General features: G+C 34.5%; 1 protein-coding gene across 1 annotated transcript; it reads left to right on the forward strand.

Moving 5' to 3' along the window:
* The first annotated feature begins 38,803 nt into the window (after window positions 1-38,803).
* Window positions 38,804-48,111, forward strand: LOC143258120 (uncharacterized). Its single transcript, XM_076517136.1, has 5 exons — window positions 38,804-38,910; window positions 44,229-44,306; window positions 45,751-45,950; window positions 47,099-47,325; window positions 47,612-48,111. Exons 1-5 carry the CDS (start codon window positions 38,859-38,861, stop codon window positions 47,760-47,762), a joined length of 708 nt encoding a protein of 235 aa, XP_076373251.1. The 5' UTR covers window positions 38,804-38,858; the 3' UTR covers window positions 47,763-48,111.
* Window positions 48,112-72,089: the final 23,978 nt, after the last annotated feature.

Below are 72,089 nucleotides of genomic sequence, written 5' to 3' on the forward strand. Positions count from 1 at the left end.
CTTGAATCCTCGAAATCACAGTCCAGGCATGCTAACCACTATGCCACATCTCATCCAACATCTTATACACAGAATGTGTTAATCATGCAGGTCATAAAAGTTCTATGATACGGATATACTTAAATGTTAGTGCTGACCAGACGTGAGGAAATATAGTCAGCAGCTGCAGACCCAACCTGCAGACTCATGAAGCTACTCTTAAGTGAAGAGCAGGTGTAACTGCCTCACTTATATCTTATCAAGATCTACAAGTAGCAAGCACGTTTATCAGTATCACGAATGTTTCGCCGTGATCCTCGAATGCTCAGTCCGATACGTTAACTGATAGATCATGTTCAAGCCTTCAAAGTCAAGATAACGTTAAAGTTAAAATTGTAACTTAACTGTTTAGGTACGAAATATATTGTTCACAAAATAGTAGTTAATTTCTTTTCTATGATTTAGTTTTATTTCAATTTATATGAATATAAAATGCTATATTTTTATTTTATTTTATTTTTTTGTATATTGTCAACTAATTCGTTTGCTGCAGAACGTGCACTTAAACCATCTTTTATTACACTATTTAACAAAATGTTTACTTTTTCTTGTTCCTAGGCGGAAAGTGTTATTTCTCAATTGCTTATGCCTAAAGTAAATGGAAATAGCCTATTTTTCACTTTTTGCTTTTGTGGCCTGGGAACATATAATGAAAACATGATGGGAGACTATATTTAGGAGCTGATACGTGAAAGCGATTTACATTACGGTCGCAAGTCTCGAAAAACTACTCACTTCTGAACACTTTTGTATAACTTTAGTACAAATACACGTAAATCTTAATTCATATGTTGTTTTATTCAGACTTTATGTAAATGAAACTGTGCAAATTTGTCCGACTTTACATAGAAAATAGGTTAATTTCTAACTTTCATTATCCAGGTCGCAAAAGTAAAGTTTGAAGAGAATAATGGCTATTTTCTGTACTTTTACAACATAAGCAATTAAGAAATAACACATACTATCCAGGAACAATATTTGTGTTACATAATGTTATCAACAAGTGGTCGGTAGTTTCGTCAATTTTTAAATCAAAGTGATTAAATTTGGTTTAACAATGAACTATTGACACTGATAGAAAACCATCGGCATATATAAAATAATTAATATACTGGTACAAGAAAATAATTTTTTCACATAACTTTTTCATTTGATATTTGGTATTTTCAACTCGAATGTTTTTATTGTTTGAAATTAAACACAAGGTACATGACGGGCTATCAGTGCTCTTATCGCCAATGGTATCGAAACAAAGGTTCTAGCGTTGTAAGTCTACTGTCATACCGCTGTGCCACTAGGAGAGCCCAACCAAATGTATTGTAATAGTATAAAGATATCAGAGACCTTAATACTTAAAGATGGCTATCCCTAATTTAAAATAGTTTACCATTTAGAGGAAGAACAGTAAGCACTCACTGCTCTCTGTCTACACGACTACTATTAACACAATGAGTAGATTGAGCCTCACAGTTATTGATCTGTCAGAGATGAAAATGTAGGTAGTGTTTATCTTGCAAGAAATCGCAGCTGTGTATGCTTGCTAATAGGTTATACCATGCCAAAATTAAATTAATATTATATATACACAAATACAAACTTTAATACGATTTGTTTGTTGTCTTATAGGAACGCTACATCGGGCTATCTGCTGAGTCCACCGAGGGGAATCGAACCTCTGATTGTAGCGTTGTAAATCCATAGACTTACCGCTGTACCACGGGGGTGTTTATTAATGTTGTTTTCTGTTACGCTTAGGAGAAAATTGAGTTAATGCTTATAAAATGTAAAATTATACAAAATATACGTTATTTTGACGGGAAGGCTTCGTGTGTATATTTACCAATAGCTTGCTCCAACAGAAAAAATTCTCGCTTCATTTCAAAGAAAAAAAAAGATGTTTTTTTTTACCACAAAATTTTAAGATCAATTACCAACTACACGTGTTCCTATGCGCGCTAAATCTGAGTCAACATTTCTGCTGAGATAACAGACAACATCTTTGCAAGGCTGGAAATACAATAAGTCTATGGATTTACAACGCTAAAATTACAGGTTATATTCCGCTCAGCAGACAGTCTGATGTGGTTTTACTGTAAGAAAACACACACAAACTGGAGATACGAGCATTGTAATTAAAGATAAGATAGATCGGTGCTTAAGATTGGAGTCCAGCTTCACTTTTTATCTGCGTTAGTTTCTTGATGTGTGTGTGTATAGTCACTTATATTCTCTTTGATGAAACAAAGCTACGACAAGTTTAAGGAGTCATTATTAATCATTACTAGCAAACAGCGTGGGGAATATTGATAAAAAACTTGGGAATTAATAAAAAATAAAATTTGGGATTGGATAGAAATTGCAAAACGTGCAATACTTATTTCTCCAGTTATTCACCAAAATATTCATACTCTCAGATCATAAACACGAGTCCAGCTCATATAGGTTTGGAATATCCAATACCATGATCTGTATTTTGCTTAAAAGATAAATGAAACAAAATAATGTGGATCAGCTTTGGAGGTAAAAGTGTTTCGGAAAGAGACCTGCAAGAAGTCCCTTCTGATGTAATCAACAAATTGTGTGGTTTTGTAACTATTGAAGATTTAATAATATAAAGATGAGTGGACAAAGCTACCTAAGTTTCTCAGACAACATTACGCAACAAAATAAAAAAGGATTTCATCTGGAAAAATAAGATAAGTCACGTATACACAAACTACTTCCACGACATAGCCCTTTAATTGTCGCATGCCTCGCGCATTTGAAGAACAAGATAGATATTTTAGTTATTCCGTACGAAGACCTACATCTCAAGTCGCCGAACACGAAGTCTATAGATTTCTATGACACCGAGTTATTAAAAACGAACGATGGGACTCTGCCATCCTTGTACAATGGATGGTTTATGGAAAGCAAGCAAAGAGAACGACCATGTTTTAAATATGAAAGTCTTATGATCAAGAATTTTGTAATATGAACTACGTTGCAGGGTTGTTGCAAAAATGTACTGTCGTCAGAGCACGAACGAACTTGGCGACATGGACTATAACGACATGGTGAGGTTCCAAAATCGTACTCAGTCTCTGTAATAGTAAAGTTTTATATTATAAAAATTAGCTATATTGCCAAACATCGAACCATAATACCCTTTAGTATTTTTCGGTGTTTAGTAGTATAACATTTAAACACTAATAAAAGGTCTATCACAGGAACTAACTTATAATAATTTGGATTAAAATACTGACGATATTGTGTTATAAGAAAATATTGTTTTCAAAACTACTTTTTTGGCGAATCTAGAAGAGACAAAGAGTTCTCAAGGGTACCCGAGAGAGAAATAATAACGCCTTTATTATATATTATAAAATTCAATAAGATACAATTTTATTAATTTTTCACCATAAAATCTTCTGTTTTGGACGTCATATTTATTCGTCTTTCAATAGCCCTCGAATGCCGTTCACAGTTACATAATTTTTGCATCTGGTACACACAACGCATACTTTAAAGACCCTCTTTATTTAACACTCATTTGGGATAAATCATGGGGCATTTTAAACATTCGGTGATTTGATTTATCTGCGATGAGATAAAGAGAGACCTCTTTTGTCGTGAAAACATAATTACTTCTACTTTTGTTGTTGTTGTTGTCAAGTTTGTCGTGACTAAGAAACGATATACATCTGCAGAAATACAGCAGCATACGTTGAAGAAATCTCAGGATTTATCCCAAAACTTATGTGAAAGTTTATTGCGTTGCTGCATATGTGCGATAGTCACATAGATTTTGCCACGTAATTTATACAATATATAAACACTAGATAACTTGGGAATATCCGTTGGTTGTATTATATGCGTAGCCAAGGCAACTGTGTCTCCGTGAGGATATAGGGAAATAACGTAGATTTCAGAGCCAACCCATACATATAGATAAAGTGCCGTAGGCTCAAAGACACAATGCAGCGAGATGAGATAATATAATCTTCAGCCCGGTCTAACCAAATCGCGTATTATTTAAATACACTTTCTGTGGTTCGTGAACTGACCATTATAATTAATTTAAAAGTGACATAAAATATTGTCCAGACTTGTGAACCAACCAAAGAAATGATAACTGAGTCTATTCAATTGTTTTTCCTATCATGGATACTGTAAGTATTTTATGGGTAATGTTCTATTATTTATCCGTTAATTGTAAAATTGTTGCTAACCTATGCGAAGAATAAAAAAAAAAACGTTCAGGTATATGCAATTATATATTGAACTAGCCCAGCATGGCCAGGTTAATTAAGGCGTTCGACTCGTGATCTAAGGGTCGCGGGTTCGAATCCCCGTCACATCGAACATGCTCTCTCTTTCAGCCGGGGGGGGGCGTTATAATGTGATGGTCAATCCTGCTATTCGTTGGTAAAAGAATAGCCCAAGAGTTGGCGGTGGGTGTGATAGTAACTAGCTACTTTCCATCTAGTCTCACACTGTTAAATTAGGAACGGCTAGCGAAGATAGCCCTCGTGTAGTTTTGCGTGAAATTAGAAAAAAATTGAACTTATCATTGATATATAATTATATATACAGAAGAAAAATTAGTATTCTAAAATGTTTTTTTGTAAAACGTGTTCTTTATTACCAGTACACGTGTTTTTTAAAGATTTTCATTTATTTATTTTTCAAAAACGGGTTATTCGTATAAAAATGTGCTTAAACTTTAATGTGAAGTCATTTATAATAATGTTGATTGGTATTTAGATATATTTTGGGTTTAGGCTGTTCAGAAAAGTAAGAATCCTTACAAATCTTTTTGGGATTTAGGTATGATTAAAGTACAAATCATGATTTGATTTCTTTTTGCGGAAACTCTGAAGTGTTTGTCGTTTGGGACTCTTTTCACTTTAAACGTGAATTTGATTCATTTGATTTGAATTTCGTGCAAAGCTACATGAAAGCTATCTGCGCTGGCCGTTTCCAACTAAGTACTGAAAGACTAGAGAGGAGGCAGTTAGTCATCATCACTCACCACCAACTCTTGGGCTACTCTTTAATACTAACGAATAATGGGATTAGCTGTATCATTATAACATCCTTAAGTCTGAAAGGGTCAGCATGTATAGTGAAATGGGGATTCGAACCCGCAACGTACAGGTTGCGAGTCGAGTGCCCTATCCACCTAGCCATTATATATGATAACAGACAACAAAGGTAGGTAAATCAATACATAATTAAACATGTTTCCCTCTTCCTCAGAAACAATAAATCAGAGTCCCACTTATCCTGTATCGCTTTTCAATGTGTAGCTTCAACAAGTGGACTGTAATGAAATATTGACTTCTACTCATGTAAACTCTTATTAAAAATGAAATCACTGGAGCTCTCGTCACCAGGCTTGACACACCACCGAAATACAATCGACTTTCGAAAATGATTTTTTTAAATGACAGTTTAATAATAGTGAAAATATTCACTCACATTTTCTTACCGTTATTTTAAACGTACTTTAATTAATTAAATGGGTGTAAACAAAGTCATAATATCGTGTTGATCTTTATTCTATTCGCCAACTCTTAAATGTTGTAATAAAGGTTTACTGAAATTAACATATAGATTACACCTAAAATGATTCGAACACGAGACATTATTGTGATTCAAATTCAAATGGCCAAGAACTGAAGCTAACAATAAATCTGACAAAATAGTGTAATTAAACTTGTCATACAGATGTCATTTCTACAGATAACCATACATTTGAGAAAGACAATTCAGGTTTGCGCGAGTCCTTTGGGAACACAAATACTTATTTAACTTTTACAAATATTATGATCAACATATTTAAATATTATATTAGATTAAATACAGATATCTCATTATATATCAAAATATCTATTCCGATGATTTAAATACATTCATTTGTAGCGACAGATGTGCAGTAATTCTATAGTTTCAGTTTTAGCAAAACTCAAAGTATTTCAGATATTTTGTTTTCCGCAATAGCTCAAACAACGTCATCTGTTGGCAGTATTGTAAACTTGTCTCTAGTCGATTTTAAACCGAAAGTTAACTCGAATTTCTCCTAAGAATCTCTAAAATTGATCGCTCACATATGATTCATGAAATCCCAGATGAAGATGTATAATATTAGGAACAGTGTTATTTTTAACTTAATTTAGGCTTTCACTTTACATCCAGCCATGTTTTTGTGGCAAAAATGGCACTTAGTAATATTCAAAGTTAATAACTCTAACATTACCACAAATGTTTGCTCAGTGCACTACTGTTGCTATAAACTGTGTAATAGTTAATATTCACTTGTTCCATGCCTTAACAATACAAGTAGAAGTAAACCTGAAAGATAGATATAAAATAGATGTATAATACCATTGATGGGAACTGTAGGAGTGGGAAGATAATGAAGTGTTAATAAAGGCTATGCTTATCACACACTTTCAAACACAATGTCCACTATTTAAAAAACACGTGGTTAACCTCTGGTTATCATAAGTGAGTCCTTTCTGTTACTGTTGTTGTTGCATCTTGCACCATACCAAGCACACAAATTAGATTGTTTGTTTTGTTTGTTTTTGAATTTCGCACAAAGCTACTCGAGGGCTATCTGTGCTAGCCGTCCCTAACTTAGCAGTGTAAGACCAGAGGAAGGCAGTTAATTATCACCGCCCACCACCAACTCTTGGGCTACCCTTTTACTAACGAATAATGAGATTGATTATTACATTACAAAGCCCTCAAGAATGAAAGGGCGAGCATGTTTGGTGTGATGGAGACTCGAACTCGCAACCCTCGGATAACGAGTCGAGTGCCCTAATCACCTTGCCATGCCGGGCCGAAAAATTCATCGTCACATTATAAGGACCTCACGGCTGAAAGGGCGAGCATGTTTGGCGCGACGGGGATGCGAACCCGCGACCCTCAGCACGCTTGGCCATGCCACAAATTAGATAGTGAGGTTAGTTCAGTGGGTTAGCACACTTCAACTTAAAACACCTTGAGCCTTACAGAAGTCCCAACCGCTGAAATCTGCAAGATAGCCTTGGAACTCTATATCCGAGACCCTAACCCATCAATAGACATTCCCAGCAACCAACTAGCAACCCTCATGGAATTCATTACGGTGAAGACAAATTTCACGTTCAACAACCTCAACTATATACAAACAAATGGTCTAAGCATGGGCAAACCAGTATCACCAGTTCTACCCAATATATTTATGACGCAAGTTGAAACACAAGCAATTAACACAGCATTACATCCACCATTATACTGGTACAGATATATAGACGACACGATTGCAGGATTCGCATCTACAGAACACACACTTAATTTTTTCAATCACATTAACGCTATACATCCCAACATCAACTTCACATGTGAACAGGAAGAAAGCAATCAAATATCATTTCTTAACCTCAAAATTACAAGAACCGATACACAATTTGAAACAGAAATCCACCGAAAAATCACTCATACTGGACTATACATTCCTTGGGACTCAGCACATAAAACAAAACACAAACTCAACATACTAAGAAACCAAATAAACACAGCCATAAAACTATGCTCACCAGATAAAATTAACGATGAATTAGACAAAATAAAACAATACTTCATCAACATCAATAAGTTTCCTCCACAAACCGTAGAAAACATTATACGCACACACCTAGACAGAAAGCAAAATTAACTAACAAAAGTAAGTATATCCCACGAATTAAAAAAATCACGAAACCATATACTGCTGCATACCATATATTCCTGACATCAGCAGAAAAATAACCAACATTTGGCAAAAACTAGTAACAAAATATGACATTCCAGTTAATACCAAATTTATTCAAAAACTAGGCACAAAACTGAGGTCTATACTATGTAAAAACTACACTGACAAACACCACACCAACATTATTTATAAAATACAATGTGATAACTGCCACGACTTCTATATTGGAGAAACAAGTAGAAAAATGGAAACCAGAGTCAAAGAACATAAAAAGTCACCTTCACACGTTTTTGAACACTGCAAATCAAATAAACATAACATAACCATAAAAAAACACCCAAATAATAAAGAAAGAAACAAACATAAAGAAACGCATAATTAAAGAAGCCTTACGTATACAACTCAAGCCCAAAATAAACCAATATAAAAGAACACCTTTATACCTATGTTAATAAATATAATCAAACACGCCCTCTACATTCCTACACTCAGTTAAACAACCCCCCTTCAAACATGTGGTCAGCTATCGGTCAGTTACCTCTTTCTTTCTTTGTGAACCTGACGATGATCGCTCCTCTACATAAACAATTTTCTCAACCCAAACCAGCCGTTTTTACATACATGTACATATATACCTTGAGCTTTTCTTGTTTAAAAACCTGAGATTCGTTACACGGTTCATTTTCGATCAGAAATTATGACAAGTAACTAAAGACACGTGTGTTTTGTTTTGTAATAAACCACTGATATCAGTTGTAGTAGTTTCTATTTGAAAATTAGCCATATAACTGAAGAAGGAGTGACACTTCTATTATGGTTCCTTTGAAAAAGGAACAGAAACTGTTACAACTAATAGAAATGATTTACGACAAAAACAAGACATGAACTTCTTGAGAATAGTTAGAAAATCTTGGAAGAATATTGAGAAAAGGTTAAGTGACATGAAGGAGAAATGTGTTTGTTCCTTCATTTTGTTATAGGAAAACATACTGATGTGGCTTTCTTTATTAGCTATGTTTAGGACAACTTGGTCTCTTCTGTACTTAGCTGATGTTTTAAACAAAATGCATGATTTTATAAACATTTATTTACTGTTTTTTTCCTCAAGGTTAAATAAATAATAACTACTGTAAATCAAGTGTCTCGCTTCATTAATGGTTTTGTGATTAACTTACAAATGTATACGTAGGAAATGACGTTGAATATTAATACGTTGAATATTTAGGGAAATTATATATTTTGTGTGGAAATTATATCTCTTTTAGATATAATTCTAAAACGTTTAATGAAAGCTTTAAAGTAGGAATAAATATAAGTATACTAAAATATTAAAACAAGCAACTTATAATGCTAAAAGTACTAATATCATTAGTTCACATTCGCTTAAAAACCAAATATTTTTCCAATAAAAATTGTAAATTATTAAAAAGATATTAACAGATAATATTAGTTTACTTAGGTGCCACTTCGTAGAACATTAATTATGACGACTATGGGTTACGTGAGTGGTAAAATTATTCTTCAACTAAAAGTTGTTGTAACTTTTACTTAGAATATAACACCCCATTTTGTGGTTTACTTTTCTATAAGACTTTCTATGGTGTAGTTAAAGAGTGTTTTGAATGAATAAAGTTGTATTCTGTGGCCTGTGTTTCCAGTATAACAAAATGTATTTGAACAGTATCGCCTTTCTATATATGTTTTTCTTTGCTTTTCATGTTCACTGATAGCCATCTACAAATTATCGACTGCAACGTATCACTAGCCTCAAAGTGTCCTGAAATTACGGTTTAATTATGCATGTGATAAAGATGATAAAAACGTTAGAGAGAAGGGATTGTTGAGAAGTGCTCGCGTATTGATGGATGGCCCCAGTAAAAGATAACATAAAATCAGTATTCTTAAAAAGGTATAAAATAGGGCAACAACAGGGCAACAAGCTCAAACTGTTATAGCTGCTGTTATTCCTTCAACAACGGAAGTGTTCAAAAAATTATTTCAGATATAATACAAATTTCTGTTGATACGATATGAACTTCTTAGTTTTCAAATGAAATATACAGAAAATAAAACTCTGTTGATACGATATGAACTTCTTAGTTTTAAAATGAAATGTACAGAAAATAAAACTCTCTTGATACGATATGAACTTTTTAGTTTTAAAATGAAATATACAGAAAACTTTTCACATTACTTTATCGAAATGTCAGTTGTATTATACCTTTAATCGTCTTTCTATACAGTTATGGTGACATTTAAGTCTATCTTTTTCAAAGAAATAATTACACTGTGTTACAAAATTTTTACTTTTTATTGTTTCTGGGCAGAAAATGTTAGTTTCCAATTATTTATGCCTAAAGTAAATAAAAAAAAAAACTATTTTTTTCTTCAAATATTTGCTTTTGTGACCTGGGTAATGAAATTTTCAAATTTACCCATTTTCCAGAACATTCCAGGTAGATTCAGTGCTCAGTAGCTAATAGAGAACTTTCTCGAACTTACAAGAATTTTTAAGAACTTTTTAAGATGTTATAAAACTTGCAAGAAATTTCTAGAACTATGTAGAACTTACGAGAATTTTTGAGAACCTTTCAGAATTTTCTAGAACTTTCCATTGTAATATATATAGAGAGGCTCACCACTCACAACTTCAGTTCATTTCTAGCTGCCTAAGTGACAGCATAGACCTATCCAAGGAGGCTTTACCGAGTCTCCCTTTTATCTTTGCCTTTGGGACAGCAGGAACACCGCAGCGCACTACAACAGGAAGCACTGGCCACAACGAACCGAGTTCTCTGTGGGGAGGCACAATGTCAGGTGTGAACTACTGGTGGACCTCCAGAAGGTGTTGTTCCCACCATTGCACCTAAAATTGGGTATTATGAAACAATTTGTCACACCTCTTGATAAGGAATCTGCAGCCTTCAAGTACCTTCGAGACTTCTTCCCTAATCTGTCTGGTGTCTTCGTTGGACCACAAATAAAGAAGATTCTAGAGTGCACAGAATTCCTCAAGAAGCTCAGTCGGAAAGGAAAAAAGCTTGGGGCAGCTTTGTCACAGTGATTCGGGGCTTCTTGGGCAATTACAAGGCACAAAATTATGTGGAACTGGTTGAGGCTCTGGTAAAGAACTACGGCAAAATGGGCTGCAGGATGTCCTTGAAAGTCCATATCCTTGACGCTCATCTTGATAAATTCAAGGACAACATGGGAGCATACTCAGAGGAGCCAGTCGAGCTCTTCCACCAAGATATACTGGACTTTGAACGCCGCTACCATGGAGTGGATAACAAAAACATGATGGGCGACTATATTTGGGGACTGATACGTGAAAGTGATTTACATTACAGTCGCAAATCTCGAAAAACTACTCACTTCTAAACAATTTTGTATCACTTTAGTATAAATACATGTAAATCTTGATTCATATGTTGTTTTATTCAGACCTCATGTAAATGAAAATGTGTAAATTTGCCCGTTTTTACATAGAAAGTAGGTTAATTTCTAAATTTCATTATCCAGGTCACAAAAGCAGAGTTTGAAGGGAATAATGGTCATTTTCTGTACTTTTACAACATGAGCAATTAAGAAATAACACATACTATCCAGGAACAAAATTGGTGTTACACAGTGTTATGTTTCAGTCTAAACTAGTACGATGTACTTTTGATGTGATAAAATAAATATTTTGAAAAAATGCATCACGTGAGAAAATCATAAACATAAACATAAACATAAGTATGGTGTTCCACAGTATGTTCCATGATGTTGATTACTAATAATTTTGTGAATATGACAAGAATGTTTGGCCTGGAAACCTTTACTTCCTCCATGAAGAAAACATATTCTTATGCAGTGTTTATAATGTTGTCTTTTCTTATACGTTCAGTTCCTTGGGCTTCTGTGTTGTGCCACACTGATGTTTTTCCGTATAAGCATGCACACAATGTGATGCTATGAATGTATAAGTTTTCTGATGGGTGCCTTTGTTTTCATACTGATAGAGAAGACACTCGTGTTAGTTGACAATGCATTGAACTAAACCTGTCATAGTTTTCATATTGGTACTGAGAACAGTCGTGTCACATGACAATGCATTTAACTAAACCTGTCTTAGTTTTTATATTGGTACTGAAAACACTCGTGTTAGATGACAATGCATTTAACTGTGTGTGGTTTCTTATAGCAAAGCCCACTATCTGCTGAGCCCACCGAGAGGAATCAAACCCCTGATTTTAGCGTTGTAAGTCCGGAGACATACCGCTGTACAAGCGGAGGGCTATGCATTTGACTAAACCTGTCTTTGTTGTAATAGTGGCACAAATAACACTCGTGTTAGTTGACAATACATTTGACTAAACGTTTCTTAGTTTTCATATTGGTACTGAGAACACTCCTGTTAGTTGACAATGTTTTGAATTAGAAGATATTATATTCAATTTTAGGGCTCTTTTCTTGAACTTCCCCCATATTGTTCATTCTATGAACATTGCACATCCGTATGGGATCTGTTCTGTTTAAAATTATTTTATTCGGTAACACTTCGTGAGTCTGATATGACTGCAAGAACCATTTATATAGAGATTCGACTGAGCAAAAGAATAAATGGATCATGAAAAACATGTATACCTTTTCCATTAATGCAAATCAAAACATCTCTCTAACTCTCGTGTAGTTTCACATTCAGATGGTAATAGAGCATACACAGCACGGACTCTATGTTTTTTAACAGATAATTTTCTGATCTAGCTAACCACAGGAATTCGTTTCTCAATGATATGTGGATATATATAAACACACAGACAGAGTGAAAGTGAGATTACATGTTAATACTAAGTATTTTAACAAAGGTAAAATGCAGAAGTAATACGAGTGAAGATTAAAGGATACGAACCAGACGTTGTTCCATCGAATATGTACAGTGTCGAACACCTTGACTTGGTTAAAAACAGTTTTTTTGACATTAACGAAATAAGTCAGTTTTGTACTCATATATCTTATTTGAAGGTAAGACACTAAATCGTAGATCTCCACTAAGTATTTTCAGCATTTTATTGAAGTGAAATAAAAAGAATTGTCAATCAAGTAATTTGTACAATACCATTTTTAATTATTATAGTAAGATTCGTCATAAGTTATAAACTAACACATGTGTGCAGAATAGGGCATCTTACAGTGTTAAAAGGTTTTGTTACAAAGTTTTAACATGAAAGATTCTGCTTACGTTAGGCCTAAGCTCTCGTATCATATGCAGATTATTTAATTTTCAGAAGAAAAACAAACACTATTTTGTACTCACCGTAAAGTAAAATTTTGTAGTGTGGCATTAGACTTGATCTTACCTTTCAACGCCAAACATGCCCGCCCATTCAGCCGTGGGGTCATTATAATGTGACCGTCAATCCCACTATTCATTGATAAAAGAGTAGCTCAAGAGTTGGCGGTGGGTGATGATGACTAAGCTGCCTTCTCTCTAGTTTTATACCGCAAAATTAGAGACGGCTAATGCAGATAGTTCTTGTGTAGCTTTGTGCGAAACTCAAAACAAACAAGCAAAAAGCTTTCAACAAACTTAAACGAAATTAAAAGAAAATTGATCATTCAGAATGGAAAATATAAACCGTAATTATACGTATTATTTAAAAATATAAACCGTAATTATACGTATTATTTACAAAATATAAACCGTAATTATACGTATTATTTACAAAATATAAACCATAATTATACGTATTATTTACAAAATATAAACGTATTTATACGTATTATTTACAAAATATAAACGTATTTATACGTATTATTTACAAAATATAAACCTTAATTATACGTATTATTTACAAAATATAAACCGTAATTATACGTATTATTTACAAAATATAAACCGTAATTATACGTATTATTTACAAAATATAAACCGTAATTATACGTATTATTTACAAAATATAAACCGTAATTATACGTATTATTTACAAAATATAAACCGTAATTATACGTATAATTTACAAAATAAACCTTGCTTGCTGCAACGACAAAAATACAAAATTTGTTTAACCTCCTGTTTCCATTTGACTTATTTCCCATTTTAACATCTCCTATATACAGAGAATTCAGCAAAGACGGTTAGGAAATACGTTCAGTAAAAGAAAACGAATAAAACATGGACGACAAACGTGTTCTTTCCCTCTTGCTGTATTCCATGCTCGAGGCAAAATACAGTGTTTAATGGTGTAATGCCAATTTGACGAGTTTTCTTTGTTTTCTTTCTCAACAGGACGTGCATGATTTATTCTAAAACAAATCAGCTTCGCGATGCAAACGTTTTCTCCATTTTTACCACGCAAAAAGCAAAATAAAAAATATAAAAACACCTTTTCCAGCGAGTCCTTCAAGCTGATATTCCTCGTTTTATTGTATCGGCTTTCTTTTTCTAATTGTTAGTCATAGTAACTTCCAGAATATTCAAGGAAGCTTGTTTTCCAGGTGATTTCGTCTGAACAAGTTACGCGCGATTAGAACTTGCTTTCGCTCAGTAATCTCTTTTGATGTTTTCGAGACACTAAGAGAAAGACGCCTCATTAAAACAGTTCTTCTTAGAGTTGTTTCATAAATTACCGTTGGGTATTTTATTGGATGTTTTACTTACTGCTTCTATTTCGTTAGTTCACTTTTTAAATTATAACAGATACGGTTCGTGTGATGTTACATATAATGCACAAAACGTACACCAGATATCTAATATTGGTTTCCAACGTTTACTTAAAGAAATAAAAATCAGAGTGTTTATGGAATGATATAGCAGACTGAACACTTTACACAATGCATGTTTTTTGGCCTAGTTTTTACAAGTTGAGAGATTTCAACTCTTGCCTCATTTTTCATAACTTTATCAATTAAATATGTGATTATATATAATAAACGAATTTTAAAAAATATTTACTGAATACTAGTATTTAATAAGGCAATACTGACTGCCTCATTTTTCATAACTTTATCAATTAAATATGTGATTATATATAATAAACGAATTTTAAAAAAATATTTACTGAATACTAGTATATAATAAGGCAGTACAGATACTGTTATTATCTCAATCTTTTCTCCTTTTTTTTTTTCTTAACCCCCATGAAGAGCGAACTGGTCAGTTCTACAGAAATCGTGGGTTATAAGTTCCACGAGAAGACAGCCACTCCTCCCATACACAAATTATAAAATCGTTAGTCCACAAGATGCTTTAATATGCGCCGTGTTAGGTCTTCGTTAATGTCACAATATTTCCAATTGAGTATGTACGTTACCATATGCTCTTTAATTGTTGTTTTAAGTCGCAGCCTTGCGACCTGGTATGGCCAACTGGTTCAGACACTCGACTCGTAATCTGAGGGTCGTGGGTTCGGATTTCCGTCGTACCAAACATGCCTACCCTTTCAGCCGATGTTATGGTCAATCCTTCTGTGCAGTGGTACAAGAGATGGTGGTGGGTGCTGACAACTAGCTTCCTCCCGTCTGCTCTGCTACTGCTACAGTAGGGACGGCTAATGCAGATAACCCTTGTGTAACTTTACTCTAACTATAAAAAGAAACAATCTCACCCTGGTGTTCTTACCCGCTATGGTTATTTATTGATGTCTCATATCTTTCGGTAATCCACTAGTGCAGCGGTATGTTTCCGGATTTACAACGCTAAAATCAGGGGTTCGATTCCCCTTGAGGTGCTCAACAGATAGCCTGATGTGTCTTTGCTCTAAGAAAACACACACCCACATATTTTTCGTTGTGTGTGTGCCCAATAACATATTTTATTGTTAATATGATATAATAGAAATGCATGTTGTAACAATTTCCAACACAAGTAACATAATTTACGTGTGATATTTAATTATCGATATAACTACGGTATATACTTACAGTGTTATACCGACAAAGCAATATAGGACAATCTACACAAATGTAGTCTTTAGCCTTTAAAGGTTATGGTCAATCTACACAAATGTAGTCTTTAGCCTTTAAAGGTTATGGTCTCTTCTTGAGACATGTTGCATTCCCAGTTGAAAATTCATGTTTAGAAAGATCATAAAATTTTACCTCACTGAATATATGAAATAATACCACCTTGCTTACCGTATACTCCAGTTATTTTCATACGTAATGGTAGAACAAATTTCTGAGACAGTAAATTTTCGGAATTTCTTCTTGGTGATACAAAGACATACGCAGTGACGACATGTTGTTTTGTTTTTGAATTTCGCACAAAGCTACACGAGGGCTATCTGCGCTAGCCGTCCTTAATTTAGCAGTGTAAGACTAGAGGGAAGGCAGCTAGTCATCACCACCCACCGCCAACTCTTGGGATACTCTTTTACCTACGAATGATGGGATTGACCGTGACATAATAACGCCCCCACGGCTGGGAGGGCGAGCATGTTTGGTGCGACCGGGATTAGAATCCGCGACCCTTAGATTACGATTCCAATGCTTTAAATCACGTGGCCATGCTGGGCCAGTGACGATGTATTCTACGCATTAGAAAGCACAAATAAACCAAAGAGATAATTGACATTTTTATATATATTATGTTCGTTGTGAATATAATTAACATTGCTATAGTCGTAGGCTAAGAAATGTTATACCAGCAACAATAAGAAGGATCGTAACAAAGTAGAAATATTATTCGCTATTTTTCTATACGCATGTACAGATAGAATATTAAAGCGTCATGGAAAATTGTATTAAAATAATGTTTATCAAGATCTGATTTTACCCACGGATGTTATATATGATAAAGTTGTCTCTCTGATTTTACCCACGGATGTTATATATGATAAAGTTGTCTCTCTGATTTTACCCACGGATGTTATATATGATAAAGTTGTCTCTCTGATTTTACCCACGGATGTTATATATGATAAAGTTGTCTTTCTGATTTTACCCACGTATGTTGTATATGATAAAGTTGTCTCTCTGATTTTACCTACGTATGTTATATATGATAAAGTTGTCTCTCTGATTTTACCCACGGATGTTATATATGATAAAGTTGTCTCTCTGATTTTACCCACGGATGTTATATATGATAAAGTTGTCTCACTTGTAATACTTTTTGTCAAAGACACCACCGTGTATTCCCAAAATACATAGTAAGATAAGAAAACGTAATATTTTCGTGGGTTTTGTGCACTTGCAATATATCTAATAATTCAATAGATTTATTAAAGCATAATTTGCTCTTCAAATCAGGTAAAGTACTTTTTAATATAGTGTTTAACAGTAGCGATTCGACAACGTTTTCAAATAATTGTCGTGTCGAGAAATAACCGCTCTATTAAATTTCTTAACGAAAATCAGACAACTCAGAATACTGGTTACGATATATTATGCGCATACATAACGATAATGCGCTAAAAAAATCGCTAACGTTTCCGATGTGACAAATCAAAAATTTGTAAAACAGCTACTTTTCGTCTACTATCTACCTTCCTCTCTACTTACCTAATCAAGTCAGCGCTCTAGCCCTTAAGACGGTTAAGTCTATCGCTACAATATTTCTCCAATTTATTAGATTTGTCTGTGGGTATCAGCTTTTGATATTTCGATACATGTAAATGGTAAATATATCATAAACTTACTTAAATATATTTTAAACCCAATTTTACCCAACAGATGGCACTAAATACAGAAGCTAAGACACACCTATCGTTTCTACAAGAATATTGAAATATTATGAAATTTTAAATGAAGTAGGGATCCTGTTATGAACAGTAATGAGACATGGTTATTAAAACCACAATCATAGTCTGCGGAGCATTCTAGGAAAATTTTCTAATGTCCTATTCATATGATAAAACTTATTGCACACTATACTAAACAAAAATACCCAAATTAAGTTCGACATTGAAAATTAAACATTTCATTGTTAGTTCACTTTCACGAGGTATTTCATTTTACCATATGAAGTAACTACCAAATGGAGCAAAAGTGCCTTAAATAAAATCAACCAGACGTAAAAAGAATCAACCAGACGTAATTCTTCTTTGATCGTCAGAGGTACAGCATCCCACGAGTTTTGCGAAAAATAATAACGAAGTAACTTATAGTTATTGTTACATAACTAACGTTAGTTGATGTATTTTACCCATATCAATTATAAAAAATACTCAGAGTACAAGAAAAACGGATTATCCAACTAATGTCTAAACTTGTATGTTTTATCCTCTGAACCTATTAGGACCAGCTCAGGTATCAAGTCCTGCTTGTACTAACAGCATGAGACCAGTAAAGTGAAGTCAGCAAGTAATCCTATCGGAAAACGTTGTGTTACTAAGCCTATCGTGGGACTGTTTGAACAGAATAGCTAGAAATCTCGCACGATGAGCCATAAAGATAGCAAAAATCAGTGAGTGTTAACAGAAGATCTGACTACAAGACTAAAATGTTAAGAAGATATATAAATATGAGTGTGTGTGTTTTCTTATAAATATCTATAAACTAGCAGTACTCCACAAATGCTGTTTTACTGTGCTCATGAATACGATAATATAGTAATGCACGATGATTGGGTTTATATCACAGAGACCACTTACGTCACCAGCAACGCCGAGCTACTGTAAAACCAAAATTATGTATCCCTAATTTAGTAAACGAATATATAATCTTTAGCTTGATATCGCTTGACAAGGACTCAGGAAGGAAAGTGTTTCTCATGTTTGCTTCAAACAATGAATGGTAGTTAAAATAAGACGGCTTTCCTCTGAAACAGTGATAAGTCTACGGATTTATAACGCTAAATTCAGGGGTTCGATTCCCCTCAGTGGACACAGCAGTTGTAAATTTTAGACCCGGCATGGCCAAGCGTGTTAAGACATTCGTATCATAATCCGAGGGTCGCGGTTTCGAATCCCCGTCGCACCAAACATGCTCGCCATTTCAGCCATGAGGGCGTTATAATATGGTGGTCAATCCCACTATTCGTTGGTAAAAGAGTAGCCCAAGAGTTGGCGGTGGGTTGGTGATGACTAGCTGCCTTCCCTCTAGTCTTACACTGCTAAATTAAGGACGGTAGCGCAGATAGCCCTTGAATAGGTTTGCGCGAAATTCAAAATAAAATAAGCCATCTGGTGGTGGATTGTAAAAGCTTCAGGAAAACAATTGAATTGACATTAGATTGAAAAAAAAATACGTTTGTTAATGATTCCGATTATTCGTAATCCAAGAAAGCTACATATTTTTGTCAAGTGTCAACAAGTGTACTTCTATGTTAATCACGGTTGGGTAACGCTGGAAGTGTTGGTTCCAATTCATCGAATTAAAGTCCAACACGATTAAGTGTTTCAAATACTGGAATACAAGCCTATTCTGTTTATGAAGAAAAAATGAAAAGGAATCCAAGATTTGGAGAAGCACAAGACAAACCAGACCAGTTGAACATTAATAACCACAAAAAATTGCCATATAAGGAGAGTACCCTTACAGCCATAGCACTGATTCTTCGTTGTGCCATATACCTTGATAGATAAGCCATCAGAGCTCCATAATCTAGTTACAAAAATGGGATTTTCATCGTAGAAAATCATAGTTTAAATATTATTCTTCAATACTGTAATTAAGCCTTAATTAACTCATCGTATAATGATACAATGAGTTTCTTTGTTTTTAGCGAAAACCTGTGCAAATTATCCTCGCTGTATATGAATCGAACCCCAGTTTTTACCATTGCAAATTTATAAACTTAACGCTAAGCCATTGAATGACACAAAGTAGTGTTATAAGACATTGCCTTACACATCCTGTCACGTTTCTGTGACGCACGACCAAATAGCATAACATACCCCTTACGTAAGTTTCCAGTTGTTATCAAACAATAAAAATCTTGTACGAAAAAGTAAATACGTAACAAGTCATAACACACAACAACAGTTATTGTAAGTGTTTTTAGTAAATTGAGGAACATATTTTTACATAACATTTTCTGTGAATCTTGCAGAACATATGGTAATAGAATAATCAATCGAATTATGCTTCAAACCAACATATATGAAAGTACCTAACTCTTGACAACTTTCTAGCTTAAAAATATATTGGATTTTATTGAACGTACTGTCATGTATGGTTACATGTTTCTAAATATTTATTTTTTCTGACAGAAAATAACAAAACGAAAAGTAGCTTGTTTTGAATTTCGCGCACAGCTATACGAGGCATATTTGCGTTAGTCATCACCACCCACCGCTAACTCTTGGGCTACGCTTTTACCAACGAATAGTGGAATTGACCGTAACCAATAACACTACCACGGCTGAAAGGGCGAGCACGTTTAATGCGACGGGGATTCAAACCCGCCTTTCTCAGCTTACGAGTCGCACGCTTTAACTCACTTGGTCAAGCAGAGCAACAACAAAAAATAGAAATAACTTATTGACAGTTGAGAAAAACTTTTATGTTTCTATTATTTTCACAATAAAATCGATTTCTTCAATCATGTTTGATAAAATCATAACTAGATATTGTTAACCATTGTTATTGATCTTCAGAGTATTGTAAATTTGGAACAATGTGTTATCCTTGTGGAACACGACATAATATGTGTTTACACAACTTCGTAACATTTTCGGATACCCAGTAGGACAGCAGTGTGTTTGGGGACTTACAACGCTAGAAACCGAGTTTCGATACCTATGATGAGCAGAGCACAGATAATCCTTTTAGTAGCTTTGTGCTTCACTTTAAACAAACATTAGCACAACGAAACTTCAGTTTAATATTACCTTCTTTAACAACTGGCAGCTATACACTAAATATTCTACCTGTGTATCACGTACGTGAGCATTTGTTCATCAAGCGATACAGCGATATTTTCAACTACAATAGCGTTCTTCTAAACGGTTGGTATAGTTAACTCGAAAAGGCGCATCTTCTATACGTATGGTTCACTCATTTTCTGTATCGTATCATTTTAATATAGCTCGGTACAAGTAAATTAGTAATGATCACATTATTGGACATTTTAATTAATTAATATTAACCACTGATCAAAACAAACAAAACTTCAACGGCAAATTTTATATTTTTTATGTAGTGTAGAAACATATTTTTAATTATTGTACCGCATTTTTTCATAAGCAAAACTATTATTAGAAAAAAATAGTTTTCTAAATGTAGTTCAAACACTGACGAAACTTTTACTTTAGGAAGTTTTTAAAGACGTGTTGTGTTTATTCACTCGGCAAAGAAAACGAATTTTAACAGGTTATCAGTAGATGGCAGCACATTAAAGGTGCTGTCTTTTTTTTCTCTCTTTTTCGGTGTTTGAATACAAAATGTTCATTCCCTGGAGGGTCAGGTTCTCTATGACCTCTTCCTCCTCCCCGTACTTATGTAATTGTTGAACTGAATATTATTTTTATCCTTTTCAGGGCAATGTCCATGTTTTGTGGCACATACATAGTTAGTATTTTTCTCTATCAGCAGAATGTCAAGTTTATTGGTGGCACTTTATTATTATTTTTTTTTTATGTATTTATTTATTTTTAAGTTTAACATATAAATTAACTGGGAAGAGATATTTAGGACTAGCTTCATCATGTATGAGGTACCTGTCTAGTTTGCATAGTAATTTATTTTTCATCCAATTCTTATTAAAGTACATAATTGTACTATGTAGTAGTTTGTCTGGTACGGTTGGTATGGTCGAATATTTGTGAATGAATTGAGATGATATAGTTCTTGGAAATACAACATGGTGCTGTCTTTTGAATTGTTTGTTTTTGTTTTTTGAATTTCGCACAAAGCTACATGATGGCTACCTCCGCTGGCCGTCCATAATTTAGCAGTGTAAGACTAGAGAGAAGGTAGCTTGTCACAACCACCCACCGCCAACTCTTGGGTTACTCTTTTACCAACGAATAATGGGATTGACCGTCGCGTTATAACACCCCAACGGCTGAAAGGGCGGTCATGTTTGGTGCAACGGGGAATCTGTAGAAACACGTTGATATAACCAAGTTAACTAACAAATCCTTACTCTTTCTAATTAAACTTATAAGTGTAAATCTCTCACTGTACTTCGACACAGCTATGGTCATTCTATTTAAAAAGACTTTGCATTAAAGTAAATTTGCCAAAATAGAAATAAAAATGTATAATCATGATTCGGAAAAACTTAATGTTTAAAATTATACGAGAATTATTTGCTCAACATCAATCGCTTAATTCATATAAATGAAAAGGATAAAAGTAACTGCTGATAAAATATTACACAGCTTATTATACAAATAAGAAAGTGCCCTGTACAATGTATAAAATTGTTGTCGCCCAGTTCGGGTTTTCCCGTCACATCAAACATGCTCGTTCTTTCAGTCGTGGGGGCACTAAAATGAGACGATCAATCCCACCATTCGTTGGTAAAAGAGTACCCCAAGAGTTAGCGGTGGGTGGTAATGACTAACTGCCTTCTTTCTAGTCTTACACTGCTAAATTAGGGACGGCTAGCGCAGATAGCCCTCGTGTAGCTTTGCGCAAAATTCAAAACAAACCAAACCAGTTGGGGTTTATAAGTAGCCATCCTATTCAATATTGTCCTTATTACTAACAATGTTTATATTTAATAATTACCTAGTAAATGCTCACACTTTACACAGTTTTGTAATCTATATATTGCGTTTAATTTATGTTTCTTTGTTTGTTTTTCTATGCTACATAGAGCCATGTAATAAATAGGAATAACTATAAGATGTAGTTGTTGATATTGGGCCTTTAATTTAATTTTTTAATTTCTTAAGTACAACAGATGGCAGCACAAGACAGATAAAAATATGGAAGACAAAATGAAATTAATAACACACACAGTATTGAAAAAAAGGTTGAAGAGGCCCCTCTTTAAAAACAAGGCCACTGTTTAAGATACTGGCATGGATTTATTTATTTATTGGTGAATGTTATGCTGAAGTTTCAAAAGCAGTGTAATATTTTCAGTATTACACGTTGAAAGGCTTATAGAAATACAGAGTGTTCGGAAAGTCACTGTGCAGTTTTATAACAGCATTCATTCAGTCTATTTCAAGCCAGCAACTGATAGAGGTGTTTAGAAACAAAATAAGAAGGATCCAAGCCTGTATTGATGCCAACGGAGGTCACAATTTTTTATAATTGTCATTCATATTTACCTCTTGTATTCTATATTGAAACATGTCTGTTAATAAATATATAAGTGCACATTGACTTTCCGGACACCCTGTATTTGAGACTTTTGAGGCTAAGATATTTTTTAAATGCTTATATTCAGTTATTTAAAGAAATGAAGGATAATCACAGAAAGCAACGTGAAAACTGCATTGTTTCAATGTTTCTCATATTTTTAAAAATAATTATATGTACTTGCACACATACGAATCTACAGGGTGAGTCAAAACTCGTCTTCTTGCATTTTGTCAATTTCATCTATTATACTCATAATCTTCTGATATAGCGTGTTTAGGCATATTGGAATCATTTGTTATCTGGTACAAAGCTGTGATTAAAGACCAAGGTCCTACAAATGGCATCTCTGAATCCGTTAGCCTGATATCAAAGTTGCAGAGTACAACGACGTTACTGCAAAAATTTTAATTTTTTTTTCATTCAAAACACGCAACTTAATACGAAACCCATAACGAAGAAACGTTTCTGAGTTGACGTTGTGTGATACAACTTTAGTGCTGGCACGTTTTGTCTCAGCCTAATAGTTTTTGCAACGTCATTTGACTCACCTAGATTCGACCTTCATGTCAAGACTTGATGTTAAGGAACACACAACCAGAACACCTTATACCAATATATTTTCGAAATTTCACACCTACTTCTCAATAACGGACGAAATCAGAACTTTTGTCTCATCTCACAGCTATTACACATAGCATATTTAAAATATAAACAAATAAACGTAAATACAGTGTTCACGGGTATTTCAGCTCAGCTAATTACTCAGTAAACCAAAAATATATCTCAGGGTACTGATTTGGCACCATCCGTTCAGTTTACAAGCACACAAGTAGGTGTTTTTGTTTCAATCTAACCCGCTGTACAAACAACGTCAAACGTTAGTCATTTATATGTCTGTCATATATCTATTTAATACCACTGAAATGACTTGATGAATTCAACAATCATAAAATTTACTTTTTCCTTTCCTTGAAAACAAAAATCTTCAGTCTGAGATGATAAGCTATTTAACACACAAATCTTGGTATTATTTTCATGTTAGATGGGAAGTATTACCAGTTTAATCTAAAAATAAAATTCCATTTTCCCGCTAGATGTCGCTGTAATGCCAATGTAATGAACTGAAATTTTGGCTGCGGGTTTTGAACTTTTACTAGTATACTGTTAACAGTAATACAATTAATTATTATAAATGTGTTTGTTTGTATGTGTCACTTTTCTTGCTACGTTTGAAAATAATAAGAAAAGAAACAGTCAACAACTGGAATGTGAAATATTCACGATCTATTTCATGGCATGCTAAAAACAAAAATACCTGGAACACAAGAAAACTAGGAGTGATTAGAACAGCGAAAAGAGTTACAATTTTTTTTCTTTCGTATAATAATTATAAATCAGTAAGCTCATTCCCAAAGTACAGTCACTGGTTTGAATTTGATGTAACATTCAGAATAGTTTAACCTGTTCAGTGCCGTAGACGAGATAACTCGTCCAAGCCTATCGAAAACACAGTGCCACGGACGAGTTAATTCGTTCTCAATAATACCTAACTTCAACGTTAGATGTCAGCACCATACATGCATTTGACCTATTCACAAATTGTTTCACTTTCGATCCAAAATGGTGTCACGAATAAAGTTACAAAATGAAGAAGCATTAGAATTGTATTGTAGCAGCTGAACTACTTGGTAGTCAACAGGTTAAAAGCTACTAATGTTGCTGTGACACAGTACATTTGCTTTATTATTTATATCAATATCCAATGATAAGCTAAAACAAATACCTTTGTAAGGAAATCTGTGTATAAATTATTAAAATATAAGTTTTATGTATAATAAATGATTTTAAAAAATTCAAAACAAAGTACGGTAGCTTATATTTATTAACAAACTTATTCGAAATGTGTGAGAGCTCGTTCTGTTTGAAAACAATCTTTAGCCAAGAGAACTAAATATCATTTTGATTTCTATAAAGAGGACGTTTTTGATAACAATGAAAAAAACTCGTTTCGAATATGAAAACAGCGTTCAAAAACTTGAATTAATTGAACTACACTGTACGTCTGTTATTTAAGAAAAGGCATCACGTGATCTTTTTTTTTTAAATACTCGTCTATTATTGTTAAATTCCACATATTTGACCTAATTATAACGACACAATAACTTTAACTTTTAAAAATGTATGAAACACGATCCTGAATATTGTCACTACTCGGCTCATTGTTCTAACTATAAACAATATAGAACATAATATTCTGGAAATAGCTCTTGCACTGCACATTGTTCTAGGTATACGTAATATAAAACAGAAGAATAAAGTTCATTCAATATAACATTAAATATTACAACGTCCTAGCGGTTATGTTATGGGGTACTTAGCTGACTTTCGTGTTCAATGCACGGGGAAAATATATGGCTTCCAGAAGTTGATAAGGGGTCACGTCTAATTTCTGATCCCTTACGCCACTCCTTCGGGGGGATCTAAGTATACATGATATGTTTGACTAGAATCGGTCTCTTACTGTGCTAATTATAAGCTCCTATACATACAGAACACCTGCTTTTGCCAAATAATAGTTTATATTATGTTCTTGTAGTAATGCTATAGAAGAGAGACATATGTTTCACAATTGAGGATACAATTAGCCCATTATGGTTACCAGTTCTGTGGATCGTATTCTATGACATAATGTATTATAGTTGTAAATTTAAGAGGATATAACATGGTATAAGCTATTTAATATTACGTATAACGTCATCTGTGTAAGTCTTGAGGGATTTGAGAATAAGGGGACACAATATACTGTTTATCACGATAAAAAGTTATAGTATTTGGGTAACATCATTGTAGTTTAAATTACTAAACGTAACATTAAAAATAGGTTGTGCATTAGTTACACGTATAACATTAGAGGAATGAAATATACCGTCTGTAGCAACGTAAGAGACAATGTATTAGAATAATGTCATTGAAAGGAACAGTACTGACCTACAATGCACTATATGTAGCATTACGGGAATACATTGCATGCAAAAGTACAGTGGCTAAGTTGGAACACTGACGATGTTGCTAGATAAAGTTCCACTTCTTCAATTTATTATCAACGGGTGACATTTTATGTTATGATGGTTAAGTACGTTAGCAGCAGTGGAGAAAGTCTATTGTAATTAATAGAACGAATTTTATTTACATAAATATATCCAGAAACAAAGGTTGATGTCTCTGTTACTTATTCCGTTTGTCAAGTTTTCATCTATAAGAACAGTGAAATAAAATACACTCCGAACTGATTATCAGCTCGTTTAGAGACACGCCAGGAAATACGGGATTCCACTAATCAAAAACGTAATTGTCTAAAAACTGTTTTAACTAATTAAAACATAAATAAAATTCCTGTTGACGTTAAAAATAATTATCCTGCCGTACGTACTATCAAACTACCCGTATTTCGATTTATTCTGTAAATATCGTATTAACATTTTGAGAATACGAACTAGTTCTAATTAGTACACTGAGGATGAATTGAACCAGCTCTAGTCAGTTCACAATCAAGTTTTTGATTGATTTGCTATAAAATAAAAATATATATATTTTTAAAACCTTAAGTATGTTTTTTCTGATTTACTGTTACCTTTTCAACAGAAATAACCCTTACTAGTATACAGTATTCTGTTATCATAAGTTATACTCATTCAAATCAACCTTCTTTTCAATTCCTATTGTGAACTATTGTATATCCGTTTATTTTTAATTATGGGGTTTTATTACTGACTTAGACAAACCACTTCCAACTGAGACAGTGTTTTTTGTTTATAATTATAAAGTATTATTGCTGACTAAGACGAGCCACTTCCAACTGAGACAGTGTTTTTTTGTTTATAATTATAAAGTATTATTGCTGACTAAGAAAAGCCACTTCCAACTAAGACAGTGTTTTTTGTTTATAATTATAAAATATTATTGCTGACTAAGACGAGCCACTTCCAACTGAGACAGTGTTTTTTTTTTGTTTATAATTATAAAGTATTATTGCTGACTAAGATGAACCACTTCCAACTGAGAGAGTGTTTTTTTGTTTATCATTATAAAGTATCATTGCTGACTAAGACGAGCTATTACTAGCGAGAACATTATTATTTAATGCTTTTATATGTTAAAGTAATATCTGGGTATTAATATGTGTAAGTCATAAAATACAACTTACATAATATAATAAATATAGAGCAATTTTTCCAAAGTTCTTGAAATATGCGAAGATATTTGAAATGTGACTGATACTTCGGGAGACGATATTAGATCGGCTTTTAGAAAACTGTTTGACAAAGTGTAGACATCACTGTTACCATACACTGATAGACAAGATAACTTTTCTGTGAAGAAAAAGTCAAATATAATCATGAAGGATAATGCAGAGGATATATGGAGATTGAATTTGTTAGGATAACACAAAAACAGTCCTACCCAGAACTATGAGTTTTAAACTAAACAAGTACATGAATATTCATGAAGTATGCTAAATAAACAGTCCTCCCCAGAACTATGAGTTTTAAACTAAACAAGCACATGAATATTCATGAAGTATGCTAAAGAAATTAATTGATATGCAAAACACAAAACATTGAATTTAAGTATGTAAGGTATTTGTTTGTTAATGTTGTTGAAATAAAATAATAAAGTTATGTTAACAATAATATAAAAACAAAGATCACTTTTCAAACAGTTGAAAATGAAATAGTTGTTGTTTTCAAGCGTATATGTTATGCTTTATTAATACGAAAAAGCGAGTTGAACGAAGACACCTAGTAACACAAATTAGAATTATTCACCCACTGGAACTACTGTTTTAAAACTATGACGTCAGGTGATCTGTCAACCTCAATGGATATTTTCCGCTGGAAGGCACCCTTTGGCCTCCAGCGCCAGAGTCCTTAGGGCGCAATAGAGAAAGGTGAGCCACTTCTGACTTGCGATAGGTTTATCATTTTATTTAAACTTCAGAAGACTTTTACGTTGCTACATTAGGTAATTCCTCAAAATCAGATGGCCAAAAAATCAACAAACAAAGAACAAGAAATAGAGCGAATAGGAGCCATTTTTCACAGACCATTTAAATCAGTATTTAAAAAATATATATGATGTTTTAGATTAATACATTTATTTAACAATTAAAAGATGTTGTGTTGTTATAGTAGACAATATTATCACCGATTTAAATACCACAAAACTCCGTGTTTTCATTTCTTTCTTTTTAAACGTCACAGATGCACGTAAACAGTTTTTGTTTGTTTTGGAATTTCGCACAAAGCTACTTGAGGGCTATCTGTGGTAGCCGTCCCTAATTTAGCAGTGTAAGACTAGAGGGAAGGTAGCTAGTCATCACCACCCACCGCCAACTCTTGGGCTACTCTTTTACCAACGAATAGTGGGATTGACTGTCACATTATACACCCCCACGGTTGGGAGGGCGAGCATGTTTAGCGCGACGCGGACGCGAACCCGCGACCCTCGGATTACGAGTCGCACGCCTTACGCGCTTGGCCATGCCAGGCCTGCACGTAAACAGACGAAACGGGATATCGACAGCTAATAAAGAAATGTTGATTTTGTAGAAAGTGCACCTCTAAGTCTATAGATCTTGTTTTGATCATATATTTAGACAGAACTAAATACACACATTTCCAGTGATTGCTTAACCGAGTTTTAAAGACCAATCTAATGTTTAGAACAATCCACAGTATCATTTCGTAAAATTACAAAGGTTAATGAAATATTCAAGTGAATAAAATATATCTGCTTTAAAGAGATCTTATGAATAAATGAATGAGCATAAAAACAGAATATTTCGATGATCACTTTATTTGTTTTATATTTCAAGCAAAATGACGTTTATTTGAGTATGTATTACTTTTATTAGCTTCTGCGTTTATTTTAATATTTCGCAATAATTAACCAGTTATGTGCAAGGTGGCTAAAACTTATACACTGCTGGCCAAAATCTTTAGGACAATGGACATAAAACACAGGATATGTCAGTGAGAGATGTTGACAACGCTAATGTTTGAATAGAAATGACTAAATTTCGTTACGTGTTTAACGATTAACGCTTAGTTCCAGTATGGTCTTACTTTTGACAAGCTAGTGTTCAGGCTAATTTCATGGTGTTCACATTTTCACTATTAAATGCTAAAAAAGTTTTTATTTTTTATTTTCCCTTTTCTTATTTTCATTTCTCAAAGCTCTACTCAAATAAGTGATTGAGTCTAACAACACAAAATGCATATTTTTTTCTTTGGCCTTCAGATTTTTACTAGCAGTATATATATGCATATACACAAAAATAGCGTTGATATAAAGTATTACGAAAATATATTAAATCGTATTAATATATTAATTTGTTTTTAGTGAATTAAAAGAGAGAGAAATATTTTAAATTAAATCTTCAATTTGTCAGTTACAAATTAAGTATTGATAACATTCTAAGTTAATTTTAAACATATAAAGTTTTCTAGTATCATATTCTGGGAAATTACATGGTAAATATATTTTTGTTTAAGTTTATTACTTAAAACCATCAGGTTCCCTAGTGGCATGTCTGCAGACTCACACTACTAGCAACTGTCTTTGAATCACTAGATAGCTTTGTGCTTATTTAAAAAAAGCAAAAAACAATAAAATTTTAAGCATATTCCATAATATTTGAAAAATTCAAATGCAGTGAAACGAAATGTTATATCTATATACATATGTATGCGTGTCTCAAAATACATTTATGCTTTCGTGTGTTTTGAAAATCAAATGTTATCTATTTTCAGAACAAACACCCTGTAGCCAAAGGCAATTCTCTTTTGAAAGAATTTTCGGTTATTGGTTTATCGTGTTAAAAAAATGCATTGGTTTGTAAGATAGCTTGCTCGTGTTTTGTATTTATTAGTTTACTCACGAACTTTCCTTTATTTAAGTTACAAGTAAAATAAGCCCTCTATTAAACTATTTGGTTAGTTTGACTTTTAATCCCTATTTTATGTATTTTTGAATTGTTTGCTCTAAGTATTATTTACTTAGTGTGATCGTTTCTCGTTGTAGGATAAGTTTCTACTTTGTTTCCCCATAAGTATCAAAAAGTTTATTTCTTATCGGATGTATATATGGAGAAAAAGAGAGTTTGTTTGTTTGGTTTGGTTTTTGAATGTCGCGCAAAGCTACACGAGAGCTATCTGTGCTAGCCGTCCCTAATTTAGCAGTGTAAGACTAGAGGGGAGGCAGCTAATCATCACCACCCACTGCCAACTCTTGGGGAACTCTTTTACCAACGAATAGTGGAATTGACCTTCAATTTATAACGCCCCACTGCAGAAAAAGCGAGCGTGTTTGGTGCGACAAGTATTCGAACCCGCGACCCTTAGATAACGAGTCGAACGCCTTAACCTACCTGGCCATGCCGGGCTATATATGAGATGTGAGATGGAGAAACAGACAGAAAGAGAGAGAGAGTACTATACAAGATACAGGAAGAGGCTATGTTAAAATATATTTTTTCTTTTCCTTTTTTTTTTCTTCCTTACTTTGGGGAGCAGTCACCTTCTTACAATTGTCTTCAAGCAGTAAAGTGTAATATGGATGTGGGACTTTGTGAGCTTGAGCACTTACACCTCGCTTTCCTAATTTCTATTTTTTTTACTACTTTATTATTTAATTTTTATAATTGTTTATGAATTTGAGAGATTAAAAGTGATAGACGGTGTATCCCCACCACAATGTAGGTTCTACCTTTCAACTAACCTCCAAAACCTAGGTTACAATTTGTATCCCACATTAGAGCATGTACTACAGAGATTCTTTCAATTGGTGCAGGTTGTTTTTATCTTTGTTTAGGCTTGTTTTTGTTTCGTAGAAAATGTCATTAATTAGAGATCTGGATTTGCTTCTTTTAACTCAGCCATTTCTTTTGATCTTGTTCTATTTTACTAGACTGTTGATTATTAATATTCTGTATTTATATATATACGTTAGTGTATCACATAAATTGAAATTATTAATATGTAATATAGAAAAAGATTCAAAAAAATAATACCAAACAACTACGTATCATAGAGACGCATGGTTTGTTACACGTCTAGAAACAATGTACTTTTAAAGAATACAATCAGCATTGTTCAACATTTACCCCCACGAGTTACATACAAAATATCCACCTGGGGAGCGAAGACTATTAATATTTTATATTTCTATATATATATGAGTTTAATTCATATAATAAATATATATTATAAATTTCTCAAAATATATTAATAACTATTGTATTTATAGAGTGAACACTTCACATTTGCAGGGGTATAATGGAAAAGTACCAATTAATTTCATTTAGAGATACCATCGATTTTACACTAACAGATAAAGAGTAAAGTGATATCTAATGACAGTAGAACAAGAGAGTCTGCAGGCTGACGGACCAGTTTTGTGAGTTACTGCCCAACGTTTAGTAACCATAAGTTGATCTCATGCTACAGACATTGATCAAACGTATTCAAACAATACATTTGATGTATGTTAACTTTCTCAACATTTTTTCATTATTAATTTTTTGATTATCTTCGACAATTAGAAACTTTTAATCATTTGAGTAATCAAACGCAATATTTTTATAACCTATTGTTTCTTTCAGTGCGAAGCTATACAACGGAATATCTCTCATTTATCGACCACGAGAAATCGAACCCTAGATTTTAGCATTGTAAGTCCGTAAAGTTTGTCACTAATCCACTTTATCACTTAGGTTTGTAAAAGTTATGAGAACCAATATTTCTTTGAATGATCAAGATCTAATGGTTTTAACATTTATCTATTAATTTCAATTGAACTGATATTTGATCAATGTTGTTTTTTTTATAATTTCCTGAATCAGCGGACACCATATGTTTACATGGGTTAAAATAAACAGGGCAAACTTTACTTTATCATAATACTGAAAAATTGATACACTAACCGAACTTTCATTTCATATGGGTTACATCAAATATAATGTATATTGACAACGATCTCAGCAATACTGAATTAAAATTTAATGTTATACAGGGGGCGTAGTAAAGGCAACCACGACATTAAACGTCACTTCCGTTTTGATAAAAGAATTCTCACTCGTTTAAGCCATTACAGCGTCAAGGCTGTAAAATTTAACAATAACAGAATTGGAGCACGACTACACAACTTATAGTAGAAGTGTAAAAAAAAAAAAAACATGAAACTTTTGACAAAAAGCACCAGAACAAAACAAAATTCAAAACATATTACTCAAGACAGGTCCTCTGAGACTATTATAACATCTCGCAGCTTTATACAACATATATCTAAGCTCCCTTCTAGTACAGCGGTAAGTCTACGGATTTACAACGCTAAAATCACGGGTTCGATTCCCCTCGGTGAACTCAGCAGATGGCCCGATGTGGCTTTGCTATAAAGAAAAATACACACATGTATTTAAAAACAGGATACATACCAACTGCTTGGAAACACGCTGATGTTCTTTGGTTCTAGAAGAAAGGTTTGTTTGTTCTTTTTGGAATTTCGCACAAAGCTACTCGAGGGCTATCTGTGCTAGCCGTCCCTAATTTAGCAATGTAAGACTAGAGGGAAGGCAGCTAGTCATCACCACCCACCGCCAACTCTTGGGTTACTCTTTTACCAACGAATAGTAGGATTGACGGTAACATTATAATGCCCCCACGGCTGGGAGGGCGAGCGTGTTTGGCGCGACGCGGATGTGAACCCGCGACCCTCAGATTACGAGTCGCACGCCATAAGACGATTGGCCATGCCGGGCCATCTAGAAGAAAGGAAAAACAGGCCCTTAAGTTTAACAAGCAGACCAGGAAAAATATTTGAAACATATTATAAATAGTGAAGTCATAAATTACCTTCAAATTAAATCAATACTCCCATAAAGCAAGAAAAACAACAGATCGTTGCATAAGATAAAGGGAGAAATAATAGTCGCGTGATTCCTAGATGTTGAGAAAGCATTCGATGATATATGACACAGTGGACTCAGATGACAAACTGTCTAAACTGGAACTCCTCAAAAAAATTATAAGCTGGATTTATAACTTCCTGAAAGATAGGAACATCATAGTGAATACTGAGGACACTTACTCCTAGTGCTGCCCTCTGGAGGCGAGTGTCCCTCAAGGAGTACTTAGCCGTACATTGTTTTATCTCGTGTGTCATTAACATGCCTCTCAAGGACCCAAACCACACCTTTTGCTCACAGCTCAAAAATGATGTCGGGTTTGGAGCACGCCTCCAGATTACAATATATAACAACAGCATACAATATAGAACCACTACTAAACAAAATAGAACTATTCTGTAGTAAATGGAAAATTAAAATTAATGCACACAAAACACAAGTCATATTATTTACACAATCGTATAAGACAAGGAAATTAATACCACAGTTACATACGGGACTCTCTCAGATGCATCAACATTAGTAAACTTCTTAGAAATTACAGAAGACTTAAAATTAAATTGAATACCACACATTAATAACATAAAAACCAGAATTTGTAAGACAGCGAGTTACCTCACCGACAACAAACAAGGAAATTCAACAGAAACCATACTAAAAATTTACATAAAACCAGTCGTAGAATATATTTGTGTAACATGATTATATTTTTCAGAAACACACATCAACAAACTACAGCAAATACAAAAACGATATTTTAACAAAAGAATTTAGAGTTCCACAATCAACATACTCAGTACTTCTACAGTTCTATTCAAACATACCTATTATATCAGTAACTCTTATGGATATCTCGCTTTAATGTTATGAGAAAATCGTTAGTTACATGAGACATGACAAACTTAGCCCTAAGTAACTCTCTCCTCTAAACATCACAAACAATAAACCTACAGGTTAAACAGTGCCAGGTTAACTGAGTCCTAGATACAAACGTACCTTTATTATTTTGCACGTAAAAATAGAAAGTTATGTGTGTATGACTGTCACGTGGAACTGTATTGTAAACAGGAAGTAATAGTTCGATCATACATCAATAAAGCATGTGAACATATAGGAGTTAACATTATCCCATTAACTGGACATGGCAGAGGGTATGTTAAGGGTATGTTAATTAAAACTGAGGACAATGGATAAAATGTAACATACTGCGAGTGATGCAACAATGTGAAAAGGGTTATTACCTGGAATTCAGTAATAGTGCAAACAATATAACAATTACTGGGAAGGAGGAAGATTTTTACGTTGGACCTTACCCTCCTTAGTCCAGAAATATCGACCAAATCCTAATAAAAAAGAAGAAATTTGATAGATTCCTTTTGTCTTTAACTTTGGTCTGTGTGAGACCCGAAATCTTCAACACAATGTAGTTCTCATAGCAACTTGTGACACCGAACAGACAGACAGAAAACTTGGACTTTAACTCACTTTCCCGATGGCTTGGTTTTGAGGCATATTTTAACGTCTTGCGTTCTATTTTTCTTTGTGTTCTATCAGGACAATCTGGAATCCCATAACTGATTGCCCAAAGGGAATAGTAAACACGATCTAGGCTTGAACGGCTAGCCTATTAGTATTTACTTCAATATATGTAATTCAAAGTAATTCCTTTTCATATGTGAGGTTGGAGAATGGAAATAATAATAATAAGAACTTGCGTAGGTTATAGTTCTATGGACTCTAATCCAATAGATATTTGTTCTAGCAAGACACATATTGCTTTCCATATCACATAATGTTTGTCTGTCAGTCATTTCTACGATACGCTCTCTCACCATTACTTGTTTGTTTGATTACGTGTTTTTGTATATATATATATATATATACATAAACATATGTGGGTGTGTGTTTCAACGCAATTCGTTCATCAGATATTGCTTTTTACATTTTTGAAGACTGCTCCATGGAAGAGATAAGTCACTATTTAGGTTTCACAGCACAGCGATAAAAAGACCATATCAAATCTGAAGAATACCTTCTAGTATCACAAATACATGTTTATGATAGTCAAGCGCTGGCACAGAGACAAAACCGGCCTGCAGTTGGCGTGCTCTTTCTCTTATTTTATTTTCTATTTTCAAATAAACAGACCATGTATTTCACATGATTGCATTTCTGGTTTGTGGACTGGTAAGTGAATGCATCTCAGAACCAAAAGTTTTTGGTTTATTGATATCCGTTTTTATGACATGTCTTCGAATACGGTCAGTTAAGCAAAAGCTATGTCTATTGCGTTCCACGATATAATATTTTTCTACTAATAATATCACGACCACTAGGTGAAACAAAGACTGCTATAAACTCACATTGTTTCAAGAACAACATAAATTAAAACTACTTCTAAATAAATTTGAAACATCTTAATGAATATAAGAATAGATGTTTTTTTATGACTCAGCTGTTTTTACTTCTATAGTAAATAAAAATATTGAAGTAATTAGAAACAGTCTAGAATATTGAAATTTTAGGTGGAAGAGTAAATCAAATTACTTTTACAAGTTATTGAAGTTTCTGCTGTTTTTGAAAGTATCAGAAAACTGTTTCGTGATACCGACTACAATCTGCTCAAATTAATATTTTTCTTTCATCATCAAAATAAAAACTTATAATAACATAATTGATCTTGTATTAAAAGATAACACTTACAACTAGATGGAACTGAATAGAAGTTGTTTATCTGTAAGTACACTCTTTACTGAATTTTTGTTTTATACGCAAAGCTGCTTAATCAGGCATTGAACTACGAAGTTTACCTTTGCAAGCTTCTAAATTTACCGTTAGGCCACCATAATCCCTCCCTTAGGTTTGGTTTGTTTTGAATTTCGCGCAAAGCTACACGAGAGCTATCTACGTTAGCCGTCCCTAATTTTGCGGTGTAGACAAGAGGGAAGACAGCTGGTCATCATCACCCATCGCCAACTTTTAGAATTACGCTTTTACCAACGAATAATGGGATTGACCATCACATTATATCGCCCTCACGGCTGAAAGGGCGAGCATGTTTGGTGTGACGGGGATTCGAACCCGTGACCCTCAGATTACGAGTCAAACGCCTTAACCACCTGGCCATGCCGGGCCCTCTTACTTAGGAACTGCGCTATTGAATCCACTGCAGTCTGTCTTGCTACAGTTATCAGTGAACTTTTACATACTTGAAATAGTCTAATTACTCATTTATGAGATGATATTTCCATAGTATCTAATGGTTGGGTGAAGCTTGATGGTTATTGTGTCAGCACTGCGAATCCAAAGTTTCTTTTTTGAGGTTCTTTTTTGCTAAAACACGCTCCGCACTCAGGATTTATAAGTGTTCTATAAAACTAGTAGTCAGATTCCAATATTCGATCAGACAAGAGTTGGCAGCGGGTACTGTTGACCAGCTGTTCTCTCGCTCGCTCTCTCTGGCTTCTCATTTTTATATTAGCAATGGTTGAGAACTGATAACCCTTTGTGTAGTTTTGCGCGAGATTTGCAACCATTCATATTACCTACCGTCAATTTTAATAGGAGAATACAAATAACAAAGTTAGTGGTATATTTTATACGTTATTGAACACCACACTGTTAACAGGAGCTAAGCTAGGTTTACTTTGGTGAATAATTATTCTTTTAAGGTTTGGTTTGTTTTTTAATTTCGCGCAAAGTTACTCGAGGGCTATCTGCGCTAGCCGTCCCTAATTTAGCAGTGTGAGACTAAAGAGAAGGCATCTAGTCATCACTACCTGCCGCCAACACTTGGGCTACTTTTTTACTAACGAATAATGGAATTGATGGTCACATTATAACGCCACCACGGCTGGAAGAGCAAGTATGTTTGGTGTGACGGGGATTCGAATCCGCGACCCTCGGATTACGAGTCGAGCGCCGTAACAACCAGGCCATGCCGGGTCCCTTATAAGGGAAAATTAAACAGCGCAAAGCTGTTGCCATTTAGTGCAAAACTAAACTAAATCGCGAAGAAATAAACACTAGATTTTAACGATGGAAGTCCAGAAAATTATCACTGATCTACTGAGAGATAAGCGCAAAGCTGCTCAATAAACTATTTGCGTTGTGCCCACCGGGAGGCTCTAACCTTGAATGTTTACGATATAACTTATTTGCGCTGAACCTCAGAGGAAATTGTTTTAGAGAAAAAAAATATATATATATTTTCTTCGTCAGCTTACAAAATATGTCAGGTTTATTTTTGTTTATCCTAACCTGAAAACTCTTATTTTGACATATGTGAAGCATTTAATGAATATCAGTAATTACTGGAATTATTTTTATATGTCTCTTGGTTTGCTAAAATCAGGGGTTCGATTCCCCTCGGTGGGCTGAGCAGATAGCCCTATGTGGCTTTGCTATAAGACAAACACACAAACACACACGTCTCTTGGTTTACACAATGAGAAGACGGTCTGTTTTTCTATTAATTATCAAAACTAAATTAAGAACTAAGCGAAAAATGATCATTTAAACAATAGGTGACTTCGTTTACCGATTTAAACTTAAAGTTTCTTTCTTCTTTTTTGTTTTAGCAAATGAACAAATATTAAAATATTAAATATAACTAATGATTACTTTCATTCTGATAAACCTTTGATAGATTGTCTGGTACAGGATTTATAAATAACCCTGTAGTAGGTCGTTAAAGCACAACAGAAGAGCTATTTTTCCACTAAATATATGTACTTAATAAAATACGATTAAGGTTGTATCTATCGCAGGCTCACAGAACTCAGTATCGAGTGATCTATGATTTAGACATTATAGGAAATTAGTTATGGGTCTAGTAGAATGAACTTAGATTACTCCGGGACTAATCTATATGAGATCAGAATAAAGAAATAAATACTAGATAATGACAAATATATCCTAAATATCCTTAATGGGAGAAGGTATATAAAAGTCTGTTACAACGATCGTTTTATATTGTACTGTTTAAAGAACTTATTTAAAACGTGTTCGTAGATACAGAAGCGACCTCTGCTATTAATAGTTCAAAAGCCAAGACAGGCAATGTGTATATATATATAAATATAACGGACTTAAAATTGACCGAAATCGTGTAAAAAATCAAGCTGTGTTACGAATATTGTTCCTCACTCATATTGTATCTTATAGTTTTTAACAAATAAGCCAAATCTGCAATTATGTAGACTGTTCCTTATTCATATTTCATCATATGGTTCTTAGCAAGTTAATAACCGCTGTCGGTAGTTAATTAGAATTAACTCGTTAGCTAGAACTATTAATACAATACAAGTTGAAAGCTCTGAACTTAAACGTAACAACAAAATTAGCTTACTAACTAAATAATGTAATATAGAAATAGCCTGTGTCCGAAAAGAACAGATAATTGCATAGTAAACTCGCGACACCTTTCAGGCTAAGTACTAAAAGACTGTCCCCCGCTAGTACAGCGGTATGTCTCCGGATTTACAACGCTAAAATCAGAGGTTCGATTCTCCTCGGTGGGCTGAGCAGATAGCCCGATGTGGCTTTGCTATAAGAAAAAAAAAACACACACACACACACACTAAAAGACTGAATATTGTCTTCAAACGACTCATAAAAATAGAAAATATTTCTAATTATTTATGTTATGTTATGACTCTTCTATAAATTTACGTTTTTGTATTTTCAATTTCATGAAACAGTTATAATATAGTGTTTTGATCTTAAATTTAAGTCAGTCTTTTTAGATCACCAGAAAATCGCATCATATCCAGTTAAACTTCTTTAACTATTTTGACTGAAATGTGCACGCATGCGTCTTTTGCTCTCGTATATCGACAGAACGAATGTTATCGCTCTAACTTCGTGTAACAGTGTAACGTTGAACTGGAAATTGGACAGTAGCTGAGAGCGAACTGTTTCAAGAGAAGTGTGATCAAAATGAATCTCCAGATTATATTTCTGACTCTAGTGGAGCTTTCCAAAATTACTGGTAAGACTACTACATAACATAAATATATTTTACAGTTTCATCAAACTTAAATTCAATTAGAAAACAGCTTTTATTTACTTTCTAGTTTCTCAATATACTGTCATATTTGAATGTATTTTTCTTGAGTGATACCACCTTACATCTCTTAAACTGGCTTGTAACTTTATTCGTTATTTTACAACTGATCAAGTATAAAAAAATATACACAAAGACAAATATTCGCTTCTATTTTATTAGATGTCCTAGTCGTCTCTATTTCTACCTGTCTGTTTGTACTCTTTGGAAAATAATTGGATAGCCTGAGACACATTGATAATGAATCAGTGTCATGATGTAATTAGCTTGAAATAATTTATGTTTTAATTTGAAATAATAAAATAAATGTAAGGAACAGAACAAATTCTTGGCATATGTGTATGTTATTGAGGAACAGTTTTCTCAAAGAAATACTAAGACACTTCAACAATAACTCGTATGAACTTGTATTTGAGCGGAGCTGACAGTTAAGTTAATAAAGCACATTTATACTAAGTTGCAGGTAACTGAGATTTTAAAACGTTCCAAACAATTTCCCACAATGCAAGTGTGAACGTAGAGCCAGCAATAATCGACTTAGTTATAGATGTACGTAATAAAAAGTGTGTGCCAGCTATTTTAGTGTTTACAAAGGTTGGACTTCATCAAATACAAGGAACTGTGTCTTGTTCCAAACTAACAAGTGCTCACTAAAATTTATTGCCATCGTCGGTTCAAAGCTCAATCATTTACAATATTAGAGGTTTTCACATCCAAATTAATTTTATGTCAAACATTTCTAGCAGGGTCTGTGATTTCGAACTTTAAACCATATTCGACTATCAATAACTAATACTATCTTACAAGTTCGCGTTGGGACAGCGGCAACTCTACGGATTTACAACACTAAAATCAGGGGTTCGATTACCCGCGATGGACACAGCAAATACCCAGATGTGGCTTTGCTATAAGAAAAAAAAGGCGTCTTTTTCATTATTTAAATATACTGAGTTTACATAATAACATTAAGTGTGAAGCTAAAATCATTGAAATTCATGTTTAATACCTGCAAGAAGAAACAAAAAACATATAAGAACGTAAAAGTAGTCCATTCGCGGACGCAGCAGGTAGTTAGTATAATATCGCTCCGCACGATGTATTAATCTAATTCTTTAAATTTTACTTTCCTAAGCTATTAATTTATCAGAATATTTATAACTGACAGATTTTCTCAACTCTAAACGATTGTTATATGCATGCCACTCGTTTAAAAACAACATAAGATCGAATTTTTGTACACGTTCTACCAGATACGTAAATTTTATAAAGTTTTCACGCTCAGTTGATTACAAAGGCCTACTGTGGTTTTGTTGTCTTGAAATGTTTACATGTTCTTCGATAATTCGTGCACGCTGAATGTGAAAATGATATTCGTTTCCTTTTTCCATCACTTAAAGATTTTTCACAAAACATCACATATACTTTTGTTTTATTTGTTTGTTTGTTTTAATTTCGCTCAAAGCTACACGAGGGCTATCTGCGCTAGCTGTCCCTAATTTAGCAGTGTAAAAACAAAGGGCAGGCAGCTAGTCATCACCACCCATCGCCAACTCTTGAGCTCCTTTTTGTCAATTAATAGAGGGATTGACTGTAACATTGTAATGCTTCCACGGTTGAAAGGGATAGAATGTTTAGTGTGACGGTATTACAGAGACAGAGTCTTGAAAATCGAGTAATACGACTTGCACATCGTTTACCACACTACACACCAGAAGAATATGTTCAAAGACACACTAAAATTCTGCCAATCTCTGAGCGATTCATTAAACTAGCAACAAAATACTACAAAAAAATCCACTCATCGCAACTCACACACTTCCGACTTCAAGAACATGGAAGCCACTCCCAAATCTTGGTGCAAATACTTATCCTCGTATAACTTTATCCTGAATCAGTCCAACACATCGTAACTCTACAATCTGTCATTTTACTAATCTATTATGTTTTTTTAGTCTGGTTTCAGGTACAATTCACTTTTCAGGACCAGCTCATCTCAAGGGCACGAGGTGGGCTTCATTCGGTCCCGTGTACTGAAAGTGGGTTTTCTCGGGGTACTCCCGTTTGCCCCACACCTAATTCTAAGGCATTGGATCTGTGGATCACTGCTAGGGCACTTTGATCCATCAATCCATGACCGGCCCTGAATTGACCCTTTTAAGTTTGATGTATCGTTCACATTTTATCTGTCAACCTGCTTCTCGTCATTTCTTCTTGTTTCCTCTTCTGTCGGGGTTCGCTTTGCCTTCGTTTTATCATCTGCCACGATTTCCAGACTAGCATTTACTCGACTAAAATTATTGTTTGTTTGTTCGTTTTGAATTTCGCACAAAGCTACTCGAGGGCTATCTCTGTTGGCCGTCCCTAATTTAGAGCAGTGTAAGACTAGAGGGAAGGCAGATAGTCATCACCACCCACCGTCAACATTTGGGCTACTCTTTCACCAACGAACAGTGGGATTGACCGTTACATTATAACGCCCCATGACAGAAAAGGCGACTATCTTCGGTGCGACGAGAATGCAAACCCGCGACCCTCAGATTACGAGTCGCACGCCTTAACACGCTTGGCCATGCCGGGCCAAATAAAATTATACTCATTAAATCTTCATCCTAATTATGTAATCATTCAGTTAAGATTCTTTTTCCAATTCCTACCAAGTGTGGGGTTGAAGAAGGACAGTTAAGTCTTCTAGCACCCCAGGGGGGGGGTTAATGTTTCGTTAGATATATTAATCTTATTCCTAAACACCTGCCATAATTGTGTGTGTGTGTGTATGTATGTGAGGGGGATTTGAACCTTTGACCCTCAAATTATGAATCAAGCGCCCAAATTACCTAGCCATACTAGCCTCATATGTATTTTTATTTAACTAAATGACAGAAAAATTATGTAAAATATCCCCCATCACATGATTTTAAACAAGTTATCCTTTAAACTAAAACTTTAAAAATAATTATATTTTTGTAAATTATTTGTCTGTAAAGTTAACACTTATAAATGTATATATAACATTTTTCCTGATCTCGTTCAGAAAACAATAATATTTTTTACTAGTACAGCGGTATGTCTCCGGACTTACAACGCTAAAATCTGGGGTTCGATTCCCCTCGGTGGGCTGAGCAGATAGCCCGATGTGGCTTTGCTGTAAGAAAAACACACACACACACATTTAACTAAATTACTTTTATTGAAATCAGGTCACATTTTCTTGTACTTTACATATTGAAAACCATTAGCTATAGATTTCTGTAGATTATTGGTAAGGCGGGGATTAAGGATTTGAGAAACTAAATTTTACACGTGATATTGGTAGTAATTGTTCTATATAATCATTACGTTTTATCATTACGTTTTGAAACGAACAAATAAGTAATTATTTAAGATCGAACGCCTTAACCTACCTAGCCATGCCGGGCCCAAGTCAATCCTCAAACATACCGCTACCGAGATCATTACGTTTTTAATACAAATTTAATATAAAAAGTCGTAATTTGAAGTAATCAAAGTGCCGTTTGTTACACAAATAAATAAGAAAACTGTTACAAAAGCTGAAGTTTTAAAATTTATCCCTAATCACCTAGCGGTGATTTTGTTTGAAAAGTAAAGAAACATTATTTTTTAATTTTTCCACAAAGCTACACAACGGCTATTTGTGTTAGCCATCCCTAATTTAATAGTGTAAGGCTGAAATGAAGGAAGCTAGTCACTACAACAGACCGCCCACTCTCGGGCTACTATTTTATCAACGAATAGTAAGAATGACCGGCAAATTATAAGTATTTTTGGTGTGACGGGGATTCGAACCCGCGCTCCTCAGATTACCCATCGATAGCCTTAACCCACGTGACCATGCCGAGTCTCTGAAGAAAAACCTAAATTTAGGTGTAAAATACGTTGATGAAATTAACATCGTAGCAAGGTAAATATGGTTGAATACCAAGGGAGGGAAATAACCTAAAGAAAGTGGTATATTCGTATGAAAAGGGATAATTTTTATTTTAGGCCATTTATTTCCGAAAATGGTCTGGACGACAGAATGAAATTACTCAGTGATCTTCCAGATTCTCTTAGGAAGTAATTTTTCGTTTTGATGATAGAAAATCAATAATTATTTCGTTATGCTTGAAACTTGAATAAATAATGGAGTGTTGATATGTTTTGTACATCATTCTGACACTAGGGCATTTGTTTCTTAATTATCGATCACTTTGATACTTTATAGAATAGACGACAACGGGCAGTTGCCGTCCATTCTGTAAAGTTTCATCATGAATACGAGGTCTGTTAAAAAAATACGCGGACTGTTTGAATTGCGCGGCTCCAGTTGGTTTCAGGGGAATCCGCTTGGTGTCGCTAGGTTCGCACAGATCAGCTGATTACGACGCCATTTCCCGATTGCAGATATCTTCATTTGTGTATTAGCTATGCGGTTTTAAGTGAAGTGCGAATTTTTCGTTTGGCGGATTTCAGAATGAATGACCTGAAGGAGCAACGATTTGCTGTGAAATTTTGTGTTAAACTTGGAAAATCTGCAACTGAAACTTTTGCTATTCTTAACACGGCTTACGGTGATGTTGCTATGAAGCGTACGGCATGTTTCAAGTGGCATGAACGTTTTAAGGATGGTCGACAGTTCATTGAAGATGATGAGCGTCCTGGACGTCCTTCCACGTCAACTGACGACCCACACGTCGACAAAATCAACACCCTGATGTGGGCAAATCGACATCTGACTGTCAGGGAGCGTGCTGAAGAGTGTGGGATATCAGTTGGATCTTGTTACGAGATTTTGACCGAAAAATTGAAGATGCATCGCGTTGCTGCGAAATTTGTGCCTCAGAACACGTGAGTTTTTGGCCAAACACTCGATGACTGTTCTTCCCCACCCCACCCTACTCACCTGACCTTGCTCCTTGCGATTTTTTCTTGTTCCCCAAACTCAAAAGACCCTTGAAAGGAAGAAGATTTGAGACGATTCCCGAGATTAAAGCAAATGCGACGAAGGAGCTGGAGGACATTACAAAAGAAGCGTACCAGGACTGTTTCAACAAATGGAAACACCGTTGGGATAAGTGTGTGCGTTGGGGAGGAGAGTACTTTGAAGGGGTCCCAGACCTGTAACTTCTAAATAAAGTACATTTTGTTTTATGACGTCAGTCCGCGTATTTTTTGAACAGCCCTCGTACTCTGCCTGAACAAATTGTCAAAGAATATTGAACACTTTATTTCTATTTTCCTTGTAGGAGCTGTCCAGGACACGACGAATCTCAAACCATTTGACCATTATCGTGAAAACATGGTTTTAAGATTAATTATCCAAGGTAAAAGTCTTTATGTAAATAAATGAAATGTAACAAAGGATTAAAAAATCTCTGTTGGGGCCACTTTGATACAGCAGTTTATTCTCGGAAGATAGGTACCATGGTAATGCTATCTCGGAAGACAGGTACCATGGTAATGCTTTCTCGGAAGACAGGTACCATAGTAATGCTATTTTTTACTCAAACATAGATAATGGTTTTCGAGGTTATGTAACCCTTGTGTGTGTTATCTTACAGAGTTAAAGTAAGTATGTTAAAATGAGATACAGGTAATTCTATGGTGCGTTTTTCTTTTTAATCATCAGCTGATTTTAATTGCCCTGACAAAACGGAGAGTAGATTTAACCACGTAATGCAAATATTTAAATTAATCCTTGAAAGTAATATTTCATAGAGTCAGTGATGTCGAGAAAACCCGCTTGTAGAGAAATATATATGTAAAAACGGCTTGTTTGGGTTGAGAAAATATTTTACGTACAAGAGCGAACAATGAAGACCGAAGACGGTCGAAACGTTTGTTTGTTTTTTTTTTTTTCTACAAAGCTACTCGAGGGCTATCTGCCCTAGCCGTCCCTAATTTAGCAGTGTAAGACTAGAGGGAAGGCAGCTAGTCATCACCACCCACTGCCAACTCGTGGGCTCCTCTTTTACCAACGAATAGTGGGATTGACCTCACTTTATAACGTCCCCACGGCTGAAAGGGCAAGCATGTTTGGCGCGACGGGGATGCGAACCCGCGACCCTCAGATTACGAGTCGCACGCCTTAACACGCTTGGCCATGCCGGGCCAGATCGAAACGTTCTTCGCTCCTCTACGTAAAATATTTTCTCAACCCAAAAGAGCCGATTTCACATAAATATTTCATAGTGTTTAAGCCTGAACAAATTTAATAAACTCATAAAGAGAAACAGCATAAAGTGATTCGTTTATTCAAGGATTATTCCAACTTAATCCAATGGTTTGATTTTGAACTTTCCGTAAAGCTACACGATGGCTATCTGCGCTAGCCGTTCTTAAGTTAGCACTATAAGACTAGAGGGAAGGCATCTAGTCATCACCACCCACCGTCAACTCTTGGGCTACTATTTTATCAAAGAATAGTGGGATTGACCATCACATTATAACGCCCCACGGCACGTTTGGTGTGACGGGAATTTGAACTCGCGACCTTAAGATTTCGAGTCGAGTGCCTTAACCACCTGGCCATGTCCTCAGAGAAGCACGCTTAATTTGTTCAAAAACTCAGGGTCATCTTACACATGGGAGAGTCTTCTACAACGGAAAATACGTTAATAATAATAAAAAAATATTACAATATTACGATACATAACGACAACATTGTGAAGCAGCTAAGGGTTAAAATGCATTAAATATTTATTTGATGATTTTATGAAAGTTACAGACTTCTAGAGTAAAATCATGAGGTCACATTTTATTCTATAGCTTATACAGATGACGTTATCAATGAACTTCCCAGCATTCACTTGACCTCAATCCAGGAGGCGCTGCTGAAGGAACGAATGAGCGGTCTTCACGAGCACATAAATAATCACCCAGCGCTTCATCAAAGTCGACTTTGGGTGGGTCAAACGAAACCGACTTTTGTACCCGACAACAATTACTTTAAGAACTTTGAAACTGAGGTAATTATAAACAGATATCTTCTTGACATAAATTGTTAAAAAGTTAGTTTAAGAAAAGTAGAAATTCGTCGAACAGTGTTTTTTTTTTCTGTAACAAAACCACATCGGAACACCGGGCTATCTGCCGAGTTCACTGAGTCGTCTTACAGCAAAACGTGATTTAAAGTTCTCAGAAAAATATTTTTGATGCTTTTTCTCCACGTAATTTTACGTTAATGAAATTACAAGCTATTATCAGGTATTTTATATTAATTATATTATTAAGTAACGAACTGTAACATATTTAGGTTTGTTGTTGTTTAAAGTACAACGAATATAAAAGTTATTTGCAGAATTCTTTTCAGCGTATACGATACTGGTATTTTCTCAGTTTAATATGTTACCAAGTTATTCTCCAGTGTCTCGTATGCCAGCCTGGGGACTTATGACGCTAGGATTCTTGGTTCAATTATCGCGGTGCACTAGCATAAATAATCCATTGCAAAGCTTTGCACTAAAACAAAACATTTGCATGTCATTTAAAGAATAAACGTACTGCCCGATAGTTTAAGGTTTCTTAGCACCTTCTAATAGTTGGTGAACTCGTATTTGCATAAGTCATAAAAGGTTACTTGGAATCCTTAATTTAGTCATCACCAGAATCTGTATAGTTTTCAGCTAAGAAGAAGGTCACGAGCAACAGAGTGAATTAATATTAATATTATACACAACTTTGAATGGCTTTATTTTCCCAGGTTTGAAACAAAAGGATTCAAACAGTAAGAAATAAAAAACATCTACATATGTAGATACGAGTGTAAACCGCCGAAAATATTTTAGTTTCTCTCGTCTAAGGTGATTTATTAAAACGTTAAAGTATTACTACACTTAATGTAAAATAAAGAGTTAAAAAACACTTAAATAACTGATGTAAACTCTTGTTCCTCATTGTATATGTTTAGGGTTAAATACTATTTCGTCCTTTAATTTGGGACATTTAAGAGGCGCTGCCGTTTAATTTTCTTCAAAACGGAAGTTTCTTTGCTTATAGATTTCTTAAACTAGTATTTCACTGTGATATTGATAATAAAGATCTAGGAGAAGCCAATATGAAATGTAATTTCTACATTTAGAAGCCAATATGAAATGTAATTTCTACATTTTTGCAGTTGGGCCGACCAGAAACGAAGCAGTCGGAACATCAGAAGTCCAAGAGACATTATTTTTATCCATCAGAAGAAATCTGCACCGCCGAAACCAACTGGTTGCAAATCAATTTTACCACTGACCTTAACAACAAGCCAGTAGAGATTATTCAACAAGATTTCTTTGGCCAGTATGTTTTCTCCTTCAGATGTTTAAGGTCACACAAACCATGTCGAGAAATAACTGCTTTGTAAGTTCTGCCATCTTCATCCGTTATTATACATCACATCTAAGTAGTGTAGATGAACAGATTATAATAAGTATATTACTATAACTAATGCGCTTTTAGTTTTTACAAATACTCTTTATAATGTTTATATAAATTACCGCGTCTGTAATTTAAAGCGTAATATTTAGACTGAATATTGACTATTGTGTTTCGGTTCTGTGGTGTCCATACATTCAACCGGTAATTTTATAAATGTTATCCAAAGATAGATGACATTTTAGTCCATATTCTGCATATTAATTTCCAGGTATGAAAGTGAATGCATCGAAAAGCTTGGATGGGTATATATGTATCACCGACGCCTTGATTCTCCTGGACAAAAGGCGCAGTGGGGACCTGTTGCTGTTCCAAGTCACTGTGCGTGTACTATAACCCCAAGGTTCTCTCCTGATTTGTGAACTGGTACTCAGTGAACAATCAGCCATTACGAAAGTAATATAGTTGTGGTTTCTATAGGTACTGCACTTTTCGTTTTTTGTCTCCTCAGCACTTGCTGTCTGTCAGCTTTTACTTAAAATTATTAGTGCATATTATAAGCAATTTCTATTAGATTCAGTTAAACGCAAAGCACGAAACTGAGAGTTCAAGCTAAGCAAATACAATATAGAAATTATTCATTTATTGCACTTTAAGTCATCTATCCTTTTTGAAATATTAAAGGAAGATAACTTGATTTCAAATACAATGCCGTAGCATATGCTGTAAGGAAAAGTTTTGTGACATGGATAACCATTAAAATACACTTTATGTCTGAAACTTTGTTACTGATTTTATTCTTTAATTAATTATTTTCCGTTCTTATCAATGAATTAAAACAACACTTTTCTGTCCCTAAATACAATATCAAAAACGTATACTATTAGCCGATATGATATTAGCACAGTGAATCAATATATCAAAATAATCAATGATATTACCCAAATTTTTCACTCAAATCAAGTAGATTTGTTTTTAAGTAGAGTCTAACGTCAAATAGTATAAGAGACACAAGTTACATTAATGTAGTGAGCAAACTTGACGAGAAAATAAGTGGTGTATTAAAACGTATATAAAACTTTTATGACAAAATCTGTAAAATTTTTAAGTTGGTTAAAGATAACAGGATTTAATTTTTTTTTGACCTTATAACTCTCCAGTCTTTATCATCAACTAGTTATGGGATAAACTGTTGACAAAATATTACCTTAAGAATATGGTTATGGCACAAGGTCAATGACGCGAAACGTGAATATCAGGGCCTGGCATGGCCTAGCGCGTTAAGGCGTGCGCTTCGTAATCTGAGGGTTGCGGGTTCGCGCCCGAGTTGCGCCAAACATGCTCGTCCTCCCAGCCGTGGGGGCGTTATAATGTGACGGTCAATTCCACTTTTCGTTGGTAAAAGAGTAGCCCAAGAGTTGGCGGTGGGTGGTGATGACTAGCTGCCTTTCCTCTAGTCTTACACTACTAAATTAGGGACGGCTAGCACAGATAGCCCTCGAGTAGCTTTGTGCGAAATTCCAAAAACCAACCAAACCAAACGTGAATTTCAGTGTTAGTTTTCGAGTGGTATTTTTTGTAACACGTAAAATAATACCGGTTAATGAGCTCAGAAAAGAAAACAATAGTTATATTCTGGTCAGTGAGATAGTTGTCGTATAAAAAACACTTTTCATATGCAAATCAAATTATTATGAAAAGTCACTGTAACGTGTATGGGAACTTTAAATCTAAGACAATTTCATGCAAAGTACGATTCAGTTTGAACTTTTTGAGATTTTTATGGCGTTATTTCTCAAAACGTGTTCTTCCAAATTTCTTCATAGAGCTAAATTCATTGTTTGAGCGTGAGAACAATTCTTTAATGGAATTAAAACGAAAACAAAAAATGATTCGTTAAAGTTGATGTCTAACGTATTATCATGATACAGAAAATCATTGAAACTAGAACTATAGAAAATCGTATCAGTTCATACATGAGTTCAGTTCAGAATGGAACAAAAGATGGTACCTTTTATAGATGGGTAATTAGAAAGGAAAATAACGGATGAAAATCATAAGAGTGGATTCTTTATGTGATATTGTTGTGAGTGTGTGTTTCAATAACACCGTGTAATAATGTTGTGTTTATATTTGCTGTTTATAATTGAATATCTGTTTCAAAAGATAGTGGAAGAACATTCCTGTCTAAATACTCACGTAAATACAAGGATGAGAAGACACAATTTTCAGACCGTTTCAGGACGAAGTAATTGCTATTTTCTAGCAGATGTTCCAACTCTAACTGATATTTATCTAATCACATCCAGCAAAGCTGTAAGAAAAAAAATTGCTGAAAAAATTACTGGCGAAAAAAAAAATCGTGACAAAAAACGTGAAATTTGAGGCCAAAAAGAGAAAATATTTTTGATCAAAATTTTATGTTGACTGTTTTGACATAAAATTTGACATAAAATTTGACAAAATTGGTAGAATATACATATCTAATGCAAGAAATCACATGGGCTGTTGTTCTATATTTACAAACACACCTTTCACGTGGAATTATACCAGCTCGTGTCAGCAACGAAAATTTCAAATAAATTACATGCTTCTGTAAACTATAACCAGAGGACCAAGATCATGACGGATGATGTTTAGCATTCACGACTGTGATAGGCGTCTTTTGGACTGCATCCCATAAGTGAAATCTAATAACATGTTCTGCCTTTGCAATGCTAATATGATGGCCTTTATTTCAGAGTTTCTTTAAAATCCTGGAAGATGAGTATAATATTTGATATTCGGTTTTATTTTTATATTCTCAAAGGTTATCTTGACTGATTAGTTATGGGTAACTAATCACATGATCAACATGAGAAGATTTAGTGGTGCTTCACTTCTTAAACTCACTGCTCAAAATGGACTCGACCATAAGTGTTTCAGATACTCGCGCCATCAGTTCTGCATCTAATGATCATTTCTCTTTAACCTGTTCGCGTTCCGGCATGGCCAAGCGTGCTAAGGCGTGCGACTCGTAATCTGAGGGTCGCGGGTTCACATCCCCGTCGCGCCAAACAAGCTCGCCCTTTCAGCCGTTGGGGCGTTATAATGTACGGTCAATCCCATTATTCGTTGGTAAAAGAGTAGCCCAAGAGTTGGCGGTGGGTGGTGATGACTAGCTGCCTTCTCTCTAGTCTTACACTGGTAAATTAGGGACGGCTAGCACAGACAGCCCTCGAGTAGCTTTGTGCGAAATTCAAAAACAAAACAAACAAACTTTAACCTGTTCAGTGCCGTAGACGAAATAACTCGTCCAAGCCGATCGGTAACACAGTGCCACGGACGAGATAATTCGTTTTCAATAATACCTAACTTGAACGCTAGATGTCAGAACCATACATGCATTTGACCTACTTAGAAGAAAAAAATAATATTTGTTGCTTATTTCCTTTGTTTTAAAAATTACTCAATTCTGCTGAACAAAACCTGGCATAGCAGCTGAAATACTTGGCAGTCAACAGGTTAAATACAAATGCTGAAAGTTTCGTACAAGTATATATAAAGCTTTATCGCGGAGTTTCTTTGCAGTTTCCTAAGCTGTTATCAGTTACGACCAGGTGGGTAGAGCGTTGAACTCGCAATCTGAGGGTCACAGGCTCAAATCCCTGTCCCACCAAACACAGTGACTTTTGGGCGTTAAAGTGAGGGTCAATCTCACTATTTGTTTGTGAAAGAGAAATCCAAGAATTGGTGGTGGGTGGCAATAACTAGCCGCCTTCCCTCTAGTCTTACACTGCTAAATAAGGGACGGCTAGCGCGAATAGAACTCATGTAACTTTGCGCACAATTCAAAACAAACCAAACCTTGTTTGTTTTGATTTTCGCACAAAGCTACTCGAGGGAGGGCTATCTGTGCTAGCCGTCCCTAATTTAGCAGTGTAAGACTAGAGGGAAAGCAGCTAGTCGTCACCCCCCACCGCGTGGGCTACTCTTTTACCAACGAATAGTGGGATTGACCGTCACATTATAATGCCCCCACGGCTGAAAGGGCGAGCATGTTTGGCGCGACCGGGATGCGAACCCGCGCCCCTGAGATTACGAGTCGCACGCCTTAACACGCTTGGCCATGCCGGGTCCAAACCAAACCTCTCACGAATTATGATAAAAGAATTTACATGTTTTCAGTCGTTAATCCTCTGAAAATATTTATTGAGAGTGAACGGCTATTCAGTGTATAAAAAATATTTAACAATAAACTAAATCTCTAAAAAAATACTGTTTGTTCACAGAAACTTCGAACCATATATACCGATTTGTTTTATTTGGTCGCTTTTATCTCACTAAAATATTATATTATATTATATTATATTATATTATATAAATAATTCACCTTTTTGATATATTTTTAAATATGATTCAAATATTCATTTTGATTAACTTCTCACTTGTTAACTGAAAATGTACAATGAGATACACGTGTTTCTGGACTTAAGTAATATGTACTTTACATTTCCAATATTTATTTAAATAAGTAATAATAGCAATAGAAAAAAATAGAGAAGAAATTCATCACAGCCGATGTCCTTTAAATATCTAGAAATGTTTTATTATATCTCAAGGTCTTTTAAACTGCAGAAGTGGTCCCCTGTAAGTCTACGGATTTACAATGCTAAAATCAGGGGTTCGATTCCCCTCGGTGGGCTATGCAGATAGCCCGATGTTTCTTTGCTATAAGAAAACACACACTCACTGCAGATGTAATTATGACAGCCTGCCAATGACTCTATGCTTATGTGAAACGAGCTACAGATTAAATATCGACCATTTCTTGTATTTTACACATTGTGTTTTATATAAATATGTATTGTTTTATAAACATGTTTGCATATACAAGTATTACCTTATACAAATAACGATATTTGTGTTGTTGATCTGTAAATGTGACACTCAACATTGCTTCCAGTTTTGTCAAACACATATTTCAGAATAACATGTCAGGAATTTCAAACTTATTTTGCCTTCGTTCACAATAAGCTTTCTTATGGGCCGGGCGCGATCTTGTGCACTAGGACTGTGAGTCCACGAATAGATGGATCGCTTCTTGCTGCGATAAAAGTAAGCTCCACGCTTCGGAGTCTTGAGTGCGTTATAAGAGTAAATGTCAAGTCCGACTAATCAGTGAAAGAAAAGTGATACAATAACTGTTGACCAGGTCTTAATTTTGAACTTATACACTAGATTCCAAGAAGTTATTAAATAGAGAAATACGTGTAACAGTGTAATACATATTTTAATATTTTTGCTTTTGCCATTCATAATACCCAAGGATATAACTAAAGACTGGATTATTATTGGCATTAAAAAAGAAAAACAAAAAAATAATTACAATTAAGTTCCTAACAAAATTCAAATAAATATGTAGAATTGAAATGCTAGAAATTAATGTTGGTTAGCTGTCATACTTTTCCCAAATTTTGATAACTCTGTAAGTTGTAACGTTGTTTGACTTGGCTTCTCTTTATTATTAATAAACATTAGAAGATTTTATTCATTATAACTTCTATCAGACAGCCTATACTTAACATGCTGTCAAACCAATAGTTTCTCGAAGAAGCCTTAGAACCATAGGAACTCATAAAGTAAATTATAACAGTATATGCATGTATGTATATACAGGGTGTTCGGAAAGTCACTGTGCACTTATATATTTATTAACAAATATGTTTCAATATAGAATACAGGAGGTAAATATGAACGACAATTATAAACAATGTTGAAAGTAACCCCCGTTGGCATCAATACAGGTCTGGATCCTTCTTATTTTGTTTCTAAACACCGCTATCAGTTGCTGGCTTGAAATAGGCTGAATGAATGCTGTTATAAAACTGCACAGTGACTTTCCGAACACCCTGTAGTTGATCTACAGATTTACAGTAGAACTACGTATTAAGGCTCCAAAATTTGTTTTAGTGTGACAAACTTAATCACTGCATTACGTATTTAACATTAATACATCGATTCGAAAAAAAACACGTGGGAATCTAATCTTAGATAAAGCAATAACCTTATGTGTGTTCACACAAAAAAAAAAAAATGTCAGCGGCATGTCTATAAACTTACAACGTTAGAAAACGTGGTGGGCAGGACACAGACAGCCCATTGAGCAACGTAAAAAACAAACACATGGTTTTTGCGTTATTTTTTTTATGTACAAACCTGAAAAATGTTAAAAACACAGTACATTTATTACTTTAAAAAATCACATTATTGGAGTGAAAATAATTTATTTTCTTTGAAGATAGACAGATTGTTCGTTTGAGAACAAAACCACATTGGGCTATCAGCTCTATCCACCGCTGTGAATCCAACCCCGAATTTTAGCATTGCAAGTCCGTAAAGCCATTGCTGTTTCACTGGAGAACAAAGAGCTAAATATACGGAAGAAAACAGCCAGATCAGTGTATCTGCTGTATTTCCCTAACTGATGGTATAACGTTTCGATATCTGTTTGGTTTTTGTTGTTCGTTCTCACGAGCTTGTTTTCTCCGTATGAATTTAGTTTTAATTTATATATCTATTACTTATGCGGATCGTCCTATAGTCTACCTATCTGTTATTGCTACACGTGTTTGGTGTTTTTCTTTTCCTTCTGAGCGACCATAAGATAAACTCCAATACGATGATCTTAAAATTATTGTATTTATCGGTTTTATCAAGGATAAATCTGATTAATAAAGGTGAGTATTTCTCTCATACATGTAAAACACGTGGAGTTAAATTTTCTCGTGTTAATATTATTTTTAAATCATTGAGTGACGTAGGAGCGTTGAGTAATGAGTTATCTTGTCAAGTAAACATATTATCCATTAAAAAGTACTAGATAATGGCAGTATATTTATTCTTATTAAGCCTAATAAGTTCTTATTTATCACCACACAGTATTTAGGCCTATATAATGTTTTCATAAAGTATAGTGTTCGAAGTTTATAAACGTTTCGTAATTTTTTTGTATATATATATATATATATATACACTTCGTAAGATAGAAACCACTTCAGACAGACGCAAGTATTGAATAAAGAGACATATTCATAAATGTATAGATGGACATTAAAGTTCTGAGGCAGACACAAATGGATGAATAGCAAACGTGAGTATTGACAGGTAAGTGTAAAAAAAAAATAAAAAACAAGTGTTTGTTACTGATATTTCTAGTGAATACCAATAAGGACCAGAACTTCCAAGTTCGGTCATCTAAAGTGAACTTACACAATAAAACTTTGAAAATAGCTAGTGTGACAGTAAGTATACAGAAATGATAGGTAACTCACAAAGACAGGACCTTGTGGTAACATTACAGTAGAATTTCTAAGGCTTTAGCTGCATATATTCAGTGTATTATTAAGCTATTTAAGAGCTAGTGTTTCATTTTTAAAGGTGCATATTAAGACACAATTAAGAAATGTAATTTAAAAAATGAACCCCAATTTATCACATGTTTATTACTTGTCATCCAGTTGTATTAGTTTCGGGGGATTTACCTTCATTAATAACTCTGGTTAAGGAATGATCCAGAAACGACCAGATTCTGTATACTGGTAACTGCACATTGTCCCTTTTGAACTGTGTAGTTTAAAAAAGTTTAAACCAGTGTTGTAAAATATGCTTTACTCAAAGTAAGCACCATTTGCTTCAACACACTTTTGCCAACATATAACGATGTTGTTTATGCCTTTACTGTTGAAATCACAGTTTCTATGGACAGTGATATCCATGAAAGCTTCTTTTGTAGCTGCCTGGTTTTGAAAGAGTTTATTGGTAAAACATTTCTCAAAGTACGTGAAGAAATAAAAATCTGTAGGGCAAAGGTCTGGGGAACAAGGTGGATGAGGCAGAATCTCGATTCTCAATTCGTTCAGTTTTGGAGCGTCATCCTTGACAGGTCTCATAACGTCGATTTTGTTGATCTTCAGTCAGCTTGTGTGGAACCTACTTATCCAACTTTTCTTCTTTTCAGGTGGCTGGCAATGCTTGGTTTGCTTGTGCCTGTCTTTTCTTCAAGCTCACGTACTGCTGTGTGAGGGTTTGTCTCAATTGCTTTCCTTAACATCTTTTCATCTAAGGATGGCTTCCTTTCACTACCTTCGTGGTCTTCAAGACTTTCATCTCCATGTCAAAACCTTTGTTACTATCGCTGAACTGTATGCTGAGTAACAGATTTATGGCTGAATGCCTGGTTGATGTTCCCTTTAGTTTTGGTAGCTTTTTGTCCAAGTTTGAAGTCGTAGAGAAAAATCAGACGAAAGCCCTTCTTGTCCATGCTGCCTTGGGGATTGCTAAACTTACTCTGAGTAGAGTTGAAACAGCAGACAATTAAGACACCTTTTGATTTACAAACGTTGGATTGAACCAATGATAAATTACTCGATATTGAGGTTCTAAATGTCATTGTGAAAATTCCAACATTTATGTCTGGACAACCTATTATATTGTATTTGTAGCTGCGTTTTACAAAATCATTGTAAACATTTGTCTGGCGTATAATTTATAATAATAAATTAGTAGTATCGATAACATATATTCTTCAAATCCTGTAAAAATATTGGTTCAACGTGTTAGACGAAGTCGCATAGATGTAATTAAAAAACAAAAACTGTGTGAGCAAGGGGAAAGAAAGACGGTTTCCACTCTTCGACAGCTCTCTTATCTACAGCGTTGTCCCTCTTGACAGCTCTCTTATCTATAGCGTTGTACCTCTTCGACAGCTCTCTTATCTACAGCGTTGTCCCTCTTGACAGCTCTCTTATTTACAACGTTGTTCCTCTTGACAGCTCTCTTATCTACATCGTTGTCCCTCTTGACAGCTCTCTTTACTACAGCATTGTCCCTCTTGACAGCTTTGTTATCTACAGCGTTGTCCCTCTTAACCAGCAGTTCTGGACTCAAATCCTAGTCGCTAACTTATTTTCCTACTTTTAGGCCTTTTCGCTTACAAATTGTATTAGAAACTGTAATTTCTATTAGTCATAATATGGGTTTCAAGTAACATATATTTTATATATTTTTTACCATTAGTACAGATACATTATGGTGATAAAATGTCAACTGAAAACACTGTATATATATATTAGATAGTTACTATACGGTCGTAACGAATAAAACGAGCGTATACAAACACTAGGAAATAAATGCTTTATACATCTTTAAGTACAATAATTAACCCAAGAACCATCACATAAAACAATGAGAAAGTAGTACAACATTCAGTATTATTAAAATGACTTCGTTCATTTCTGAATTACAGCAAAGAAAACTTAAAACAGGTTTGTTAAATTATCTCTATTTTCTCTATGTTTTTGTAATTTTATCAAGAGTTAAGTTTTTCCTTTAATTCAAAGAAATATTAGAAGTATTATTTAAATTATTCAAATTGTTTTCCAACAATACAACATTTCTAAGCATATAGCATTGACATTTCAAACTGTGTTGGTTATCCTTCATTGACTTTTCAAACTGTGATGATTATCATTCATTGACTTTTCAAACTGTGTTGGTTATCCTTGATTGACTTTTCAAACTGTGGTATTTATCCCTCATTGACATTTCAAACTGTGTTGGTTATCCTTCATTGACTTTTCAAACTGTGATGATTATCATTCATTGACTTTTCAAACTGTGTTGGTTATCCTTGATTGACTTTTCAAACTGTGGTATTTATCCCTCATTGACATTTCAAACTGTGTTGGTTATCCTTCATTGACTTTTCAAACTGTGGCGATTATTCTTCATTGAAATTTCAAACTGTGTTGGTTATCCATCATTGACTTTTCAAACTGTGGTGATTATCCCTCATTGACATTTCAAACTGTGTTGGTTATCCTTCATTGACTTTTTAAACTGTGTTGGTTATCCTTCATTGACATTTCAAACTGTGGTGATTATCCTTCATTGAAATTTCAAACTGTGGTGATTATCCCTCATTGACATTTCAAACTGTGTTGGTTATCCTTTATTGACTTTTTAAACTGTGTTGGTTATCCTTCATTGACATTTCAAACTGTGTTGGTTATCCTTGATTGACTTTTCAAACTGTGGTGATTATCCCTCATTGACATTTCAAACTGTGTTGGTTATCCTTCATTGACATTTCAAACTGTGGTGATTATCCCTCATTGACATTTCAAACTGTGTTGGTTATTCTTCATTGACTTTTTAAACTGTGTTGGTTATCCTTCATTGACATTTCAAACTGTGGTGATTATCCTTGATTGACTTTTCAAACTGTGGTGATTATCCCTCATTGACATTTCAAACTGTGTTGGTTATCCCTCATTGACATTTCAAATTGTGTTGGTTATCCTTCATTGACTTTTTAAACTGTGTTGGTTATCCTTCATTGACATTTCAAACTGTGTTGGTTATCCTTGATTGACTTTTCAAACTGTGGTGATTATCCCTCATTGACATTTCAAACTGTGTTGGTTATCCTTCATTGACTTTTCAAACTGTGGTGATTATCATTCATTGACTTTTCAAACTGTGTTGGTTATCCTTGATTGACTTTTCAAACTTTGGTGACTATCCCTCATTGACTTTTCAAACTGTGTTGGTTATCCTTCATTGACTTTTCAAACTGTGGCGATTATTCTTCATTGAAATTTCAAACTGTGTTGGTTATCCATCATTGACTTTTCAAACTGTGGTGATTATCTCTCATTGACATTTCAAACTGTGTTGGTTATCCTTCATTGACTTTTTAAACTGTGTTGGTTATCCTTCATTGACATTTTAAACTGTGTTGATTATCCCTCATTGACATTTCAAACTGTCGTGATTATCCTTCATTGAAATTTCAAACTGTGGTGATTATCCCTCATTGACATTTCAAATTGTGTTGGTTATCCTTCATTGACTTTTTAAACTGTGTTGGTTATCCTTCATTGACATTTCAATCTGTGTTGGTTATCCTTGATTGACTTTTCAAACTGTGGTGATTATCCCTCATTGACATTTCAAACTGTGTTGGTTATCCTTCATTGACTTTTCAAACTGTGTTGGTTATCCTTGATTGACTTTTCAAACTGGCGATTTTCCTTCATTGAAATTTCAAACTGTGTTGGTTATCCATCATTGACTTTTGAAACTGTGCTGATTATCCCTCATTGACATTTCAAACTGTGTTGGTTATCCTTCATTGACTTTTTAAACTGTGTTGGTTATCCTTCATTGACATTTCAAACTGTGGTGATTATCCCTCATTGACTTTTTAAACTGTGTTGGTTATCCTTCATTGACATTTCAAACTGTGGTGATTATCCCTCATTGACATTTCAAACTGTGTTGGTTATTCTTCATTGACTTTTTAAACTGTGTTGGTTATCCTTCATTGACATTTCAAACTGTGGCGATTATCTCTCATTGACATTTCAAACTGTGGTGATTATCCTTGATTGACTTTTCAAACTGTGGTGATTATCCCTCATTGACATTTCAAACTGTGGTGACTATCCTTCCTTAGAAATGATTGAAATCGGATCTGTACTCACAGAATGAACATAGTATTAAAGTCAGTATATTAAAATTACCGATAAGCTGGCGTAAGCTTTCTCAACCTTAACAATTGTTCACGTAACTTCTTGAAAATGGGGAGTTTTACCATTTTAGCTTTTGAAGTGTCTTTATTATTTGTACTTAAGTGTGATTAGGTTTGTATTTAAATAGCTGCTGACAGTTTGCTGGTATTTTGTCAAAGTTACAGAGAATACCGTTTCAAAATATCACGAAATAGTCAGGGAGAAACGAAAGTGAGGGCGAATTTACATTTGAAATTATTCGCCAACTTGCTTTTTATTTGAACTTCAGATAAGTATCTTTACTTACGATAACTGGGTGTTTTTAATTAAGTAGATATATGAATCTCAGAAAAATAATCTTTATTTAACGTAATTTCAAAGCGTTTAAAAGAATACAGTTAATAATTGTTCCATAAAATGCTCGCTAAAGTATACTTTTCAGATGTACCTGCAAAATACAAAAAGTAGATAGTGACCCTTAAAACTAGAGGTCCGGCATGGCCAAGTGGTTAGGGGCGCTCAACTCGCAATATGTGGGCCGCGGGTTCGAATCTCCGTCACACCAAACATGTTCGCCCTTTCAGCCGTGAAGGCGTTATAATGTGACGGTCAATCCCACTATTCGTCGGTAAAAGAATAGTCCTAAAACCGGCAGCGAATGGCAATGACTAACTGCCTTCCCTCTAGTCTTACACTGCTAAATTAGGGTCGACTATTGCAGATAGCTCTCGTGATAGTTTTGCGCAAGATTCTCAGTTGAAAGTTCGGAATTCGATGATATAACTCTGTTTATTTTAAGTTTTACTTCTCGGTTCGTTCGTTTTCGTAATTGTAGGAATCTGGGAAGTATTAATCTGGTTCTTCTTTTTTTTTTATCTTCAAGATGACACAAAAATAACCAAACAATAGAAACAATAACCGCCTAAATTAGTTGTGTAGCTTTACGCTAACCAACTAACAAAACAATATATATTTTTATAATAAGTTACATCTTCTACACAAAGGAAGAATATTGTTTAAACTCGAGCGTTTGTGTTTTTCTTATAGCAAAGCCACATGAGTCTATCTACTGAGACCATCTCTGATAGCCGTCCCTAATTTTGTGTTGATAGACAATGGAGAAAGTAATGGATCAACAGCACCCTCAGTTCGTGTGCTATCCTGATCGAATAGTGTAATTTGTCTATCTTTCGTATCCATTGTCTAAAATTGCAGGGGAGGGGAGTTTTTGGTTTTGACGTTAACGTTACATATACCATAACTCTTCACATTCACCATCCGGGTTGCTTACCACTAGGCCGCACTCGACCAATCACCAATCATTTAAAATGTACCATAAAAGAAGGAATTATTTGAAATATGTTATGATTTTTAATACATTTTAAAGCCTTGATAACAAAATTATTTTAACGAGAAACTATATTTTCTTACGAAAACTTTCTTTCACGTAAATAAAAAAACTCTGTATTTAAAACGGAAACATTCAGTATTAGTTTTGTCACAAGGTCGTTTCAACACCAACTCTTGGACTAATCTATGTGTGTGTTTTTCTTATAGCAAAGTTACATCGGGCTATCTGCTGAGCCCACCGAAGGGAATGGAACCTCTGATTTTAGGGTTGTAAATCCGTAGAATTACCGCTGTATCAGCGAGGGGCTGGACTAATCTAATCGGATAGTGGTATTTGACTGTTACTCTTACAACGCATTTGTATTCAAAGTGAATAGCTCAAATTTATTTGTATTAACGGGGTATGAACCTTCGGGTCCACATCCTGGTGAACGAACCACCAAGCTACTTTGCACCACGTGTGAATTTACTCAAAATATTGTTTCTAAACCTGCAACCACAGAGTGGGCTTAAATTACGTAAATATTATTTCACTCGTTATAATGTCCCCAATAGAACAGCGGCATGTCTGCGGACTCATAACCACTAGAAATCCGGGTTTCGATACCCTTGGCGTAGTTTTGTGCTTAATAGTAAAAAACAACCACGACCCCTACTTTTTGTAAAATATTTAATTTTTCTATTTATTAGTTATGTCTATAGAATGGGCAGAACGTCTATAAGCTTTCAGTGTAACCGCATTCCTGAGAGCTGTAACTTTTACAAAAATCATAATTATAAATATAAAAAGGTAATCCTTAATTTGACCAACAGATTAGTATATAAATCTGCCAAAGTAAAGACAAAATTTTATAAGATTGTGAATTTAATAATCTTGTTTCATTACTTTTTATAGCAGAATCCCTACTTTATTTTAAAATTCATAATTTTCTGATACTTATGTGGAAACTATTGCGTCCATCAATCGATGTGTATCGCCATCTATTGGCGTGCATTGGGATTACAATATATTTAATTACGTGCATGATGTGTTTACCATTTATAAAAGAAAATCTGCATATGTATATATATTCATATGGATATAAAAACTGGATTGATGTATGCCACTCGTATTAAATGCTAACAGTTGAAAGTGAGGGCATGTTCAACGGCATCGCGGTACGATTTTTGGTCTCAGGTACAAAAACGTACGTGCTAACCAGCAAGTAATGTACGGCTCGATATTAATATTCTGTAGCCTAAACTTTTACCTGAAGTATAAGGTATTTTGCAGAAATAAGGGTATACTTACACCTCTTGAAACTTAAAACATAGGGAGAAATAAATAAGGTTTGTTTGTTTGTTGTTGTTTGTTTGTTGTTGTTTGTTTGTTTTTTTTTGGGGGGGGGTCTATACATTTCCGATACTCAAACCTCTCCCTTGTATAATACAGTAGTTTTATTAGAGTAAAAGTAAATAAAACTCAGCCCGAGCTAAACCTGATTATTTACCTGGTTTGAATCCCCGTAACACCAAACATACTCGATCTTTCAGCCATGGGGGCGTTATAATGTTACCAGCAATAACACTATTTCTTCGTAAAAGAGTAGCCCAAGAGTTGGCGGTAGGTAGCGATGATTAGCTGCCTTCCCTCTAGTCTTACATTGCTAAATTGTGGATGGCTAGCCCTCATGTAGCTTTGCTTGAAATTCAAAACAAACAAAGTACAAGGATATGGACTGATCATGTGTTAGAGCTTTGAATGTTGAAACTGATAAACCAAGCTCGAATCTTTGTAATACCACAAAATATTCCCCACATTAAAGCGGTGTCTGTGTAATAATAGTGACAGCTGATTCTTTAGTGTGAAATGTGAGAGATGGAATGCTACTAATTGGCTGCCTTCCCTCTGGTAACTGGTTCCAGATTAAAGACGGCTACAGTTGGTATTAGTTACTTTACAACAAATGCATTTCAAATTTGAGCGTTGGGTGTAAACAAAAGTTAAGTTTCGTAATATAGTTAATAATTTTTATTTTGCAAGTAATGTTTATCTTCACGAATCCGTAACACTCAACTATCAGTTGTTCGAAAACTTCGAAGAATCCAAGGGAAATGTTTTCATGCACTTGCAAAGGAAAGATTTTCCACAGACCATTTAATTTTCCCTATGTGAAAGGAAAGCCTCACGCTTCTCTCTTCAATGAACTGTAAGTTTATAGATACCTAAAAGATTTAAGTGACGTCGTGGTCATTTCACTGCTAAAGCACTAAACACTAACCAAGGCTATTTTGCAGCCCGCAAGTGTATTTACTTTTTCTAAACATGAATTATTAATTTTTGCGTTTTAATTATGATAAATATTATGTCGTAAAATCAAAAATCTAGAGTGATTTGTGTGTTTGTTTTTGAAATTCGCACAAAGCTACTTAAGGGCTATCTGTGCTAGCCGTCCCTAATTTAGTAGTGTAAGACTAGAGGGAAGGCAGCTAGTCATCACCACCCACTGCCAACTCTTGGGTTACTCTTTTACCAACAAATAGTGGGATTGACCGTCACATTATAACGCCCCCACGGCGGGGAGAGCGAGCATGTTTGGTGCGACAGGGATGCGAACCCGCGACCCTCAGATTACGAGTCGCACGCCTTAACACGCTTGGCCATGCCGGGCCGAATGTAGAGTGATTTGTTCATGAAAAATGTAACTGTTTCTAGTTTTACTTCTTTATTTAATTTTCTGTAGTTTGGAGTATAATTATTTTATTATATTATGATTTGTTACTATTTAATCAAACAGTAATAGAAATTAACTTCACGGTAACTCTGCTTCGATTCACAGCACAGAATGGTCAGAGAAATGGAAAAAAAAAAGTTTATTCCTGCAGTAGAATAGCAAAAATTAGTAAGCAAGACATTATTCAACAGACAAGAGCGCCCTCTGAAGCTCACTGATTCTACTAGTGTTTTTATTATGGACGTACATGTGTGTAGTGTAGTTGGTGGAATTGTTTTTCTCCTCGGAGGGGAAGCACGCAATGGGAGAATAAGTTCCTACTTGAAAATGTTTTGGAATTCTTTCTGCCAGAAGCCGAAATGATTGAGAAACATTTTATGTTTTAAACGTTCGTAAATAAAGAAACGAAAGTTATACAACATTTGCAAAAAATTAGCGACGCTAAAACAAAAAGATAAAATTAGAAGCTGTATAAACCCTCTAGCGATTATCACGTAGAATTAGAAAGCTAATAATATAGTTTATCTATCACAGAGGAACAGCTTCGAATTTTGTAACATGATCGGTACTTTTATACCTGTTTTTGTAAGTGTGTGCATAATGATTTAAAACAACTACTTGAAAAAGTACTCAGACTTAGAAATGTTGATGATTTAATACTTTTAAGAAACAGTGAAGACAACTTAAATAATAGAACAGAATTGCATCCATACACTTTTCTTCGTTATGAAATATAATACAAATATAAAATACAATACAATAATATCGAATACGAATTAAACGTTTGAGAACTGGAATAATTAGAGAAAACAAAAGTAAAAGATCAGTGTTAACACTTGCATGATAAAATTTAAGCATAAATATTAGTGTTATAGTTTAACAGAAATGATAAATAGGGAAGATATTAAAAGTTCATAACTGCAGGTTTTGATCGAACAAGTTAGCATTTAGAAATCTTATGTCCAAGTAGAAATGTTCTGTATTTAATTATATGAATATTTTATGACTGAAGTGTCATAATTATTATTATGTAAGATATTTCTTACACGGCATTGTCAAACTTAAATTCTGTAACTTTAAGATTTATTGTACAGACTCTTATATGGTTGTACATAAATATATCTGGTTTCTGTGTTAAATCTCTAACTGAAACATTGTCGGTTTTAAAAACTCTGAGTTATAAAAAGATACCTGTCTTATGAAGTGGATCTGTTAGATACACAAGCCAGCTTAGAAGACACAAGTGGGGTAGCCTAGGTCCACACAGTTGAGGCAACTTTGGCCAAGCCCACATAACCAGGCTAAAACTATACGAAACAAGGTTCACCTGATTACTTCTTCTAACTTGGTTTTTGTTCACTTTACATTGCTGGACTTTTTTGGTATAACTTATAACTTATTTCGTATTGACAATGTTTTGTGACAGGTACCACTAGTTTGTTTCACATACACACATTATATACCGTGCTGTATGAGCTGAGTCATAAGTTCTGGCAGTTTAGATTACCCGCGAATAGGAACATATTTATATAACTACATACACACAATGTATCTGTAATGTTTGGGCCTGAATAAAAATTAAATGAGTTAAAACACGTGTGCATACCTGGATAGAACGAGACGTTTCGTTTATTTCGTTTCGTTTTTTATTTCATTTTTAAGTTATGAGTCATACGAAACACGGTTACCAAAGCTGTGAAACAAAACTTATGGATTAACTGAAGAAGAAATTAAAAAAACAAAACTCGTTCTTATTGGTCAGTACGAATTACTACATTCACTTTCTCAACTTATATCAGTATTTTACGTCGCAAATGCAATCGTTTCCTATGGACAACAGTATTGAAATGTGAACTTAGGGAGTTAGAATTTCATGAAACTAAAGCTGTTTCATGTTTTTTTAGGATAAAAATTATTAAAGAGAAATTACTTCTATCAACCAATCGAACGTCATAAATCAAAAGGTCTTCAAAATTATACCTTCTGATTGTTTCAGTAAACACATACAAGTAAGATAAAAACAAGCACATGTCACTTATTACTGATTACTTATTTTCCAGCTCTCCGCTAGTACAGCGGTAACTCTAAGGATTTACAACGCTAAAATCAGCGGTTCGATTCTGCGCACAGCAGATTGCCCGATGTGGCTTTGTTATAAGAAAAACGCATACTTATTGTCCAACAATACAGTTCTGCAATTTTAATTATCTTAATTACAATAGGTCCTTAAGTTGCTGCACCTAGACAGTTTTACTGAGTCCAAAATGGAAATAGATTTAACCCTACTTCGTGTTTCACATTTTATGCGTTTAAACGTTCAATTGATGAATTTATCTTTATATCTTTAATGATTTAATTTTTTATAAACATAATATCCTTCTGGAAACATACAACGACCTAGTTAGGGCCAAGATTACTTTGAAAATTTCAATATTAGAGGAATATTATTATTCACCAATAAACGATACCACTTAATAATGAACGAAGTGGTATAACTTTTAAAAGTATTTACACTGTTATATGGATGTTATTAACTAATATACATTTCTATTATATCCAAAACATTTGGTAGACGTATTCATGCTACAGTAAGGTAAGTGCTTCATGAAAATACAACTCTTGTTATTATTTTAATACTGAAATTAAAAACAAATATTGTAAGCGATTACATTACATTACAATGAGCTGCTTTGAAACTATGAAACATTTTAAGACGTATATTTCGTTTGAAGAGAAACAAATGTATAGTTAAAATACTTAAATAATCTAAAGTTACTCATTTATTTATGTTAGTCATCCTGTGTCATTGTATCATTTATTTCGTTTATATATGTTAGTCGTCCTGTTTCATTCTATCATTTATTTCATTTATATATGTTAGTCGTCCTGTTTCTTTCTATCATTTATTTCATTTATATATGTTAGTCGTCCTGTTTCATCCGATCATTCATTTCATTTATATATGTTAGTCGTCCTGTTTCATTCTATCACATCCATATAGTTATATTCATTTTAATATTTTAGATTACATATTTTGTTGCAAAATGAATACCTATATCTATTTATCTGGTAAAATACTTTCCTTAAATAATAATAATAGATCCACTTACATTAGTGCATCGTTATGTTTAAAGATGCGCACAGTAGTTGTGTGGTATTTTGAGATCAAAATCATTCCCTGGCTAGTTGTTGTTTTCCTTATAGAAATACCCACAATAAAAAGCAGGTTCGACGCACTGATTGAAGTGAATTTCCTAAGTGAGAATATTTGACTCAAATTTCAGAGATAAGAATGAAAATAATGGAAGTAAATGGAGACACTTCGAAGGAATTGAAAAAAATATATATATTTACTTATTACAACAGGAAAACACTGAAAACAAACTTAATAAAGTACAAAGTTACGCAATAGATTATCTGTGCTCTGCACACCATGGGTATCGAAACTCGGTTTCTAGGGTTGAAAGTCTGCAGACATACCGCTATGTTACTTGGGGGGGGGGCTTCCCATGAGATTAATCACATTATTAGCACGATGCAAAATTAACTTAGATTTTTTCTGCAGAAACAGAAACTTAACTGATACAAAGAAAGTTCATCCATTTTTATCTCAATCTTGATCTTAGGCAAAGAACTATAATCGAGTTAAGCCTAATTGGTTTTACTATAATCGTGTTAAGTCTAATTAGTTTCACTGCAATCGAGTTAAGCCTAATTAGTTTCACTATAATCGAGTTAAGCCTAATTAGTTTTACTATAATCGAGTTAAGCCTAATTAGTTTTACTATAATCGAGTTAAGCCTAATTAGTTTTACTATAATCGAGTTAAGCCTAATTAGTTTTACTATAATCGAGTTAAGCCTAATTAGTTTTAAATTTTTGCCACGTGATCCAGAAACGTATTAACTTTATCTCATTCCTTTAACACAGATAGCACAGAATCTTGAAAAACGAATCACATCTATTACTATATTAAGGCTCTTTAACATGAATTATCAGAACTAATCTATTAATACAGCCACGGCATCTTAACACATTCAAGATGAAACAATATCCTAAAATATGTCATTAAAAGGAAGTGGGTTACTTTAGTGAAAGATGTTAAACAATTTCAGAAATAAACATCCTCTAACTATCTCCCAAAAGTCATGACATTTTCAAGAAAAATAATATGATATACCCCTCTAGTTAATGAAAAACGAATAACACACCTTTTAACGTAATCTTAAATAATGCACATTTTAACAAGCGTTGAATTACACATTAAATTATTCAACAGTGTTAAAGATATAAAGACACAGAAATAAACATTGAATTACATGATACACAAGCAGAAAAAACCTTTTAACCGTAACGTGGGAGACAAAATATAATAATAATATAAGAACGTGGTTACGTAGACAACCAGTAATACTAAGAAATACCAGGAAAGGAACGTATCAAACGCAAAGCTACAATGTCCACTTTAGGAGTTGAAGGATTATCTCACTAGAAACTGAAACAAAAGTAATCACACAATTAAACAGGCAAAACGAAAGAAAACAGAATTAAAAAAGATTAGCATACGTTATTTAACAAAACATTAATAGAGGGCGCATTATAAAACGAGAAAAAAGAAATTAATGTTAAGTAAACCAAAAACCAAAACAACCGCAGATGGCACATTCTAAATGAAACTGTTCGTATAAAAGCATCAAAATTAACGAAACTAAAGTTTAAAACAAGCAAATAAATATTAAACAATTTACAAAATGAGCTGTACATTAAAGATGAAGTAATGGAAGTATCTCTCTCCAGCCAGATCATCAATTTTGGATCTTCCTGAAGAACATCATGGGTGTCTCTCACTCATCGTAAACACAGTAACATATCCTGCAGAGCACAATGGTTTTTTTTGTCAATTGGCTAATTCAGATTTCTTGAGGTTGTCCCAAGTATTAGTCAAGGCTCTACACGAATTGGCAAACCTGGCCTGCAAGCACCACACGTCCTCCATGTACCATCTTAAAGGTACCTAAGTCGATTTTCTTTCATATTGTATAGAATCTAAGCCTCAATTCGCTCTGGTAGTGCTATTTCAGCATTGAAATGTATATAAGTATATATATATATTTCAGTCAGTATATAATAACCTTTAGTGGTCTTCCAGGGAGCTCCACTTAATCTCACAGGAACAGATACCTTTGTGTCTCAATTGGTGATCTCTCATGGTCACCTTCAACTCTCTTTTCGACACCGATGTTCCTTCACTAGCAGTTAGCACAGTAGTATTCCACTGGATCTGACTTTCCTCTGGCTTAGCCTCTTAAGATGCAGCTAGCTCTGGGAACATCTTTTTGGGTTTAGGTACGAGCTGATGTGATTGTATCACTGCTTTGTTTGTAACTACTGATGGAACACATCATCACTTCCCTTCGATCCTCAGCCCCTCTCTCCGTGTTCCCTGGGGCTGTAGTCAGCGATATTGATGAAAGCTAATGGTCAGTCGTAAGGCAGGTCTCTTGTATTACAGTGAGAGTCTTAGTCAGTCCTGGTGGGTTCTTCATAGGTGAATTTGTTCTAATTGCTCCAACCTGGTTGGAGATGATCCCGTCATTATTGAGGAATGCAGAACTAACCTGACTCCAATATAACGAGTTTTCCTACGTCCAATGCGTCAATCAGCAATGCATCTTCATCCACTGGTTTTACAATTGTACTCAATCGTTCAAGTTCCTTGATGACAGCCTTCACAACTCCTTCAATTCTCTGATTAGTGAATAAGTCTTGTACCTCCCTAAAAATTACTTGCTTTTCACATCGACAACTTGTAGGTTATGCTGAATGCAAAACAAGGGAACAGAAACAGCTAGTTCTGATTTGGAATGTAGTTAACTGCAAGACACCCACACTGACAACTGGCAAAGTTTGATTTTAATGATCAAATTTTAGGTATATTTAATATCTTGGAGGTTCAAATACAAAGAAGACCTCTTCCTCCATCCTTGACAGTTTATTCATATTTTATAATTAGTTCATTATTGATCTCATTTCTATATAAACTACTTCTTAGGATTAGGGTTTGAACTCTACATTTCGAGTACACACAATGGACTCTTTTCAATGCCTTGTCCACAGATTTAACACTTGCAACGTTTAGTTTTTCTGAAACTTCTCTTTATTTGATAGTTTAAAGATCCTATACATCATAAACAGTTATAGTAGTAGGAACACTTCTCACTTGATCAAATCACTATTTCTATTGTTTCTTTCTCCAGCAACTCCTCGTTGTCCAGTTTATCAGGGAACACAATATAAATGTTTTTTCACTGCTTACTTTTCATCTAGGCTGTTGATCAAACGTACATGCATTTGCAATCGTAGACCTCATCTACACTACATACTTTTTGGGCACTAAGGGCTTCTTTCCTCGACAGCATATCATGAATTATGTCCTAAGAAAGTGACACCTCCTGCCCAAACTTGAGCAGTTTTGGCAAACATACTATGGAATTCCAGCTCATTGCTTTTTATTCCACCGTGGCAAATAGCGAGTATTCATTTCAGTCGGCCCTGTGTAGTTTGACAAACGTTACCAGCATCTGCTTAGTGGTTTGACTCTCCAGAGTTTTCACCCCACCTAATACCTTATACCACTTCGTGACCAATTAGCTGTTGAAATTAAGCTCCTGGTCTATATGAATTTTTCCTAGTGTTCCAAATCATGTTATTCATTTTTAAGCTAACCTGTCTGCTACAGTCCACCGGCATTTGTCACTTCCACTTAACTTACCGCACTTTGAGAATGGAGCATCCATTTCCCTGCAATTACAGAACAACACAGGGACTCCACTTTTTCTGGAAGATAAGAACCACAATAAAATCTGCAGCTAACGTATTTTATATTGCAGAGGTTTCACAGATTCAGTGTACAAACTCTCGTGTGTTATGTAATTTAATTTTACGCAATGCCTCTATAATTGCGCTACATTATAACAGCATACGAAACCTTGTATGGATGAGCCCGCCGAATAACATCTGTGAATAATAACATACTATCGTTCACTTCACCACATACAGTCGTACTGTCCATTGACCCTGTGCTCAGACTCGGCGGCATTGAATGACTTCGCCATGGAGCATCAGTTCACTTGTAGTGTAAGTAAAACTGGCCGACAAACTCCAGAGTATGTCCATCCAAAGTATACCTATTATAGATTCAAGATTCCATATGGCCACTCCTGTTTGGTGAGCGACATCTCCCAAACTAAGTTGAAGTTTAGTTTTATCTCTCTTCTAACACCCCAGCTTTGACTGTACTTTTAAGTGCTTGGACGATCGTGACGTCCACCATGTTCCTCTCTACTCCTGTGATGTCCACCAGGAAGTCAACCTCTTACCCCTTACCCTTATCAGCATATACCAGGTCTCCTTCATCCGAGAAAGAAATTGGCTGACACTAAGTTTACTCTGTGCCAGCAGATCGCGTTGTATTCTCTGATTGGCGGGCACGCCAACCATGTTCTTCATTGATTTCAGAAGGGTTAATTGCCATACTCACCAATCAAAGTGGACCATCTTAGACCTGCTGATTCGACGTGCAGTTTTGTATCTTGGCGTAGTTAACTCTGGTTTGTTTGTTTGGAATTATGTACAAAGCTACACAGTAGGATATCTGTGCTCCACCCACCACGGGTACAGAAATTCTGTTTGTAGCTGTGTGAATCCGCAGACATACCGCTGTGCCACTGGGGGAAACTTAAAACAGTGAACAATGAAAGTTTTCATACATACCAAAATAAAGTAAACATTTTGATTATGTTTTTACCAAATTTGATAAGAATAATTACTTTTCTTTTATATATATCTATTGTTTCTTTTGTTTTTATGAGGTTGAATAGCTTAAAGTAATTAATGGAAGCATTTCGGTAAAGTTTATGTACGTCCATATTTTTATATATATATCTATATAGAAATGTAATTATGTTTAGGTAATCTACATAGAAAATACTGAAGCTTACCTGATCTTATATCAATGCTTATCTATTTATTTAAGCCTAATCCAAACATTTAACAGGGTGAACTTCGTGGGATGTTTTTTGGTTTATGTCCGAAGACACCATTAACAGTGAGAATACCTAACTGATCAATATACGTAAATGTACTTATGGTGATGTAAATGCATGTATGTAGGTTGGTATATTTTTTTCAATGGAAAATTTACAAACATAAATAGTTAATATGTGAGTACAGATCTGTCTTGTGTTTGGTGATTAGTCTGGATGTTCCTTGGGACTTCATATTCCATACACTCAATGTCAACAGAATAGTGTTTTGATATATTCAGACAATTCGTTTAAGTATTGAAGAGCCACATTCGAGATTTTATGGGCCCGGTATGGCCAAGCGTGTTAAGGCGTGCGACTCGTAATCTGAGGGTCGCGGGGTCGCATCCCGGTCGCGCCAAACATGCTCGCCCTTTCAGCCGTGGGGGCGTTATAATGTGACGGTTAATCCCACTATTCGTTGGTAAAAGAGTAGCCCAAGAGTTGGCGGTGGGTGGTGATGACTAGCTGCCTTCCCTCTAGTCTTACACTGGTAAATTAGGGACGGCTAGCACAGATAGCCCTCGAGTAGCTTTGTGCGAAATTCCAAAACAAACAAACAAACAATCGAGATATTATGTGTTGCAACTTTAAAACCATATCTCTACAATATAAAGAGTGTAGTTACAGTTTCTGCAGTTGTTTTTTCTTCCGGAAAAACTGAATGATTTTTCACTTTGGTATCAGTTTCCTTGTAGGGCAGAACTGACATCAAACTATTCTTATCTTCATAAACTCTAATGAGTTTATATACTCATCCAAACACCTCTGAAAGTAAGCGGCTCTAGGACTAATTTTAAGCCTAGATCTAAATTGCTTAACATTTCTGATGAGACATTTGAAACAAAAAACATTTTTGCTCTATAAACGATGTATATGTAGTTCTACTATAAAGTCAGACAAAAATATTTGTGCTGTAGAAATTATATACCTGTACATATAAGTTTGTATTAAATATTGACATAATCTATTGATACCTCTGGAATTCCATATTATTTACTAGCGTTTGTAAAAAAAATAAAAAATTCCAGACGTTGGTTACATAG

Source organism: Tachypleus tridentatus, chromosome 7, assembly GCF_004210375.1.
Source record: "Tachypleus tridentatus isolate NWPU-2018 chromosome 7, ASM421037v1, whole genome shotgun sequence".
Taxonomy (NCBI): domain Eukaryota; kingdom Metazoa; phylum Arthropoda; class Merostomata; order Xiphosura; family Limulidae; genus Tachypleus; species Tachypleus tridentatus.

What these genes read in the sequence shown, in the direction of transcription:
- LOC143258120 (XM_076517136.1), top strand. Translation starts at nt 38,859, where the DNA reads ATGAATCTCCAGATTATATTTCTGACTCTAGTGGAGCTTTCCAAAATT. An exon ending in TTAAGAACTTTGAAACTGAG is followed by an intron (nt 45,951 to 47,098) that starts GTAATTATAAAC and finishes ACATTTTTGCAG; the next exon opens with TTGGGCCGACCAGAAACGAA. An exon ending in TGTCGAGAAATAACTGCTTT is followed by an intron (nt 47,326 to 47,611) that starts GTAAGTTCTGCC and finishes ATTAATTTCCAG; the next exon opens with GTATGAAAGTGAATGCATCG.